At 30.2% G+C, this 63031-nt stretch overlaps 1 protein-coding gene across 1 annotated transcript; it reads left to right on the top strand.

Annotated features, from left to right (window-relative positions):
- The first annotated feature begins 12607 nt into the window (after positions 1 to 12607).
- LOC142320030 (uncharacterized) lies at positions 12608 to 47353 on the top strand. The gene is made up of 3 exons (XM_075357712.1): positions 12608 to 12873; positions 26895 to 27043; positions 34707 to 47353. The coding sequence occupies exons 2-3, from the start codon at positions 26895 to 26897 to the stop codon at positions 42562 to 42564; spliced, it is 8007 nt and encodes a 2668-aa protein (XP_075213827.1). The 5' UTR covers positions 12608 to 12873; the 3' UTR covers positions 42565 to 47353.
- Positions 47354 to 63031: the final 15678 nt, after the last annotated feature.

Genomic DNA, 63031 nt, shown 5'->3' on the forward strand with positions numbered 1-63031 from the left:
GTTTAATTTCCAGAATTCTATGGTAATTACTACTGTGTAGTTTCCAGAAGCTCCTTCTTGCTTGTAGCAAAGTACGAGTATAAATATAAGGTGAAAACTACTATCCGGCATATTTTTTAAATGCTACTTTCATTAATCAACCACTTTTGCTGTTATATTTTCCAGATTTTCAACCATTCTGGTATGGATGTGTCATGTCGGTGAACACAATCTGTTTTTAGCTTGCGGGTTTTTTCAAATTCCTTCAGATACAAGTAGGGAGTACACTCAATGAAGATTTGAAAGTTAGTTGCAAGGCAACACGGATCAGTTGGACGTGAGCTTTTGATCAGACAAATGTCTTGCAGAAAGTGGTGAAAAAGATATGTGTTAGAATAACAGTTAAAAATCGAACTTTCTTCTTCAAGAAACTAAGCTAACAGATAGACTGAGCTTTTTCGCAAAAGAAAATTTAGAGTTTTTATTCAAGTTTTTCAACAAGTTTTATCAAAAAGAATAATTCGGCAACAACAACTTGAGATTCTCGTTCAACTGCATATTCTAAAGTTAGAAAAAACTCTCATTGGGAAAAAAATTATCCCAAAGTTCGTGCTTTAATTCCTGCTTTTGCGACTAATAAAAATATTTTGAATCAGATAATAGCTTCTCCAGTTTATGTTTACCGAAGTAAATTATGAGTAACCCGAAGTAGTGACAGAAAATAAATATTCAGGAGCGAAGATGAGATTCTAGTTTTGCAAAACAATTGGGTAAGAAATGTAAAAAGTTTGGTTGATTTAATGGTAAATATGAGTGAAAATAAAAAGAAAAAATACAAAATATATTCAAATATGTTGGAACGTGATACAGTAAATAGAAATTTAGAAAAACATCGTTATCCATCTTTAAGAATAACAAGGCTTGCTAAGGAAAGTGATGAATAAAATGGTTTCCGTTGTTTTCTTCAATGAACCAAATTATACGGTTGCTTATAATTTATCAAACCACTCAAAAATGTAGGTGATGTTCAACTGTGCAACTGATATGTTTATTCTGTTCATCATAGGGACTGGTTGTATAATGAACAACATTAATCTAAAAGAAAGCAACACTAACTGGTGCCTGTTGTACCTCAGGTGCTTTTTATATGCATTATATATAAGAAATTTGAAAATTAGTATAAAACAATAAAGAACAAAAAGATTAGTGGTGAGACTCAAAAAAGGGTTCCAAATACAGGTCCCTTTTTTGCCTTGATTTTTCCTTATTTATTTTGATTTATTCATATTTTTTAGAAATATTTTGCTAATGTTTAAGTAGAAATGATGATTGCAATTTAGAATTCCGAGTAGTAGTAAAAAAAAAAATAAAAATAAAAACAACAATGAATTACTAATTGCGCTGTAATAAAATGAGGCTGTGTAAAATTACCTCACAAACGATCGGTTGACTATGCAATATATGTAGTACATAGGACAATGCATCGTATATATTATGTCACTTATTACAATAGAATAAGAGTATATATAACAAAAACTACACTGTTAGTACAATAAATATATATAGACATAGCTATTGTAAATTAACATTTATTATTAATAATGGTTGTGAATACATCTATAAAAAAACATTAAAGTAATAATTAATAGAATATAAAAAGTGTCATCGATCTCTAACAGTGTTATTTAATTAACATTTTAGTTGTAAATGTATTTAACAATTACATGATTTTTTTTATTCAAACTAAGTAATAAAAGATTAGATAAAAACAACTTTTATGTAGACTGTTCCAGAAGAAATAATTTGCAACGTTCAACTACAAGATTTGGTTAATCTATTTTACATTTCGTAAGAGCAAATAAAATGAGATTTTAAAATTAGTTTTTCTTGTTTATCAAAGCTATTCGAAAAACTAGAAAAAAATATCAAAATGAAAAGCTCTTTTATTGATTTAATATACCCAAAAAGTACATAAAATCTGAATTAAATTTTATTTTGAGTTTTACTTCCAGGGGAACACCCGTACTTCAACTATAACACCCAACGCAACGCAAAACACACACACCACAATTTTTTGTCTTTTTACCGAGTAGGCTAAAAGTCAGTTTCATCAAATAATATTTTAATAAAAAAAATATTACATGTTAAATGTACAACAGAGGAATTGAACAGAGTGTTGCTCAACTACTATCATGCAGTCTTGGCAACATTTAATATAAATAACATTTACATAAACTTTTGGTTCGATTTATTAAATTCATTTAATTTTCCAAATTACAGCTTATTTACAATTTCAGATCGTATGGGGTTTGTAGCTGACGATTCTCCAGAAAAAAATATTATAAGACGCCAAATTACATAAACGTGGTGGTCATTTAATTATTTTATGAATTCAGGAGAAGTTGATCGAAGTGATCTCTAACTGAAAAAGTACAGTGAGGAGGTGTCAAACATGTAGATACGATCAACCAAACAGCGTTGTTTAATTTCTCAGAAACAACAAAATATAATAAAGAAAACAGAATTTAAATTATATTCATAGTGACTCATAATTTTTACAAACTTTTCGAAAATATTTTGTTTTCCTACATCCTATCTCTTCCATGTTTTTTAATGGACGTTTTTATATACGAAAAGTTACTTTCAATCAAATTTACTTTGCCTGACAGTAATTTTGTTTACCCAAAAATAATATTCTTGGTGAACCGAGTGAAGGTATCATTTTTATAACGTAGTTAAATATCTTTCGTGTTTAGGTCGCCTTGACATGCTGATGCACAGTAATATATTCGGATTAGTGAAGAAGGAGTTAAAAAACGTTTCAATTTTCATTGTATCCCAATATAGTATATTTATTATTCTTCAGAATTTCAGAGTGAATCGTATCAAGTTGTGTACTTCCTTTACAATTGGAAAATTTACAGAAATATTACATAATATAAGTTATTTATTTATCGATATTGTAAAATTATGAGTTTATTATTGTGAGAGATACTGATAAACTGGAATCAAAGTTTATGATCAAAAGTCACGTAATAGAAAATAATTTGACCATTTCTAGTAAGTTAATATAAATTTCATCATAGAATTTCATCCGTAGTTTTATTGTTTTAAATACAATTGTAATGCACTCAATGTAAAATCGGTTTCATTTACAATTGTAAACATTTAAAATTGCGATATTCTACAATGACTGTGGCAAAAAGTAGAAACAATAGATAGACGTCAGGCGGGTAGAGTTTGAATATCTTCGCTAACTATCCTAGTCTGACTTTGGATAAAAGTTAATACTAGTTGAGATCCAGAATAAAATCAGATTGTTTTAATATAAACAAAAGTATTTTTAGATTTAAAAATGTTTAAGAGTTTAAAAATTTAAACTTTGAGATTTAAATACGAACCATTTGGAGAAGATTTAGTTATCACCTTGTTGTTCTGATCTCATTTTCTGTTTACTAATAGTGATCTCGTGAAAATGTGAGAATATAAGTGTGTGTGTGTTTGTGTGTGTGTGTGTGTGTGTGTGTTTTGTGTGTCAGAAAGGGGTACACCTTTTAAGTAAGGATCACTTGTTTTGTTCTATTTTTAATTTCATATAAAGCCTTCAAAAAGTTATGGTCCCACTGCAATTATTCTAGTATTTCTTTTGTTTGCAATATTTTAATGTTTATTTAAACATTTAGATTTTGTAACAATCACATAAAAGAATTGGAAATTATTTTTAATAGGATGGTCATGGTTGGTTCTAAAACGCATGAACGAGGTTTTTGCTCTAGTAGAAAAATAATCTCACTAGTAAAAAAAAAAGCCTGACGTGGACACACCACATAACTTCCTTGTACGCCTATTAAATTATATACACACATTTTTAAAAGTACATAAAATTTTATTTCACTAATAACTTCTGATTTTTTTCATATCTTTTTTATTATTGAAATTATTTATCGAAATTTTTTTATAATTGGAGGTTAATAATTATTAAAAAATCAATTAAAAAAAAAACAAAAACAAAGAAAGAAAATTTTGCAAACAAAGAAAGAATAAAAAGATTAAGAGATGATAAATACAAAGAGGAAGAAAACGTTAAGACCAAGGAAAGAATAAAAAAAAGAGGATGATGAATATAGGGAGAAAAGTTGAAAACTAGAGAACGTGTACACAAATTAAGATCAGAAGAATTATATCAAACCAAAGAGCGATTAAATGATCGGCAACAAAAAACAAATGAAATAATGGCCAACTCCGACTAAGGGAGAATATTGTCCGACAATATCAGAGGAGTAATGAACTAAATACAAGAATTATTTACAATTTATTAAATGGTGGCGACCGGAATCGCCACCAGGTGGATGTCTTCTCCTACGGGGTTGAGGTGCAGGGATAGGGCGGATTACCGTGGTATCGACCTTCAACGAAATCGAGGTCAACTTATACCAGCCTTACTGGGACTACGACCATTTCGGTCGTCGCCGGCGAAAGCTGAAGCTCGATCTCCTGCATGCGGTATACAATAATATTTATCGTCTCATTCCTGTTGTCAATCACCGTCCGTTCCGACTTGGCCGTCACAACAAGTGAAATCTTCGGCAAACCCGGTCAGGGCTGTCCCAACTGGAATCGTGACAGAGGGTCTGTAAGGAAGGTCTGAATCATTTTTTTTTCACATAATTACTTTTCAAGATTTGCTATTTATGTCCCAGTATTTTGATAAAGAGTAACTGGAAGTAATAGAAAATTACCTTCATATATATTCCCCCTTCTTTCTCATTTAAAAAAATCAATTCTAGAATATTTATGTAAATTAGTGAATAAACTTTTAATTTTTTATTTTCCAAAAAATGATGGTCTGCATGGTTACACTTGCTTCAATTTGAAGATAATTTAAATCGATGTTTCCTGTATTAAGAAAATTCTTTTTATTCGTATTTCAACTGCTCTATCCTAAAATTCAGCTTCATATGAGAAAAGGAAATGTATAAAATGATTTGTAAAATAATACTTCTATGGTAAAATATTTCGACATAATTTTCAACACAAAACGGCTAAACCGAAAATAATTTTCCAGAAATTTTCAGTACGCTCTGACCAACTTAAGCATGCGTCTAAACATATTACAAGTTTAATTCTCTGTGGTTGTTATACGGAATTGGAATTAAGCTTTATTTTTTATTTTGCCTTAAACTTTATTTAAAGGTAATACAATTATATTTAATAAAATATACTTAATAAAAGTAAATTTACTTTATTTTAAGGTAAAAATATTCTTAATTGGAGATTATTCTTTGGATAATATTCATTCAACTTTTCCCGTACTCTGAAAAAGTTTTTAAAGGGACAGTTATTGTCTTCCCTCAACAGGCTTTATTAAGCCTACTTCCTTACATTAATAATTTGTTTCAGGTATGAAATATTAGACCTGAATTGGTCTAGTGGTGAACGCGTCTTTGCAAATCCTGTTCAAATCCTGGTAAAGGAAGTTACTTTTATACGGATTTGAATACTAGATCCTGGATACCGGTGTTCTTTGCTGGTTGGGTTTCAATTAACCATACATCTCAGAAATGGTCGACCTGAGACTGTACAAGACTACACTTCACTTACACTCATACATACCACCCTCATTCATCCTCTGAAGTAAACCTGACGGTGGTTACCGGAGGCTAAACAGGAAAAAAGTAAAGGTATGAAATATGTAAAAGTAGCAAAGGTTCGAATATAGATAATTAAGGGACGCCTCTACCAAAAATACCATTAACTTCTGAAGATAATTGTTGAATTTTAATTGACGTTCAGTGTTGAAAGGCCTATTATTCTCCCTTCTAAATCGATTTTACCAAATTCAGGGTAAAACTGAAAACGTTTATCCTCTAAAATAAAATAAGATACACACCAAAGATATTTGCTGTACCTGAAGACAGCGTTCACAGTTTAAAAATATACAATAAAACCAGTTTCATAAAATAAATTAAGCTAAGTGGTGAAAAAAGTCTTCATAAATATATGGCAGAATGAAGGAAATAAATTGTGTATTAACAAAATTTATTTAAAAAAATGTTAACATCATAGAAATCAGACAAATTGGACGGTAATTTTTGAGGTAGTTCTTTTTTTTTCAATTATTTTTCATTTATATATAATTTTTATTTATAAATAATTTCGGTTTTCAGATTTCAATGGAAATATCCATTTTGACTATCTGAATCCATTTTGACTAGTTTCGGCGTGACATCTGCATGTATGTATGTATGTTTCTCGCAAAACTGAAACACGATTAGCCGTAGTATGTTGAAATTTTGGATTTCGGACTACTGTAACATCTAGTTGTGCACCTCTCCTTTTGATTGCAATCGACTGAAGCAACAGTGACCAAAAAAGCCCAAAATCCAAAACATTTGGATTTTTACATTGGAGCCAAATAAAATTTTATTTAATGAAATATTTGGATCTTAGAAGGGAAGGCACATCGCTTCGAATCGGACTTCTTCTCCTTTTCTTTTTTTAACTTTTTTTTTTAATTTAGATATTTTTTTTTTTTTTTGTCTTCAGTCATTTGACTGGTTTGATGCAGCTCTCCAAGATTCCCTATCTAGTGCTAGTCGTTTCATTTCAGTATACCCTCTACATCCTACATCCCCAACAATTTGTTTTACATACTCCAAATGTGGCCTGCCTACACAATTTTTTCCTTCTACCTGTCCTTCCAATATTAAAGTGACTATTCCAGGATGCCTTAGTATGTGGCCTATAAGTCTGTCTCTTCTTTTAACTATATTTTTCCAAATGCTTCTTTCTTCATCTATTTGCCGCAATACCTCTTCATTTGTCACTTTATCCACCCATCTGATTTTTAACATTCTCCTATAGCACCACATTTCAAAAGCTTCTAATCTTTTCTTCTCAGATACTCCGATTGTCCATGTTTCACTTCCATATAAAGCGACACTCCAAACATACACTTTCAAAAATCTTTTCCTGACATTTAAATTAATTTTTGATGTAAACAAATTATATTTCTTACTGAAGGCTCGTTTAGCTTGTGCTATTCGGCATTTTATATCGCTCCTGCTTCGTCCATCTTTAGTAATTTTACTTCCCAAATAACAAAATTCTTCTACCTCCATAATCTTTTCTCCTCCTATTTTCACATTCAGCGGTCCATCTTTGTTATTTCCACTACATTTCATTACTTTTGTTTTGTTCTTGTTTATTTTCATGCGATAGTTCTTGCGTAGGACTTCATCTATGCCGTTCATTGTTTCTTCTAAATCCTTTTTACTCTCGGCTAGAATTACTATATCATCAGCAAATCGTAGCATCTTTATCTTTTCACCTTGTACTGTTACTCCGAATCTAAATTGTTCTTTAACATCATTAACTGCTAGTTCCATGTAAAGATTAAAAAGTAACGGAGATAGGGAACATCCTTGTCGGACTCCCTTTCTTATTAGGGCTTCTTTCTTATGTTCTTCAATTGTTATTGTTGCTGTTTGGTTCCTGTACATGTTAGCAATTGTTCTTCTATCTCTGTATTTGAACCCTAATTTTTTTAAAATACTGAACATTTTATTCCAGTCTACGTTATCAAAAGCCTTTTCTAGGTCTATAAACGCCAAGTATGTTGGTTTGTTTTTCTTTAATCTTCCTTCTACTATTAATCTGAGGCCTAAAATTGCTTCCCTTGTCCCTATACTTTTCCTGAAACCAAATTGGTCTTCTCCTAACACTTCTTCCACTCTCCTCTCAATTCTTCTGTATAAAATTCAATTTAGATATATTGATTTATTAATTATTAACCCGTGATTGAAAAAAAAAATGACAATAAATAATAATTGTTCTATAATAACAGTAAAAAAATATGAAAAAAAATCAGAAGTTATTAGTGAAATAAAATTTTATGTGCGTTTAATAATGTGTATATGGGTAATTTAATAAGCATTATTGCATATGTGTATACGGAATAGATTTGATGAAACAACTGATTATTTAATATTAATTGAAAATTATAATTTAGAATAGTATTATTTTTGGATTTTCGAGTTTTATTTCTGGTCAAATTTATTTAATTATTCTAGAATTTCTGTCTAATTTTATCTACATTAAAGTTAACTACAGAGTGACAGAAAAATAGACCCTCACAAGAACAATATGTACACTGAGGCATACATGTCCGATCTTTATTAAATTGTAAATAATTCTTGTATTTAATTCATTACTCCTCTGATATTGTCGGACAATATTCTCCCTAAGTCGGAGTTGGCCATTATTTCATTTGTTTTTTGTTGCCGATCATTTAATCGCTCTTTGGTTTGATATAATTCTTCTGATCTTAATTTGTGTACACGTTCTCTAGTTTTCAACTTTTCTCCCTATATTCATCATCCTCTTTTTTTTATTCTTTCCTTGGTCTTAACGTTTTCTTCCTCTTTATATTTATCATCTCAATCTTTTTATTCTTTCTTTGTTTGCAAAATTTTCTTTCTTTGTTTTTGTTTTTTTTAATTGATTTTTTAATAATTATTAACCGCCAATTATAAAAAAATTTCGATAAATAATTTCAATAATAAAAAAGATATGAAAAAAAATCAGAAGTTATTAGTGAAATAAAATTTTATGTACTTTTAAAAATGTGTGTATATAATTTAATAGGCGTACAAGGAAGTTATGTGGTGTGTCCACGTCAGGCTTTTTTTTTTACTAGTGAGATTATTTTTCTACTAGAGCAAAAACCTCGTTCATGCGTTTTAGAACCAACCATGACCATCCTATTAAAAATAATTTCCAATTCTTTTATGTGATTGTTACAAAATCTAAATGTTTAAATAAACATTAAAATACTGCAAACAAAAGAAATACTAGAATAATTGCAGTGGGACCATAACTTTTTGAAGGCTTTATATGAAATTAAAAATAGAACAAAACAAGTGATCCTTACTTAAAAGGTGTATCCCTTTCTGACACACAAAACACACACACACACACACACACACACACACACACACACACACACACACACTTCTATTCTCACATTTTCACGAGATCACTATTAGTAAACAGAAAATGAGATCAGAACAACAAGGTGATAACCATTAAATTTACATATCATTGTGGTTTTCTCTAGGCTGAAAATCATCTTATGTTGGAGACTCCACAGTCTAGAGTGTCTCAAGCACGAGCAGCTCGGAACTCTACCTCCTTACGCGAGTTAGAGTTCCCCACCCATCACCCATTATAAACATCATACCTGAAGACCGCGCCCACGGCAAGACAGAGCCACACCTCACGGCTGGATGGACTACAATGCGCTCGGGAGTTGCAGTCACCCCCCCCCCCCCCTCAACAGCGGCTCCGCCACCAAACTTTAACAACTATTCCTTTATATAGCAAAGATAACATGCCTCTCCTTCGTTTTTAAGGTCAACTGGAGCCCAAGTGCTCTCCAACCATGTAAATTTAAACGAATATTTGTTTAGGTTTCGCCTCGCAACTGATGAGCTGTGCGACTGGGGGGAGGTCCAGTCGAACGAACACATGATATTCGACTGCTCAGCTCTTTGGGTGGGGGGGGGGGGTGTCAGAACTCGGGCCACCTGGAACTTAGTTCAAGGGGATCGCTCTATTTTAGATAGATTTCATAAGAAAGCTACCGATTGTAACGGGTACCATGATTCGACTTTCAGAAAATTTCGACATATCTTCGCGTTTTACATCCGCAGACCCCAAAACCACCGTCAGTTCAAAATTTTATATATATATATATTTTTTTTTTTTTACTTTTTGTGGACACGATAACTGTCGTAATTTTGCGCTCAAACTGATAAAATATAACGACAAAAAATCTTGGTAGAGTTAATGGGAAAAATCGGACCATGGGGATGAAAATGGAGCGGCTTTTTTGTAAAACCAAAAAGTAGCTATAACTTTCTTATTAATAAAAACATCGAATTCGTTTAAAGTTCCAACTATTCTTTGGATAAGGACCTAAAACTTATCTACGTAAAATTTTTTGATATCACCAACCATTGGCCCAGGGGGTGGAAAAAATGGGGTTTCGAAGACAAAAAAATCATATTCCTTAATAGGCACAGTATCGAATCGGTTTAAAGTGGTCGTTAGTCCTCTAAACATTACCTAAAACTTTTGTCTGAAACAATTTTTGATATGATCAACTCTTAAGGCAGACCAAAATTTTGCTGGAATTGTAAGAAGATAGGGTTTGTCGTATGCTAAACCTTTTTTCACTGCAACCACTGTCGTATTTAGTAAATTTGAAGTTTTTCTTAACTTTAATGTGGAAATCTTTTTTAATTCCTACTTACATACGGAAATCGGTAAGTGACAGAAAATCTAAACCAATCAGAGATTGGATTAAATGCGTATATGAAATACAATTAAAAAATCTCAATCATTTCTCGAATTATGAATTTTTATTAAAAACAATAGACGGATAACGAAACGAGAAATAACACAATTTGATATTTCCTTTAGGAATAGTTATGTACTACAACAAATTACCTTCCTTTCAAATCCTGAAAACAGGTTTAGGCTTTCTTAAAGGGATTTACTAATTAATAATTTATTTGGTTTATTTAACCAGTTTATATTAGTTAACCTTGGATTAAATTCTCGTGTTATGAGCAAATTTAAATAAATTGTTCTCTAACTATTAAAGGATACACGTTTTTCTTGTATCTAAGTAAATACTTAGAGAGTTTTGTTATAGAACACTTTATTTCTGTGGGGAAAAAATGTAAAAAGATTCTAAAGTATATTTTTTTTTAATATACTATTTTTTTACAAATCCTTTAATTTAAACATGTAAAATAATATGTAACATCTACATAAAAATAAAATTTTAAAATTGTCTTATCTTTAATGATTTCTCCCAAAAGCTTATCTAGATGTTAAAAAAAATTACATATGAATACTTTAACATATCTTTTATGAACACCAGCCCAAAAGAAATGTTATTTTTAATTTATCCTCTACTCTTTTTCATTGAAGTCTGATGTTTTGTCTCGCTTATTTTGTGATTTCTACAAAAGCTCAGTCAAATTTCAATTGGATAATTCTTTATATAATTAATAAAAACATTTTAATGAAATTATTAATTCATTTTTACTTTACATTCCATCATATTAAAGTTCCAAGTTAGCCAGACTTATTTTTTTTCATTACTTTAGTAGGCAAATTAGTGTGCTTGTGATCAAATATACACACGCGCGCGCGCGCGTGTATTATATTTGTGTGAGAGTATATTTTTTTATATGCATTATTTTCCGATATTTACGAGCACATCAAATATTTCAGAATTAAATTATTTAGAACCAGTCGGTCAGAGCTCGCTCTTCCTGTCTAGCCAGGACCCCCTCCTCTTTAAAATTTGTTATCCTCAGATTGTTGAGAATAATACTGACAAATAACAATTAAAGCTTGAAAAGCCCTGTTTCCTTTAACGTTTCCCTCGTTCTTGACGTAGAAGCTCTGATACGTTCCTGCTGCTGACGAAATTACAGGAGTCTAGACGTAGCGTTCTCTGTCAGAAGCCAACCGAGAATCATGCACCTCAGCTGTTTCAGAGAACTGAGATACACTCAACCTTTCTTTTAATAATAACCTTTCTTTTAATAAGAAAGGTTACTTCTCTTTCTTGAAAGCATTTTTTTTTTTAACTTGACAATCCAGTATGGATAGCCAAAACAAACAAAACTCATAAAAGTTCTCTAAATGTGCTAATTTATGCTAATTACAATAATAATAATAACAATAATAATAATAATAATAATAATTTTGCAAATATTCATTAAAGAAAAAGTTAATTTTTTGCTTCATTGTATTTATACAGAAATACAAATAATAATGAGTATTTTTAATATCTTAACTTCCATTAGTAATATCGTGATCGTGATCATTTTAATTGGAGACAATGAGGATTGTCATTATCTCTACAGATTTGAATACAAGACAATGAGAAACGCTGCTCTAAGGTATAAACTGTATTAAAATTTATCCAGTAGGTTTGCGTAATGTGCGTACGACCCAAATTTCCATTTGTTTTATGAATAGAAATTTTATCTATTTTGAATATAAATAACTATTTAATTACTATCTAACGTATATAATTTTAAAAAGGAAACTACAGAATAAAGATATTAAATAATACCAAAATATTCTACATTCTTTTTCAGTTTTTAGTTGGCGTATTCCTTAAAAAAAATCATCACTCATTATAAGAAAAAACATGACGATATAAGTATCTAAGGGAAATATTACGTGAACAACTAGACCACTGAAGGGGTTGAAACTAGACAAACGCGTATGAAATCTGGAGATTAGTTAATACGTAACAATAAAATTAATTAGTTTAAAAAAATATGCAAGTAGGTATACAATAAATAACTATAATTATTCAGTGTTTTTAATGATTTAAAGTGGACACATCGGTTTTAACAATCTTCACACTTTACTGTCTGTGTAGAAGTGCATGTGAATGAGCGTGCGTATCTACATTTTGTTTTATTCGATGTTTATTAATGCAATGATGCAACATTTTAGACAAATACTTCTTAACTGTGACGTTTATTTTATACCATTTATTATTATTATTAATTTTGTTGTTATATCTGGCAAGTAACGCGACCGATTTAGATTTCAGTTTACTTTCTGCACAGTAACACGCTACCACCTTATTTGGATGAGTATTGTATTATAATCATTATATAAACAGTTAACAATTAATCGTAGGAGTTTTTACAATGTTTTTTTAAAATTTTTATTAATATATATATATATATATGTTTTTAATATTGGTATTTTATTTTACAAAATAGTTTTAAAGTGTTTAATATATTTAAATCACATTCATGATCGTTTGTCTTAAGGTTAAAACATATAAAGGTAAGTTAATTAAATATTTAAATTAACTATCTTGTTTTCCTTCTGTTTACATTAAGAACAATTAAAAACGAATTAAATAATTCAAAATTATAAAAATTGATTACATTTTACTGATATTTGTAATCTTTCCAATTGAGTTGTAAAAGGAAGGAAATTCACTATTCCATCATTAAGTATTCTTTTTAACTCGTTTCAAAATAAAAGCAACTTGTCGAATTCAAAGGAAATAAATGTTTTTCTACATGGACCGATTTAGATAATTTTTATTTTTATTTTTAGGGAAAAAATCCTCCAAGTCCCATTAAAAATAGAAATTTATACAAAAATTGTATCTATTAACTATTATTTCCTAGTATTGTATTGATATAGCTAAATCTATACACTAATATCGTTCTGATATTCTAACTATACTGCGAAAAAACAATAAAATTAACTGAAAAAGAAAACTTAGGTAAAAAATAATTAATGATTTTAATAAGATAATTAATACAAAAATTAAAACATTAAAAAATGAAAATCTTTTACGAAAAGTAAAGTAAGACTCAAAATTTTCAACTAAAAAAATCATTTTTTTAGGAAGCTTTGCTGAATTAGCATTAACAAATAAAACTACAAAAAAACCTTTATAAAAAATGTGGTGTGGACACCATATGACTTCCTTGTACGCCTATTAAATTACAAGTACACGGTTTTTTTTTTTAATGAAAAGTACATTAAATTTTATTTCATTAATAACTTTAATATTTTATTTTTATTTTTATTATTATTAAATGATTATTTATTGTAAATTCTTTTTACAGGTTAATAATTGTTTATAAATCAATATACTTAAATTAAAATAAAAAAAACAAGGAAGTAAAAAAGGTAAAAAAGTTAAAATAGGACATGAAGTCGAATTCGAAGTGATATGCTTTCCCTTGTAAAATCCAAATATTTCATTAATTAAAATTTTATTTGGCTATAACTCTGGAACTAATAAAAATATAAGTACCACTTATGATACGTCGTTGAAAATTTCTCAATGAGGGCTTATTACTGCATTAAAGATAAAAAACAGTCAAAAATCAAAATCTTTTGAATTTTAGGTCTTTTGGACTTTTGGTCCTGTCGATTGCAAACAAAATGGGAAGTGCACAACTAGATGTTACAACACTCCTACATCCAAAATTTCAACTTCCTACGGCTAATCATTTTTGAGTTATACACGTACTACAGACGTCACGCCGAATCTAGTTAAAATGGATTCAGGGATGGTCAAAATGTATATTTCTGTTGAATTCTGAAAACTGAAATTTTTCACGATTACAATACTTCCTTTACTTCGTACAAGGAAGTAATTTTTTTTAGAGAATTAAGCTGTGAGAAAATTTATATAAATAGAATCAATAAAAACAAATACTAGTTTCAGAAATTTGACTTCAATTTTACCCCACTGTGCTGGTGTTGTGATTAATTCATTGTCGTAATCGGTTGTTTAACAGCTGATTTTCGAAGTCTAAGGTACTGAAGCTCAAATCCTCGTAAAATTAGTTGTTTTTATACGGATTTGAGTATAAGGTAAAGGTTGCTCTAAGGTCAAATCTGCAAAGTTTTGCAGATAAATTAAAAGCTATCCATTAGTTTTTGTGTAATGCGTAGACAAGGACGATCCTAGATATCATTTATTATATGTAGATTATATTTTTGAGTATAAATTACTGTTTAAATACGATCTATCTTACTTGCTTCCGTGAAGCAAGTGGTAGCGTCTCTGTCTCATCTGGAGGCCCCGGGTTCGAATTTCCTGGGTTTTCATACGTTATAGAATTCCATTTCCATATCCCACGTGCAAACTTCAAGCTTACGTGGCGATATCAATCAAAAAAACTTCTATAATCACAAGTTGAACGGATTGTAATATACGAATCAGGCAAGAAAGAAGAAAAATATGTCAACGTGGTAGAAAAAAGTTGCAATGTAATTTAATTAGGCTGTTTTATCAAAAAATCTGCTGTTTATTATAAAACATTTTCAACTGATTTTTAAAAAAGATATTTATATCAACTTGTACTTAAAATTTAAATGACGTTTAAAATTTAAAGTCGTTAGGGACTTATTGTAATGTAACTGTAATGGGCATTAAAAAACTACCGCTATATTTGAATTTGAACCTAAGAACTCTCGACTTCGAAATCAGCTATTACGACGACGAGTTTACCACTAGACTAATCCGGTGGGTTTCATTAGAATTTTATTATTAGAAAACTAACCTTTTGTGTAACTATGTCTGTATGAACGTTTTTTTCTTATTTTACTTCTAGAAACATTTTGATGTTTGTGTCCTTTCACGGTGGAAAATTCTGTATACTTTACTAACTGTATTAACATGCTAGTTATATCTTCACTGAATTTGGATTTTATTGGAATATTTTTCTAAAAATATTTAATTTGCTACCGGAATCAAATCGTTTCAATTATTTTTAATATTTTTTACGGTACCTTCATTAAAACCTAATTATAGCTTCAAAAATACCATACTATAAAGTTTTAATGAAACGAACATATTTTATTCGCAACCAAAGATTGACAATTTTTTATGTAAAGAAGATGCTTATAATAAATTATCAGTTTAATCTCTGTGGGCTTTATTTTTAACATCTACAAAAATAGGAGTGTGAAAATGTTAAAATTGATCATATTTTAGACCTGAAATGTTTTCCTGAATTTTTAACCATTTTCCTTCGTCATCACCGTATTGATGATGATCCAATCACCTTTATTCCCATCCTTCCTTCAAGTTAAAATACAAGTAGGCGGGCAACATCTTCCAGGCAATTATGCGACTTTCTCCGCGAATGTATTAGATTACATACTCCATAAAACGAGGATCAGATAGATGGATTCTTAGTAGACCAAAACACACTGGCACCGAAAGCTTTCAAAAATACGGACTGAAAGGGAGGGACTGATACGTCTCTCGACGAATTGGCGGCCCTGAGAGAAGGACGCAGAAAGTTTGCAAATCTTCCAAGGAAAACTCCTTCACATTAAAAAATCAATTTCACCGTCTAAAAAAAGAATCTGAACACAATCCCAAATTCTGTTAATCTTAACAACTTAAATATAATTAATAATTGCCAGTGAAAATAAACATTTGCTAGTAAAATAGAAAGATGTTCAGGCTCTTTAATAAGTAAGGGGATAAAATATCACCCGATATACCTGCGTATCGATCAGTTCTGATAATGATCCAAAATGAAAATAAATAACTGTATAGCAGCAAATTACATACTTTGTACAGTGTACAAATTCTTTCAATGATTATTAAATAACATAATTGTATCCTTATCCTTACTATGTGTTTGCAATGGCAAACCCATGTCTAGTAAGTACTTCGTATTTTACTCATAGTGCTCTTAGCTAGCTCTCGTTCTATTGTAAACTTGAGTTTATGAAAACAGTAAAACGAAAAAAATAATATAACAAAGACTTTTCTTTTAAATCATTTTTTTAATAATAAATAGAAAAAGTTTTTTACATAACGATTCACTAAGAATTTTCAAATTTACATTAATATGTATACTAATATTCTTATACTAATATTCTGTTTCTTCAACAAATATATTAGAATAACAGGATTCAGGAAGAATATAAATAGCCAAAAAAACTGATTTTCCTTTATTTGCAATGTATCGAACTCGCTCAAAAAAATTAAAATTCATTTTAATACTCAGTCATTTTGATAAATAATACGACATTCATGATTATAAAAACTGCCATCCATATATAAATAATACACACCTTATAATTGCATAGATTTGCTAATTAAGTTGTAACTGTCTATTTTTAGTAATTTGTATTTTAAATGATTGATTAGCTTCAATTCTGAACATTTATATAACTTTTGTGATTATAATATGAATTCAAATTTACCTAATTCATCAGTCCTAAGTAATCACCACTCATCATCACATTGGTTTTTTCTTGAGACAGCTCTTCATTCGCCATATCAGTCTCTATTCCTGGATAAACCATTTAGAGATCTCCCATTCTCTTTTAGATCGTCTATAATTTTACTCTTTTCCAGCCTCTATTTAGCGCATTCTATCACTGTCTTAATCGATCTTTCTCCTATTCTCCTCATGATATGCCCCAGCAAATTATCTTTTCTATTCTACATTATTGAAATTATGCTTCTACTATTATTCATTTTTCATTCTGTTTCTCCATTTAATCTTTTCTTATGTCCTTCATGCCTACATCCCAAATTCCTCTAAATTTTCTTTCTCGTTTTTCATAGTGCCCATGTTTCATATAGATACAGAAATAAACTCCAAACGCAACATTTCACAAGACAAGTATTTACATTGTTTTAATAATTTTAAAATTATCTGTTGAGCTTCGTCTCCTAAAAAATAACTTCAAGAGCCTTGTATAAGTAACTTCTTGTTATTTTTTGACAAAACTTAAATGCATAAAACTCATTATGTGATATACTTACTTAATTTGTCCCTCCCGTTTTGATCATTAAATATGATTAAATCTAATTAAAATTATCTTATAAAAACATATGATATAAAAAATACGGTTATATATTAATATTACACATTTATGATTAAGTAGTACGTACTCGGATCATTCCGTTTTACCTCGTAGGCGTGGTTTGTTGAAATCCATTTACAGCTTCACTCAAAATATTTATACAGGTATAGGATGAAAAAATATCTCAATTTTAGTTATAAAAATTCTAAAAACATATATGATTTTTATTTTAGTAAATGAAACGATGTTGTTGTTTAACTAGATTTTATCAGGGCTGTCTTTTTGCTTCGTTTACTGATAACTAATTTAATTTTTAATGATTATAAAAAAAAAAAATACAAAAGCTTACAAACAATCCATTGAAAGTTATGGACATTTTAAATAGTACAGAATGCTGAATGTTAACCATTATTACGTTTGATTATACAAAGATTATTTAATTACAAATTATATTATACAGTTATATTATTAAATATATTAAATTATATTATTACATAGTATATTATTAGACAGTTTACAGTTTCGTTTTTAAGTATTTAAATAAGTCGTCATTTTATTATCATTACGGTACATATTACATTAAAATTATCTTATAACCCGGGCACTCTATACTTTGTATATCTGGCTTTGGCTAAATATATTCTGGTTGAGACAAATCATTTGCTACCTATTTTACAAAAATTTATCAATTATTTTAGAATTACAGGTTCACAAACAAAATCAAAATAAGAATATAATTAACAGAGCCCAACAAAAGATCCTTTTCGAAGCGTAGTCTGTTAAAAGTTTTAAAAATAAAAAAAATGTATTTTAATTTTTTTTTATAGTGTACTTCAAAATGTTAGATTTACATTTAAAATGTCAAAGTATGATTATGTAAAAACTCATTATTAATAATAAAAAAAAATCATCAATCCTGTTTTAACCGATTCCCCAGGTTACTCTGATAGGTAGAAGTAGTATATTGTATTGATAACAGATTTATCCGTTAGATCAGAACATTAAAATCAGTTAAAATCAAATTAAAACGTCAAAATGACGTTTTAACTGATTTTAATTTCATAAAATAAAAAATAGTGTTTATTTCAATTCTATTAAATGAAACGATATTTCTGATTAATTATAATACATCCAGGCCTTTTGAGATCTATGTTGCATAGTTTATTAACGTATTTTGATATCATATCGGGAAATAAAGTTATTAATGTAATTAATAAACCTAAAAGTAAATGAAATTAGTTTACTGGAATATTAAATCAACTAAAACAAAGTATTGCTGTCATGACTAATGTAAAAGGTTACAAATCTTATAAGCAGATCAATGAAGGAGCTGTTTATCCCATCGTGTTTAAAATTGATCAATTTAAACTAACTCTTAAAAATAAGATATAAATTTAATGCTTTGGTCATACTTTTTACATCTGAAGCATCAGAAAAATCTTACAGTATTAATAGAATAATTACTAAAATCTTCCAATTATCGTAATATATTTTTTAATTCAAAAAAGGATTTCGTAAAAATCTTAGCACGATTGCCGTTCTTAATGAATCATTCAAGCTGCTTTTTTAATAACAAAGAAAAAGTAATTAGGGTATTCCTGGATCTGTCAAAACTTTCAATTTGGCAAATCATAATTTACGACCTAATAACCTCCTGTTCCGAATATTAGTACAAAGTGTAATTATATTTCATTTTTTAAAAAATCACTTGTTTCAATTCGTTTAGGAATGATCGATAATTAATATCTTAAACCTTATTATTAGGCACGGCCATTATAAAGTAAATAAATTATTTTTCATTAGTTTTATTTTTAATAACACGGACGTCAAATCCAGTCTAGCTCTTTCTATACACAGTCTGCTTGATTGCACGTTCATGCATCATCTTGAATGGCTTATCTGTTATAAATTCAACTCTCAGTTTGATTTTATCTTATTATACATTTCTAATTATATAATCTCTGATTATACATTTCGCTGTTCGGGTTCTAAATATATATTGCGGTGAGCTTCTAATTAGCAAATTAGAAAAAAAAAATAATTTTATCGCTGTAAAAATTTGAAATAAATTTGTTCAAAATATTTTTTAGACATTTTTCCGGTAATTTTTATTCTATAGATTTTTCAAATTTTGTTTACTGACAATATGTAATCGTCTTTTAACCCGCTTTTTTTAGGTTTCTAGATTTATTGCTCTTTTAAAAAAAATTATATCCCTCAATTTGTTACAAGTTTTTCGTTCCAAAGATATAATAAACTTTTACGTAAGAAATAAAACTATTGTACGTTAGAAATAACTATCGTTATTTTGTACCTCACGTGCCAAATAAAATAATCAATTTTTATGAGCCATCTCACAGTAAACTACACAGTGTTTCGAAATGAATACCGGTGTTTTTAAGCTACGTATATTTGTTGACAAAGACAAAAAAATAAACAAGTAAATTGATTTGTTCAACTTCATAAAATTTACATTCTAAACAATTTCCCACGTTAGCAGACGTGCTTGGTGATGTTACAAAAAATTTCATTTAAAAAAAAAAATTGTAAAAATAAAAAAAATATGAAGTCTGATTTGAACCGTCGTGCCTTCCCCTTCTAAGATTAAAGTATTTCATTAATTAAAATTTTATTTGCTACAACTCTGGAAACAATGAAAATAAAACACATAATACATCGTTGAAAAGCTCTGAATGAGGCTTTATTGCTGCAGTTAAGAAAAATTCCAAAATTCAATTTTTTTCTAGATTATGGACTTTTTTGAACACTTTTGTTTCAGTCAATTAAAATCAAAAGGGGAGGTACACAACTAGGTATTACGACAGTCCTAAATTCAAAACATCTTACGGCTAATCTTTTTGAGTTATGCGAGATACATACGTACGTACGTACAGACGTCACGCTGAAACTAGTCAAAATGAATTCAGGAATGGTCAAAATGGATATTTCCATCGAAATTTGAAAACCGAAATTTTTCGCGATCACAATTTACTTCGTACAAGTAAGTAAAAAGGAAAACACTGGGGATATAGCTGTGCTAAAAATTCACAACTTAAAATCATATATATATAAATGCGAAGTTTGCAACATCACGCGAAAACCAGCAACCGATTGCTTTCAAATATTCAGGATACATTTGTGTTTTCCCAGGGTTTCTAGAAGATTTAAAAAAATAAATCGAGGCCCTAACCCCCTCGGAAGTGAATCTGTGAGTTAAAGATATTCATTGAAGAAAAAACAGTATCCTTTTACTTCATTATTAACCATAGCAACTTCTGTAACCATAGCAACAGAAATATGACGTAAAATTATTAATTTTTTTCTCTGATGAATATTTATAAAATATTTAATATTCTAACGACCTGAGGATAACGAATGCGTCGGGATCCAGGGGCCGAAGCTCTCTGTCTAGACGGTCGGGCGAGCGAAGCAAGCCCTGACTGCTAGTGATGAATAAAACTTAATTGGTAATCTGCTTTCTCAACTGATTCGTACTCTATTTTTCTGATTAAAACCTATTTGCTCTTTGTTGATTGTACAAATATTTATACAGGAATAAATAAAAGTAGTTATAAAATAAAAATAAATAAAAAATTCATATTCCTCTTGTACGCATTGGCCTACTCAATTACTATTATAACATTATGTCAACACAGCAATCAAAAGAATAAATAAAATATTAATTATGAAATAAGAGGAAGTAGAAAACCGAATTACTTCTCTCAAGAGACCTTTCATTGACCAGTAATAACTGCACACTCCTCCACAATAATAAATAACACAATTTTGAATGCTTTATTAGTTTCAAGAAAAAAGTGTGATATTTTATTCATAAAAATACAAACTCATGTCTATTTTGTAAATAAATCTTATTATCTCATTTTTAAATTTTTAACAGTATGGTTTTACTTCCTTGTAAGAAGTAAAATAAGTATTGTGATCGCAAAAAATTTCGGTTTTCAGATTTCAACGGAAATATCAATTTTTACCATCCCTGAATCAATTTTGACTAGATTCGGCGTGACGTCTGTACGTACGTTTTTATCTCGAATAACTTAAAAACGATTAGCCGTAGGATATTGAAATTTTGCTTAGAACTGCACCTAGACCCAAAAGTGTCCATAAAAGGCCAAAATCTAAAAAAAAATGGATTTGGTCTTTTTCTTAACTGCAGTAATAAGCCTTAATCGAAAGCTTTTTATCCATACGTGTCATAAATTGTACTTATTTTCATCGGTTGCAGAGTTATAACCAAATTAAATTTTGATTAATGAAATGTTTGGATCTTACAAGGGGCACATTTTTTTTAATTTAAATATATTGATTTATAAATAATTAGTAACTTCTGATTGTAAAAAAAATTACGAAGAAAAAATATTAGAAGTTATTAATGAAATAAAATTTTATGTACTTATTTAAAAAAAAATTGTATATGTAATTTAATAGGCGTACAAGGAAATCATGTGGTTTCCACATCAGATTTTTTCTATTTTTCTCGGTAAAAATTTCGATATAGAATTTTCAGCGATTCATTATTTTTGTTAACATAACTACCCAAAAAAAGTGTATATTTATAGGGTATGTATGGTTCCTACGTAGCAGCTCAACTGCTAAACCGATTTTGATGTATGATCCCGTATTGGAATCCTTACGTTACCAAAAATTAAAATTTTTTAATTTATTTAAACATATATATATTTAAAAATGTTGATAATAGAATTATACTATATACAAAATTGTCACCCACACGCTCTTTATCATATATTAGTAATTATCCTATATTAAAGAGCGATTTTTTTACAGTCGTTTTTTTATTTTTAATACTTATCTCTAGTTAACATATATATCTCATAAAATTAATTAATAATATTAATTGAAATAATGCTGTAGATCATCTAATAAAACGATCTTACTGCCTTATTTCAATCATTTTGTTCGTAAAGTTATTCTTACCGCTTTTTAATGAGTTTCAAACAATTTTGATATTTTCGACCAATATGACCCTTAGTTTAAGGAAACTAGTGTATGAAAGTATAAAAAATAAGTTATTTTTTCATAATCGATTATTTGAATTTACTTCTTTAAAATTTTGGTTTTAAATTTTTAATTAAACTTTTTTCTCTATTATGTCGCTAAAAAAACGTGTTACGTTTTTATGTTATTTTTTGGATCTACTATTTGTTTGGCGACAAGATTACCGAAATTGAAAATAAAAATAAATTATACTTCCATATAGTAAGACCTTTTTTAGTAAAATCGATTGACGGACCGTGCTACAAATAAATTATATATACGTTACGGGATAGCAATTGGAAGAAACACTAATACATTAGATTCAAAAATAAAATATGATGAGAAATGTAGTCAATATATTCACTTGCAATGAACACTAAAAAAAACGTAGTATATATACACCGAACGTCCTGGGAAAGTTAAGTAAAGTTAGTAACTGACACGCAGGAAGGCTAAAATATTCGATTTTGAATGCAACCCAAATGCAATAAATCAGCTTTCAAAACCGAATGTATTCAAAATCGAATACAATATTGACGTTTGTGTACAAACGTCTTAGCGGCTCGCTAAAAACGGCGATTTATTTAATGAAGAAAAATTTGACGAATATGATTTCCAGTTTGGTATAGCTGGCTTTATCTAGATGTATTCTGGTTGAGAAAAATCATTTGCTACTTATTTTTTGAAAATTTATACCGCTGTTTTAGAATTACAGGTTCACAAACAAAATCAAAAGAAGAATAAAATGAACATCGCCCAAACACATCCTTTTCAAAGCATAGTCGGATAAAGAGCTTAATACTTAGAATAGCCAGTGTAGAATAAATAAACAAACTTTCCTGGCACTGGTTATTTATTCTTATAAAGTGGAAAATTAATGATACATGAAAAATATTTTAAAGTTAAAAAAATATTTTTTTACTTTTTTCTTCTTCCCACCCCCAAAAATCACGACCCAAGAAAACTTTTTGATTTTTCTACATTTGTCTACAAAAAAGTTTTTGTTTTTTCTATGTTAAATAGAAAAAAAATTCACTAAAAAAAGTACAACTAATAAAACGTTACCCAAGATTTTTTTTTTTGGAGTGATAGGAGTGAATTATGATCTAAAAAATGTCTTAAAGAATTCCAAAAAAAAAATCGATATTTTTTAACTTTTATCAGTTCTCCATCCCAATATTGCCCCTATTTTTTTTTTTTTTTTGGGTCACTTGCACTAATACTATGCCTAGGAAGACAAAAAAAAGTTGGTTAACATGAATGCCAAAAAAAACATTGCTCTTTAATATAGGATAATTACTTATATAAGATAATTAAAGAGCATGCGGATAACAATTTTGTATATGGTATTTGTATTTTTTTAGTATATATATTTTCTAAATTTTTATTTCAAATTTTTTAAACTTATTTATTTTAAATTTATATATATATATATATATATATATAGCCTATGACACTCCTGGTGACGTAAGGATTCCAACGCAGGGTCATACATCTAAATTGGTTCAGCAGTTGAGCTGCTAGGATGGAACAAACATAGTTACATATACCCTAAATGCATTATACACCATTTTGGTCAGTCATGTAAAAAATATGCAATAATTTTTAATTATGCATAATTTAGTAATTACACCTTTTTTCGATTTTTGGGAAGAGGGAATTCTGAGGAAAATTGTTTTTTTTTTGGAAAATCCTAAAATAAGCATGCTTGGATGTACTGAGCTTAATATGAAGTGGGTTATGTTAGAAAAATTTTGAGAAAATTAACCCCAAAAAACTATCTACCTCAGCCGTTGGAGATACTGACCCCAAGAATTTACCAACAAATTTCCTCATGTAGGTCTCTGTACAAAATATCATCAAGATCGGTTTATCAAGTCAAAAGTTATTAAGCTTCAAACACACATATAAAAGTGTGAACATACCCCTACTTTTTTTCTTTTTTGGAGTCTGTGGATCATTAAATGTCGAGAAATGCAAAAAACCTATACCTCATTTTTTGATTGATTACCATACTTTCCTTCTTCCAGCATAGCTTTAGACCTGGATACCAGGAAAGTAAAAGTACCACAAACAACAGGTGTATGTGGTCTTATTTTTATTTATTTTTTGTATGAATTTGAAGTAATTTTTTTAGCTCATCTATTTTTATATTATGTTCTGAATATTTAATTCTCTTTCTCACTATTATGATAAATGTATAAGCAAACAAAATTTCCTGCCTCATCCCTCTTTAGAACAAATTATTTTTATAACTAACGTACAAAGAAAAATTAATCTTTATTGAGAGTTCAGTTTGATCAAATATATTCTTTAACAGATAAGCAAATTTGCTTATTTGAGTTTGTTTCTTTCAAACAATTTTGTAATTTGTAATTTTACTGAATTAAAAAGACATTTAAATGTGACGTCATAAGTGCATTAGTAGCAGGAAGTACAGCCACAGTAATTCAAAACAATTTATTTTACAGTAGGCTAAATGTAGTAAATTTAGTTTAGTAATATAAAGTAGATTGTCATAATATGTTAGTAAATTGAATGAAATAAAAAAGTATCACTGCTAAATCAGCATGATCTTGGCCTATTTAAATAAATACAGTCAGTAAATGAATAAATTATCAACTAATGATATTTATTACTTATTCATGTACATCATGAATAATACAAGTTCATAAATCAGCTGATTATAAATTAAATAATAATGATTATTAATAAAATAATAGTAATTATATTGATGGTGACTATAATAAATAATAATGAAGTTCCTTTATTAGTTTTTCTTATGATGTTACAAACTTCTGGATATGTGTTAGCATATAAAGAAGCACTGAAATATTTTGCAAATAACATTGCTATCACACGTGAAAGTGAACAAGAGCTAATTAAACGTTATATAAAAATAAAAGAAATCTCAGTAAAATATATAATTTAATAATAAAAATCAGAAAAACCAAAAGTGGCATGCAAAAAGACAAGACAGTGTGAACATATTACTGAATAGAGAAAGAATATTGTTGAAATATTTAGTGCCACCTAGGTGCTAAAATCAATAAAAATGAATACAGTAAGAGATATATTTTGTGAAGAATTTAACAGGTAAAGCCATGTTTAATAGTAAATACAAGCTACTAACTCTTAGAAAATAAATTTACATATATTATCACATCTCTGTGAGTCCTAGACAACAAGAACTGAAGAAAGGAGGAAGCTAGAATATAATTTGATATGATATTAAGTTTTTAACAGATAGGAAAACTGAAGTGAAATTGAACACAGATCAGATTATGTAGCAGGAGGTATTTATAAAAAATTAATGAGGTTTAAATTGTATGGAACTTATTCAGAACACAAAGACTATACATCATGAGCAGTTCAAAAGCAAAATTTGTTATTTCTACTTTTGGTCAAACAGAGAAAACCTCAAAAACTTTGTCATAAGTTAACTTACTTTTATATAAATATGATCTTAGGAATCCATTTAACAATAAAAACAAAGTATGTTTTACTGAAAAGAAATATGAGATCAAAATTTGGATAAAAATTTTCTTTTGGAAATAAAATTGTCCACTATTGAACCTAATATTAGACATATTTAGGAATTAAATAAAAGGGAAACACAGCAAGACTTAACTTTATATGTAAATATTACATATTTATTATAAAGAAAAATGAAATCACTAAATCGAAAATATGTTGTCCTTCCTCTATACCACTGCAATTTTAATCTGATAGAATTGATAACAGACACATTTAGTCCTAAACAATGTAAAAAATCAATTGAAGTAAATGATTTAAAAAATTGTATTTAACAAATTAAACTAGAAAAATACACAGGAAGCAGAGAGTTTATGTGAAAATATTGTGATAAATTTGGGAAACAATGAAATAATAATTCATACTTTTTTCTGTTTAACTTTATGAAATTTTAATATAACATACTTTCTTAATTTTTATTTTTAAGATAAATAGATCATTTTATCACAATTTTCTAATTTTTGTATTAAAAGCTATTTTTATTCCATTATGTTAAAAGTAAAGAGAAGTGATTTTTTCATAGATGAATTGCACTAAATTAAACTAAAGTAAATTAGAATTATCATACTGTTATGTTTTGGTTGGCTGCACGCTTTCGTGAAACAAATTTAGTTAATGAGCAGAATAGTTTTTCATGTGTTGATTGGCAAATTTTTAATCTTCTAGCTATTGTTATTAATATTTACAATGATTTTGTAAGTGATAGTCAAATATCAAAATTATTTGTAACTGTCAACTTTTTAAAGTCAAATTTAATAAATATATCATTTTCAAAACTCACTCATAATATTTTTAGTGGCTGATCATTTTTAGTGAATTTTTAAAATAAAATTTAAAACAATTAGAAACTTACCAGAGATGTAATATTGTGTAGGTTCTGTTAGCCGATTTTACAGTATTGTAATTAATGGTTAAATATGATTTGACAGCTAAACTTTGTGTATATGTTTCAGATGGTAGGACTGGAGTCACAACAGTGTAATTTATGTAAAGTACTTCTTTTACTATATGTGTTTTGTTCATGCACTTATATAAACCAGGTTTGTCCTGCTGCAGTGAAAACAGGATATTACCATGCTAGAGGAAATCCTCCAGGAACAGAGTAAGCATCATTTTTTTAATCGATTTATTTTTACTCACTAGTTTTTACATTAAAAAAATATTGTTTGTTTGATTGTATATTAAATAATCAATTTTGTTATCAAAATTTTTAACAAAACACTTTCTGCCCATCTGTAAAGATGTCACTTCTGAAAAATTAATTTTTTTAATGAAACTTACACGGTAAGTTAATACTGTAAAATATTTTATTTTAAATAACAATATACACCCCTCCTATATTCCTACAACGCTCCATGCGAATTTTCCATTGAAATCTTTTTCCTTTTAATGCAGATTTGACTTTAGGGAACATATAAAAGTCACGTGGTGCCAGGTCAGGCGAATAAGGCGGATGGTCTAACACTGGGATTTTATACTTTGCTAGAAACGTCTTGACAGGCAATGCAGTGTGAGCCGGTGGCGTTGCCCTGATGAACCCATGACTTGTTCTTCCACAATTCACGTAGTTTTTTTCTTATTTTTTTCACGGAGTTGAGCAAGGACCTTGAATAAAGACAAGAATAGTTAACCGACGGTCAGATCGGATCAGATTACCAATTTTATCAATACTTTTGACGTGGAAGGGTGACCCCGAGCGAACATTGCTTGGAAACGCTTAAACCACTCAAAAACCCGCGCACGTGATAAAAATTCATTGCCATAATTCATTTCAGTAACGGTTTTTCCAAGTTTCATATGAAATTTCACGACAATTCTTTGCTCTAATAAAACACTTATCATATTTTCGCAAAACAAAAAAACACAGATGTTATCTAAACGAAGGCCTCGGCTAGCCTAATAAGTCTACTGAAACTGAAGTGGCAACAATCAAAAAGAGAAGGCTTCCTGCTGCACAGCTGTCGGTCGTACGAATTTGGCGCATGTGCAGTTCTTCTGTAGCGGCATTAGTCACATTTAGTAGATAATAAAATCTTTTCTAATTTTAGCAAAACAAAATTTAATATTGATAAAATGTTTATTTTTGCGAAAATTAAAACATTTTTCAATATTTTGACTTTTCTTATAATCATTCTTATATAATTTTTACAAAAAGTACTTTCATCTTTATTACACTCCCTTCTATTACGATTCTTCATTGCTTTTTCAGCTAAAAAATAAGGCTGCAAAGAATAGAGCCACTACTTCATAATAGAAAAATTTATTGTATTTGTGTGTAATTTTCTTATTTGTGTGCTTTAATAGCTACTGGTAATTTTTACTCGTATAATTTAGCCTATACACAATTATTAAAACTCAATATTTGGCACACCAATTATGGAATTTTCTTGAAAATGGCCAATTTTTTAAAACAAAGAAGTTTTGATGATGTTGAACCCCTCTGAGGCTTCTGTTGAAATTTCACGCTTTATTATTGTTTATTTTTCACTTTATTGACTGAGCAAAACATACTGTTGCATATCAACTTGCTCAGTCCACTGAAGTACAGATGAATTTCGTCCAAGTGACACCTTCAGTCTGCTCACTACAGACTGACAGTGTAATAAACATCATTACCATCTCAGAAAGCAATTCTGATTGGTGCATCTTATTTATTAGTTGTAATACATGCATCACAACAAATAATAAAGAATATAGTAGACAGTGTAAAGCAACAACATATCCTATTCTGTAAGAAATAAAGAGTTTGTTATTGCATCAGTAGCCTTTGTATCCTGTTCTTCTAAAATGGCAACTGGTAATATAAAGTAGTTTAATATAAACCAAAATGCATATTTTCTCATTAATTGAGAGGAGTTTGAAGATTTTTAACTTACTGATACTAAAAATATGGTTACAAGTTTAGTATTTCATACAATAATAAACTGAACTTTATTAGAAAAAAAGATTTTGCTCGAAAAGCCATTTATAAAAACATTTACTTAACTCTCTCTTAAATAGTTTTTGAAGCATTTTTATAATTTATTTCAACAACCATTTACCATACCTCTTTATTTGTACCAATTTACATTTTGTAAATATCATATGAGTAATTTCTGATAATCAATAATTTATCATTTATTTGAGAAATAATTAAAAAGTGTATTTTAATTTTGGGATTAGCTCTTAATTTTCTTTAAAATGACTGAAGCAATAAATTTAAACTTCCTCTATAATACTCAATTTTCATGAAATTGTTATAGGTCATACAGTATCTCAGTTTTTTGAAAAAAAAAAGATTATTTCAAATTTTGCCAGTTCAAAAAAAAACTTAAAACTTTCTTTAAGCAAAAGATTAAAAGTAGGAAAATATTGGTCATGACTACTGCAAAAAAACTACAATAGTTTAACTTCCATTCCATAGAAAAGTTTAATTGCATTCCTCCAAGTGACAATAATATTCATCTACAGCATAATGAATTTGAAGCAACCGGATATCTGGGTAAAGGGAAGAGTATTGGGCAATCAAAGGTGTCTGGAGATAATGTTGAAAGTGTCAGGAAAACTTTCGTTAGTAAGAAAAACTGTTAGGAAGGCAAGCTGCAAACTAGTGAGTAATGACATTGTGAAATGTTTTAAGAAAATGCTTACATATGTGTTCATGCTGTTTACAGCTGTTACAGTTTTTGAAGTCTACTGACTATGCTGTGCATGGTTGGAGTTCGAAATCAAAATGTTGCAACATGAAGATGACAACATTTTTTAACATATTCCTTTTAGTGATAAGTCAACATTTCATTGTAGTGGAAAGTTAACACACATGATGTTATTATCTGGTGTCAGAAAATCCCCATAAAATCTTAAATATGAAAGGGACTCCCCAAAATGAAATGTTTTCTGTGTAATATCCTGATGGCAAGTTTACAGGCCAATCTTTTTCTCCTTTTTCACAGGAGTTGCTTATTTGGATATGCTGCATACTTGCCTCTTTCCTCAATTGGAAGATGGACCAGATAATTTTATTTGTATTAGCTACGAAGAATTGATGAATAGAAAATTGAATAGTCAATTGTATCACATCAGTTTTTCAATATAATATTTTCTTCTAATTATAAAAATGATTTCATTATTTTTCAAATATTACAAATCCAAATTCATATTTTATTAAAACTTCACTTTTGTAATCCTTTTCATTTCTGTTGAGGGCCCTTTTAAAAAAATATTAACTCTTTGCGCTCAGTAACCATTACTATAGGTTGGACACACAGATCGGGTGGCCAGCACTGCTGGCCGCAGCCATTTACGCCGCAACTCAGAATTATTTTTCATGCATAGGCGCTCGTAGCTCGGATGGCCAACAGGGCTGGCCAACATTAAATTACTCGAACGCTTGGGAGGCCACCAGTGCTGGCCACAAAAATAAACAGCATTTATAAATATGTTTTTAAATTTCAGCTGTTATAAATCTACTTGGTACAATGTCTGGTATGTCCTGCAACCTATGGAGTAGAAAGTGATCTAAATAATCATATGATTGTAAAATGAGCGCCAAATAAAGATTACATTTTTCTGGTTGAGCATCGTCACCTTTACGTTGTTTGTTTTATCAATTAAAGAGATTGTCGTTTTGTTTATTATATATGTATATATATATATATATATTGGTGAAGAATTTAAGTTGTTTTTTTTTTACATAAGTGTATATATATACATATATATATATATACTTACGTGATTTTTTACTGTAAATATTTTAACCTAAGAATGAATAGCGATTTTGATCTACCATCTGATACTGAGAGAGTTATTGTGTGTATCAGACAGTGATGAAGATTTTCTAGTAGTCGATTCTGATCATGAAAGTGATATACAATCAGATGTATGTGAGGAGTTTGACAATGAAACCCAACGCAATATATTGGACAATAATATAGACATTATTGACAACAGTGTGACTTTTGAAGATGAAGTGGAGGAAGAAGAGACAAACAGCGATAACACAAAAAATTCTGGTTCTGATTGGAAAGAATGGAAGGAAGGCGATCAAGACTTCCAAAAGTATAAGTGGTCATAAGTTAGCCAATTTAACCCACCAATTGGTGAAATTCCACAAACCCCTTTACAATTCTTTCAACTATTCTTCACAGATACTTTATTTACTGAAATAACCAATGAAACCAATAGGTATGCCCATGAAAAAATACAAAAAAATACACTCCTCCAAAAAAAAATTGATGTGGTGGTCTTGGGAAGATATCAGTATTGAAGAGATGAAAGCATTTATGGGAATAATTATAGATATGGGGATGAATGAAAAACCTGAAATAGACTACTACTTCTCAATAAACTGGGTCGATGAACAACCTTTTTTTAAGGACATTTTCAGTAAAGAGAGTTTTTTCCAAATATTTTGGAACCTTCATGTTGGTCCACCTCCTTCTGGACCAGTACATGGCACACTGACTCGGTCTGGAAAGGTTCGTAATGTTGTCCTCTATCTCGACAACAAATTCAGGGAATATTATATTCTTAATAATCATGTAAGTGTAGATGAGAGCACAGTAGGATTTAAGGGGAAAATCCAGTTCAAAGTCTACAACAAAGACAAGCCAATAAGATGGGGCATAAAAATCTTTGTATTGAGTGAAGCAGAATCTGGATATATCTGTGCAATTGAACCCTATTTTGATAAACTGACCATTGACCGTATGGCCAGATCTGATTTAGGCTCCACTAGTCGTATTGTACTTAATCTTGTTGGAAACTCAAAGATGCCTATGGAGATATTAAAGGTCTCCATGTGTTTACTGACAGGTTTTACACAAACTTGAATCTAGTGGCAGCACTCCTAAAATGGCAAGCTCATATAACTGGGACCATAATGCTAAACAGGCAAGGGCTTCCTGACCATGTAAAAGCACAAAAAAATCTCAAAAAAAAAAAGATTAATAAACTTAAGTTGAAAAAAGGAGATATTAAATTGTATAAAAAAAACGATGAGGTATCCTTGTTGTTGTGGAAAGACACCAACTTAGTAGCAATATTAAGTACTCTATATGCTGATGGATTGGCAAAGACAATCAGACATATACGAAAAGAGGGTAAGGAAGAAGAGGTAAAATAGCCTAAGGTGGTCTGCAAGTATAATAAATGAATTTATTATACTTGCGTGGATGTGGCAGATCAATATATAGCTAGCTATTCTTTCACGAGAAAATCCATCAAATGGTGGAGAAAAGCCTTTTTTGGCTCCTAGAAACTGCCATGGTGAATACATTTATATTGTACAATATTGTTAACAACCAAAAAAAATTACGTCAAAGACAATTCAGAAAGGTTTTAGTGAAGCAGCTTGTTGAAATATATGAAATTCCAGAAAAAGAGGAAGACCTTCAGATGTAGCAGACGAAGAGAGACTGAATGGCAAATTACATCTTTCGTACCCTCTTGAAGAAAGAAAAACCAAAGATTGTGCAGTGTGCAGCGATCGCAGACCTGGAAGCAATGAAAATGAAGCAAATTTTTTGGTAAAACCTGTTCTGCCAATCCAGGACTACATATTGGTATGTGTTTTGAATTATATCACTCACAAAAAAATTTAAAAAATATTTGTCACTCACATTGCAGCAATTTTTGTTTTTATAATAAAAGTAAGTTATGTTAACAATTTTTTGTAACTATAAAAACTGTAAAAATATTTTTTTGTTTATCTATTTCAACTATAAAGTTTTGTAAAAATAAAATATGATTAATTAAGATATAATTTTTATTTGTCATTCTTTTATCCTATGTACAAATATCAGTGAATGCTCTAAAATTAATTCCCAGCTGGTGCAACAGAGCGGTCAATATGGCTGCCGACCTAGCACATAAAGTTATGCGGCCAGCCCTGCTGGCCACCCGAGCTACGTGCTCGGCGGCATCATAAATAATTCCGAGTAGACTCAGCGAAGTACATGGCCAGCAGTGCTGGTGTGACGAGCGCAAAGAGTTAATAATTTTTTTTTGTAAACTACAACCCTTTAAAATATTTGATTCTTTAAGCCTGGAACATCTCAGAGAATACCATCCTGAAAATTGAAGGCTAAAATGTAAAGATAAATTTCCATTTGCCAAAGCAATGATTAATAAACCAGTGCTAGTAATAATTGAAAATAAATATTAGGTGCATTTTCAATGTTAAGCATATTTTTATTGCTATGATATAGCATATTTTTTATTGCTTGATATCTCTTAAGTATAACAAAACTGAATTAATTTTAATATTGAACAGCAAATATTCTATTAGAAAAAAGAACAGAAATTTTTTATTGTTTGTTAAAAATGACCCATTTTTCATTAATGTCATTTCCAAGTTGTTTTCATGATTACAAATATAACAGACTACATGTAGCAGGATTTTATTCTTTAACACTAATTTCAATTAATGTAGGTTATCAAGAAAGCATTTTATTATCCAGAGCCAATCATGTTTACACTAGTGTTAAGTTTCCTTATTCTCATGTTTTCTTTGTTATAAATTTTAAATGGCATTGACTGCTTAAGTCATTTATCACTGATAAATACCAACAGGGATCAATGGAACTACACCCATTGATGATTAATTTCATGATCTTGAGTAAGTTTTCTTAATCTTTATCTCGCAGTTTTCCAGTATTTGTAACGACTTCTTCATTAGTTTAAATTTCACACTTCAAATTTTTAAATTTTTACTTCGTTGTATAGTTATTATATTACATCATTTGTATTTTTAATTCATCTTCTTGGTAAATTTGAAAAACTAATTTTACTATTGACTCAGTCTTTTTTGGCATAATAATTTAACTTTTCATGTTAAAGTAGTTCTGCAGCCACATCGTCTAAATATTTAAATTTAACTTAATGAAATCCAAGTTAAATTTCTGCAAAATTATTGTATTTTTCATAATCAAATTCTTTAGAGAAGTAAATCAGACACTTTCAGATAAAACAGAAGACGTTTTCAATAATTTAATTTTAAATTTGAATTAAGTCTTACTTGTTTACCCTAGCGATTAGTTGAATTAGCACACATGAATATATCAACTTGATTTTTGTATGTGTAATCTTCATGTGAATATCTAAAATCCAAATTATAGATTTTTGAAGTTCAATCTTGAAAGGGGTGAAGAAAAGTAAAAAAAATTGAAAAATGAATGCAAATTTTCTCCATTTCCAGCTATACTAAATGAGATATCAGTAAATTTGGACTTGCAAATTCTACTTTAATTTTAACTCTTCAGGTAAAAATCTAAAATCCATTGGATTTTTTAAGAGTGTGATGATGAACAGTGTGGCAGCAGAATATATTTTTACCTATATGAAAAACGGGTAACCAGCTATAATTAATATTTTTTAAGATGGAGGCCAATTATTTTGAAACCTGCTTTCTTCAGAACACTTAAAGTTTCAGGTTCTGCACTGACTAAACTGGTGCTCTGAAAAAATTATAATAGACTGATTTTTTTATAAATTAAAGAGGTTTTAATTTTTTATTTATCATTATTATTCTCACATGCATGAGTTTAATGAACACAGAGGGGTCCAAGGGGCAGAGGCCTCTGGCTTGATGGGAAGGGGGAGCAAAACAAGCCCTGATCTGCTAAGTAGTCCCTGACTGCGATGAGAAATGCAAGCAACCATAACCCTGATGAAGCCGCATTGGGGATGATAATATATTTATAAAACATAATTTCTGAGTTGGTGAGAATTTAAGTAAACCTGAAAACATGGATTATTGTGGGTTTATAAAAAATTTATTTTTACAGGATACAAAAAACATCAACAAAAAGTGAATCAAAAATGATGCATGAAGATATTAATGAAATTAATAGAAACGGAAATGGAGCAATTAACCTGAAAATCATTCAACCACATGATAGATTAAAAATAAAGTATCAAGAAATGAATAAATCAAAAGAACTCATCTCTAATTCAAATAAAAGTAATCATAACAATTTCATGTTAAAAGAAATAAACAATAAATCAGAAAATAAAAGTAATTTAAATCAATTAAATAGGAAATATAAAACTTCAAATCAACAAAGAAAAAAAAGATGTGTAAAAAATAAACTTTCAAGTAAAAAATTAACAAATGAATCAAGTAGCAAACTTCAAAATACACCACCACCACCATGTTGTGACTCACTTAATAAACTACTTTCAGAAACACTGAAATTACAGAGTACTTGTAAATGTTCGCAATCATTTGAATTAACTAAACTTAATAACAAACTTCAACAGACAGCAAAAAGCAATAAAAACAATATTGTGAAGCTGAGAAAGAATAATAATGATGCTTATGGAATTAATAACTTGGAAAGTAATGCTGATGACTTAGAAATTATGAAAAAAGATGAACAAGATTTAGAACATATCAATCACAGTTCTAAACCAGAATATTATATGAATCATATTAATTTAAATAATAAATATATGGGAATAAAACCAAATAATCAATACATCATTGAAAGAAAAAACAATTTTAATAAATTAGGTGATCAAATCAAGGATATAATTACAGAAAGCAGTGTAAATAAAGAAAATGTACAAACAAAAAGAGATTTTTCTTATGAGACTACAGAAAATGAGTATAAAGTAAATAATGAAATCAATGTGATAAAAGAAAACAATCCAAAAATAGAAAATTACTTTGATTTGACTGATTATGAAAACCCCAATGTTAACGATAGAGATAACACGGGAAATTTAAAGGATAATGAAAAACCTCAGACTTTAAATAATAACATAAATTACCCAATATCAAAACAAGAAAAAAGTATGTATCCTCACAAAGCTAAAAGCAATGATATTTCTAGTAATGGTAAATTTTATCAGTTACAGTTTAATAAAAATATATCACCACGTTTTAAAATTACAAATGACAGGATAAATTCATTTCTTTCTGATTATGATAATAAGCAAAGAATGGAAGATAAATCAAATGACTATTCAACTATTGATGAAATCAACATGATCCAAGAAAATGGCTCCAAAAAAGAAAATTATATAAACAGTGATGAAGATAAATCTGTTATTAATGAAGACAGTGAGGGAACTATGAAGGAATACAATAATAAAACATGGGATTTAAATAAGAATGAAAATTATCCAGTAATATCAAAACAAGATGAAGAAATACATTCTACAGATGCTGAATATAATGATAATAATTTCAGTAAAGATCATTCTAATATATTTAATGATTATGAGAATAATTCGCCTTTTGCTAAAATTAGCAATGAAAATATAGAAAATACATTTGTGTCTAATTACAATAATGCAAATAACAAAGAACAAAAGATGAATGATGACAGTATACAAAATAATAACTACTATTCATTTAAAAAAGAAAGTTTACTGCCTCTTAAATATAGTGATTTTTCAAACATTAAAAAGTTAATATTAGAAAAAAAAAAACAAGTAGTTGAAGAAACAACGTTAAATGCAAAACTAGAAAATAACATAAATTTAATTTACCATGATTTAAATAAAGAAAAAACTTCACTTATAAAACAAACTATTTCAAAAGATAACAATGAGATGCAATCAAATCATTATGTCATGCAACCAAATGAAAATGATAAAAGCACCAATATTGAGTCAATAGATGCAAATAACTCTGATGAATATAATGATGACAGCAGGAGAAAAATACAAGAAAAACTTAATATAAATACAAAACAAGATAAATCAGTATATACTGAAGATTCTTATGGTAGACTATCACAAGAGAAAGATGCAGAAGTAGTAAACAATAATGAATATGTAACTGAAGATGATGAAATGCCAGTTATATTAGACAGTGAAAATTATTCACAAGAGAACAAGTTATATAATAATGATGAATATGAAAAAAATTCAAAAACAAATAATGAATTGCATGAAAGTATTCATCAAGGTAACAAATTAATAAACCAAAATAATAATAATATAGATAAAAGCTTAGAAAAATATGATGAAACAATTGAAAAATATAATGATAATATTTCTTACGAAGAAAGACAATTGGATGAACAAACAGGAAAAGCAGGCCAAAATCAATTACCAGAAGAAAATAAAACCCAAACTAATGTGGATAAATTTAATAATTATAATGATACTGATTACACTTATTCACAATTAGATGACAATCAATTAAATAAGGTAAATGATAATGATATATATGACTGGAATGAATCAAATAATTATAATTATTCAACATACAATGACAACAATGAACATGAATTAAATAATATCAAACAAAATGATCCAAATAAAATAATCAGTGAAATAAATGAAGCAGCTTTATCAACTGATATAAATCCATTTGTTTTTATAACTACAAATAAAAATGAAAATGTACATAACATAAAATCTATTGAAAATAGAAATGAAAGCTTAAATAGCAGATTTTCTGATGACAATACATCATTTACTGAAAAAGTTAAATCTGAATCTCCAACATTAAAAGATGCTAATGAGAAAATTACTAACAACATAATCCAAGAAAATATTACAACTAAATCATTCAAAAACAATAATGAAAACAATACTTATTTTAATAAAGATGTAACATCTAATTATGGTGTAACTTTATCAACAGATGAAAATAATCTTAAAAATACTGATGAATCAATAAATGAAAGTGATATTATAAATACTGAAAAAGTACCTTCATCACTAGCTGATATTTATATAAATGAAACTAAAACCGTAGCTGACAAACAGTTACAAGATGAAGAATTATCTGAGTTTAGAAGCAAATATCAAACAGAAAATGATAATATTCCTAATGAAAAAATAATTGAATTGCCTACACCCACAGGATCTGCAGAATTACAGTATAAAATAAGCAAAGACAATTATTTTACGACTTCATCTTTTTTCATGGAAGAAAATCAACCAACTATAAACATTTTAAATGATATACAAAGTAAAAGTAATTTTGAAAATGCGAGTAGAAGCAACAAAGAGAGAAACAATAAATTAAATAAAATAAATACAGATATAAATAATTATAATGATAATGAAAGAGGTTTTGTAGGTTCAGATATTCATATCATACATAACTATGATGATTCTATAACACAAAGTATTACAGATGAGTCACATTACAAAGATGATGTACAAATTGAAGAAAAGATAAAAGATACTCTAGGTAAGATAGAAACAATACCAACAAAATTTTCAAAAATGATTAGTAAAACAAGTACAAGCAAACAATTGGGTAACAATAATTATATAAGTTTTACTGATGAACCATCTTTAGAATTCACAAAAACGTATGATAAAATAACAATAGTTCCACACGAAAATTCTAAGATTAATTTTAACATTGCAAATAAAAATACATTGCCTGATTATATTGAAGAAAATAAACCAAAATCTATACATGATGATTATGTTACTGATGAAAATGAAGGTATTACTTTAAGTCAATTTATTTCAAATGAATTAATACCAACAAACAATCCAACTAAAGAAACTTCACCAAGTTTAATTACAGAAACTAAAAAAAGAACTAATAATTTAATTTTTAGTAATTTTTCACCAACTGAATATAATTATCCAATTACAAGATATAAATATTTAAGTAAAATAAATGATAATGATTCACGCACCGATGAAATTAATAAAGAAAGTACTATAATGAATTCAAGAAGTAGTAATGTACATGAAAATTTGTTAAAACCAGATGATACAACCTTTTATGATAGTAAAGAACTGAAAAAAAATATATATGAAAATATAGATCATACCAATGATCAATTTATAAATACTGATATTACAGCAGCAATGATACATGATGATACAACATATGACACAAGTACAACTTTGAATGACTTCAGAAAAATTACACCACCCAATGAAATCACAAATACGGAGAATAAATATCTAAGGAATTCAGATTTTACTGGTCAAACTTATGTAGCTGTAAGTAAAGAATCAGAAAAAATATCATATGAACACCACAGTAAAATATCAGAAAATTATAATGATGAGAATAAATATAATAATTATGAGAATAACTCAAAGAATAAACTGAACCCAGATGTTACAAAATATGAGTCAAAATCTATATCAGAATCCACACCTATTATAACTGAAACTTATAATGATAGAGTATTTCTGTCTAAATATACTGGTCAACCAGAAATGGATGATAACTATACTGAACCCAGTGAATACATTAAAGTTAAACAATATCCAAATACAACAATGAAAATATTTCCATCAAATTATTTTAAAATTAAAGAAAATGAAATAGATGATTCTAAAATTAGTAAAAACATAATTGCAGATAATATAGGGGTAACAATGCATGATGATATATATAAAAGCTTAAATGATGATAAAAAAATTACAACAAACAGTAAAATTGAAAGTACTGAAGATAAATATTCTGAGATCCCTGACTTTATTGGTAACAAACATTTAGTTGAAAGAAATAGATCAGAAATAATATCAAATAAATTACAAAGTAAAACATCAGAAGATTATAACAATGATTATGATAATTCTAATAACAATGAGAATAACACCAAAAATAAATTAAATCCATTCACTTCAAAAGATGAATCAAAATCTACATCAGAATCCACATTCATTGTAAGCAATGTTCGTACTGATCAAAATAAAATCGAAAATACTAAACAACCTGAAATATATGGTGATATTTATGTTGAATCAAATAAATATACAACTGATAAAAATAAACATATCAGTATGGAACAACCCTCATTAAATAACAATAAAATTATAAATGATACAATTGATAATGAAAACATTGAAATTGAAAATACAGTAGTAATAAAACATGATGATGCAAGTAAAACTACAAATTATTTTACTGAACAAATATATGGAGCTGGAAGTTATGAATCAGAAACACCATTAAACAAAGATCAAAGTAAATTGTCAGAAAGTAACCAAATTAGTATTAGTAATGATAAAAATTATATTGAAGATATAGTACATTCAGATATTTCAAGAGAATTTACAAAATTGACTTCCAGTTCTCTACCCCTTACAGATTACTTAAGTAGTAACAAAAAAATGTTACTAATTAAAAATTATACACAGTCAGACAATATTATCAATAACTATAATAATCTAAATTTATATACAACAGAGAAATATAATACTGATTTTACTGATGTAATTATGAAAACCTCTTCACCAAATCACAATAAAAATACTGAAAATGAAATAGTTGCTTCTAAAATCGATAAAACCATTAAAACTGATCAAGGTAAAACAATTGAACAGTATGATATAGGCTATGATACCAGTACAAATTTGAATGATTACAGAAACATTATAAGCAATGAAATAGTAAATACTGAGAATAAATACACAGAAATCCCTAATTTTATTGAACAAACTGACAGAGGTAAAAGCAAAGAATTAGAAGATATATTAAATAAAAAACAAAGTAAATCATCAAAGATTTCCAATGATAATAATTTACATACTGATAAATACACATCATATACAGATAATTTTGAAAAAGAAATAGAAATAAACAATTTTATAGAAAATAATGTAAAAACATCAGCAACACCATTACCACTAAAACTGATTTCATCAACTCACCTTAAACAAAAATGGCAAGAAATTGAAAGTACAAATGAAAGTACTGAAAATTTATCAACAGATAACCCTATTATAATCCCCTTTTCTGAAAAATCTGTAGATAATATCTTTAATAATGCTAATGCCTCTGAACAAAAGAAATCCTCAATTACAAATGAAAATCTTAAACATGAATTTTCAACAATAAATGATAATTATCAGACTACTAATATACCAGAAAATGGTATACAAAATAATATTTTATCAAATTCCATGTCAAATGATAAATATAATTTATCAAATTCCATTATAAGTGATGAATACAGTATCAGTAAACATGATGAAAAAAATAATGAAGAAACATCACAATATCCAGAAGACTTTCATAGTAATTATATTAGTAAGAATGAAATAGAAAAATTGACAACTGCAAAAGAATTTGACAAAAAGAAAATAAATGAACTTAATTTTATAAATAATTATGATGAAAACATTAAAGAACTGTATGATGATAATGATAATAAGATTAATTTCAAAATTAGTAATAATTATCCATCACAAACTACTACAAAAGAAAACTTGGATTTTCTGAATAAAGAAATAAATAGTATTTATACAACATTAACTCCAGAATATAATGATTTAGACTTTAATAGAAAAGTTATAGATGAAAATATTAGTACAGGTAACAGTCCATTAACAGTAACTAAACATGAAGATCAATCCTTTACAAAACCAGCATCTGAAATGAGTTCAGATTTTGAAAAAAAATTTTTAGAAGAAATTAATATTCAAAATACAACTAGAGATGATAAAAATATAACTGCAGAACTAAATAGTAATATTAATTCTGGAAATAAACAGATTTTTATAAGTAATCCTTCATTGGAAACTGAAAAAGATTTAAGAATTAACAAACTTCCAACAACTTTACCGATTAATTACGCAAATAACACCAATTTTAATAACAATATAGATGATAATTATGTGGTCTCTAAGTTAAATAAATTAGATGAATTACATTCTGTTTCAAATGATTCAGTTGTACCACTTTATAAACAAGAAAAACATTTCTTTACAGAGAATTATGATAGTGAAGGTATCCAGTTATTTGAAAAAACTGGTGATAATCAATTAAATTCAAATGAATTAATAAGTATACCAAAGGAAGGGTTTCCAGCAGTTATTAGTGTGCCAGTATGGATCACCATAAATGATTCTTCATTAGTTAGTTCTCCAGGTAGTAAATTTTATGTAGAAAATAATGGAGAAAAAACTGAACTCACTGTAAAAAAGACTGCTAAACCTTTAATGCTATCAATTAGTCCCCATTATTTGTTGACTAATAATTTAAATGATGATACAAATAATAGAGGTGGGACAGTACCAGTTAAAAGTAGCATATATAAAAGGACAAATAAAAATAATATGAAGATCGATCTTTTAGAACCACCACCGAATTCAAAAGATGATTTTCTAAATGAATCCAAAAAAAACAACAGTTCTAGTGATAACAAATCAATTTATTTTTTTATTATACCTGTAGAAAAACATTCAAATTTATATGAAATTGAAAATAGTACGTTGGTGCCAATATCATTAAATAATAAACAATTCAATTCTTTAAATAAAGATGAACTATTAAATGAAAATGATAAATATGATAGATATGACAGTACCAATAAAATGATTAAAAATGATAATTTAATAGATTTATCAGATAAATCAATAAATACAATAAAACCAACTCAAAGTAATACAAATTTAAAATATAAAAAAGAAGATTTAATGAGTAAATATTCAGCTAAAGTTGATAAAGATGTAAACGATGAATTTCTTAATGTTTATCACAAAAATAATAATGAAGAAAACACAAATGCAGATTCTTTATCACCCAAAGATGTAACTTATTCACAAATGAAAAGATCATTATATGATAATATGTCACAGTGGTTTCATAATGAAAAATTAAAAAGAATTAAAAATGAGAAAGTAATTGATCCAAATATGAATGTAATTGAAGCAGTTTATACATCTGTTAAGAAACTTAAAGACATATTTCAAAACTGAATTTAAAATCTCATACATTATATTGCATAAAAGAACAGAACTTTGATATATAAGTATGCAATCATACTTATTACTGTAAATAAGAGTTGCTATTATTAAGTTCCAAAAAACAGACCAAAAAAATCTGTTAGATATACTTCTTACATTTACTTTCCTTCTTCTTTATAGTTGTCCCATTGATCTAATATAATATTTTCAGTGTTTTTACCATGCACTGCATCAAAACTGCTTCATTCCAAGGCAGCATGAGCAAATGCATTATTGTAATACCATAGGCTGTTATGTTTCAACACAGCTACAATCATTTTTCCTGCAGATCTTCTCCCATACACCTAATAATTTTTACGGTAGGATTTTTTATCTATGGACCAGCTGAAAGAGATAAATTATTATTATTATTGTTATTATTCAATTCTGTTAATGTAGGAAAAAAAATCAACACACAATTATAACTCTTGTCATTATATCTCTTGTCTCTGAATTCAAACATTAACTCAATTTTCATCATCTCTTTTTCTTTTCTTTTTTCTTTTCCCTTTCCAATCTCTGAAGATTGGATGTCAAAAAATTAGAGGCAAACTTTGCAATGATTTTTTTGTCTGATGTTCAGTTGACTGCAATGATCACACAGAAGAATTCAAATTAATTATAACCATTTCATTGATTATATTAGAGGTTAAGAGGTTAATTAACAGTTCTCCAGAATAACATGTCAAAATTTTTCAGTATATTTTGGAGTTGTGTTAGTGTTGCTTTCATCAATATTGGGAAACCGGAGGAGAATTTCCCAATATTCTTGCAAATCTTGGTATGCTCATATTGGTTCACTTCTGACAGATATTCTGGAACATGAGAACAACTCAAAAGAATAACATGAAATCATGAATACAGCCTGTTTTTGTATCTAGAGCTTTGTGATTATGGTATAGTATGGAAAATTCTAATAGCACATATAGACTTGAATTGTATTATCAAATTTACTAATAAGGTGAGAAAAATTTACTATAATTTCTATTTTTAAACTGCATATGATTAGCCTATAATTTATTTATTTACATTTTTTAAAAAATCCCTTTCAGCATGCTGGAAGGCAGAGGTAGATTTCACCAATCCTAAGTAGGAGATAAAAACATTTCCACCTTAAAATTAAGAAAAACTTCAAATTTACTCAATATGACAATGGTTGCATGTGAAAAAAGTTTTACATGTTTAGCTTACGACAAGCCCCATCTTCTTACAATTCCATTAACATTCTGGTCATCCCTTGTCATAAGGGTTGGTCACATCAAAAATTGTTTCAGACAAAAAAGTTCTAGGTAATGTTTAGAGGACTAATGAACACTTTAAACTGATTTGATACTGTGTCTATTAAGGGAGGTATTATTTTTTTGTCTTTGAAACCCCATTTTTTCCACCACCTGGGCCAATGGTTGGTGATATCAAAACCTTTACTTAGATAAGTTTTAGGCACTTATCCAAAGAATAGTAGGAACTTTAAACAAATTTGATATTTTACTTAATAAGAAAGTTGTAGCGATATTTTACTTTTTTGAAAAAGCCTGTCTATTTCCACTCTCATGGTCCAATTTTGCCCATTAACGAACTCGACTGAGATTTTGGATTGTTATCTTTTATGTATCAATTTGAAAGTGATTGGCTCAAAATTATGGCAATTATTGTTTCCACAAGAAAGTGAAACATATACATATGTAAATGTATATATAAACTTTTGAACTGATAGTGGTTTTGGGGTCTGGGGAATGTGAAACACAAAATCATGTCAACATTTTCTAGAAGTTGAATCATGGTACCCATTACAATAGGTAGCTTTCTTATGAAATCTATGTTATTATAGTTAAAACAAATTACACCATTGAATTATAAGAGTAATGTTGTAAAAACCACATCAGTGTGCATATATTAATTTGTATTTCCTGGTACAAATTACACACTACTGGATACTATGTTTTACAAATATATATACCAATGAAATTTGTTAAAAAAAAATTACAGTACATAATTTTGCATCAACATTTTTTTTACATTTGTTTTGAATCAAAGAATTATTTATTATATTCTGATTTTTCACTTAATTTACAAAGAAAGTAGACAATTAATTTATACAGTTTTTGTTTAACATGTTTAACTAGGGTAAACATATTAAATACATTTGGAAAAAAATTGTTTATTATAAGTGGTAGGAATTGCTAATTTAAAAACAATTAATATAGGATGCAGAATAATTACTTATATTGCATTATTATTTCATACAGCATGTTTAATTTTTTTTCTTTGTAAAGATAATTTCCTGTATAGAAAATTATAAAAATTAACATTAAGCAGTTGTTAGAAGAATTTTCTAATTTACTCCAATTATAAAAGAATTGCTAGATAAATTTCAGTTCAGATAATTAAAAAGAGAATGTTTTTGTGATTTAAAAGCAGATGAGATAAAAAAAAACAAATATTGATGTTAGATGAAATTTCAAAATTGATGATGGGGAAATTTCAAATTTGACAAAAAGAATGATAGTGAAAATGATAAAACAAATTATTAAAGTGACTTTATCTAATAATAAGTGTTTTAAAGCAATATATAAAGTTTTGAAAATAGTTGATGAAATAATTGAAATTTAAATCATAATTTAATTATAATTTCAAGTAGAAATCTATAGTGATTGCAGTCAAACATTTGGAAGAGAAATGATAATTATTTTGGCTCCATTTTGGAGAATAATTTTACAAAACAATAATCAGATTTTTATGAATTAAACATTTTTTCATTATTTTTTGATTTTTAATTCAGAATAAAAAAAAGTTTTAATTTTTTCCAATTTTATTTCAATTTCTATCACTTTTAGTTAAAGGATGATAATAAAGTACATTATAGGAGAGATTTTTAATCAGAATCTAAATAAATTTTTTTTCAGCTAGTAGTTAGTTAATATGATTTTTCTTTTACAGAGTTTTACTTGTATATAACCCCAGTGTAAATTAAGAGTCTACATGCATATCCATAAATCTGTTATATGTAATAATACATATCCATAATAATACATAGTATACCGGGTTGTAGGTTTTATGGAAAAGGTTTTAAAAGAGAGAGTTTTAAATAAAATCCTAGTAATGAAAAATTATTAAATTTTTTTTTTTAAATTCAACCATTTAAAAGCTGATAATTTCTTAAGCATTCTTTGAAATTATGAATATATTCTCATTTTTCATACATACTGTGGATAAATTATTATTTTTTTCAATATACTCTAAACTACACGAAAATATCCTTTTGAGGTTAAAAATGTTCAGGTTTAAAATTTCACTATCTTATTTATTAACGAATATTCCATTACATATTTTACATAAATTTTCTTCTTTCTTTTGTTCATGAACTCAATTAACAAAAAGAAAAGAAAAAAGTAATTTGTAATAATATTTATTCAAAGTAACAAATTATTTAGTGTATTATTTATTATAAAGGATTTTGCTAGCTGGTTAACTTGATAAAACTCTTTTTTTATTTTGAATTTTTTATGAAAAATTTGCAAACAAGTTTTAACTGAGAATTTTTTAGAAAAGATCCTAAATTGTTCTGAACCACAATTAATAATTTAAATTACTTTATTTTCCATTCTTATGAATATATTTAAATGCTTTATTACAAAAGAGTGCAGTCCTAAACACCATTAGTTATAATACACTATAATGTGCAGGTAAACTTGTAATAAGAAATAAGCTACCTACTAAACAAATAAAAATCAAGTGTTAATCTACACACAAAAGAAATGATATTTTATAACAATTTATGTAATATTAGTCTGGTATACTACAAATAATTTTTAATACTATCCAAAAAATAATGGATCTTTATCAAAAAGTCTGTGTTTGTTTACAATTTTTTAATATTATTTGAATTATTCTAAAAAAAATTTGAATTAAGAAAATCCTGGTTAGATAAGTTTTTATATTAATTTAACTATTAATACAATATTACAATTTTGTATATTATGTTATTAAAAAATAAAAATAACTGTATAAAATGTATAGATGTAAATAATTTATAAAATAATATATATTATAGTTAAGTGAGACAGTAATACTAAAAACTAACAATAAGTTTTATATATATTATTATTATTTCTGTTATCAGTTACAAAATAAAGTATATTTATTTTAAACTACATTTTCAATTGGTTAATAAACCTATCATTGCTTTTTGTAACATGCTTTTATTATGGAGCACAGAACTGGCCAATAGCTAATAATTTAGCCTAGTGTATTGCTAATGTTGCCAATGTGCAGTATAGCAGCACTTTTTCTTTTGTTAATCTTAAAATTAAAAAAATATTAAACAAATTTTACCTTTTTTAAATTTTATAACATTTCATATATTTCTTTTAAAAACAAATATTTTAAATAGTTTAATATTATAGAAAGATTATTTATTCACACACACACACACACACACACACACACACACACACACACACACGCACACACACACACACACACACACACACACACACACACACACACACACACACGCACACACACATTATTGAAACAATTTAGCTTAATCAAATTATAAAATGCATAAGCAATGAATGTTTTTATCACTTTATTCTAATTTGCTAATTAATAATAGTGAATAAAATGTTAGATTTATTATTATCATTACTACTACTATTATTATAATTATTTAAACAAAAATGTATATTTAATAATTTTTTTATAAGTTAGTATATTAGGATGAACATACTAGATATAATAATTGCATTTATTTTATTTTAATGCTATTAATAACCATTATTTATTATTAAAACTTAATAATAAATATATACATTTTTTAAAAGTTGCTTTGTTTTAATTAGTTTTACACTTTAGTCATCTTTTAAAAAACTACAGTCCCACAATAACTAATAATTTAGTGTTTTTATATAAAAATTATCAAAATTTTTAAGCATGTCATAAATTATTGATAGATATCTTTTTTATAGTTTTTCAGATAAAACTATTTTTACTAATAAGTAGAAATACTACTGTTTGATGTAGTTAAAATCATTTTATAAAAGATTTTATTATGTGATGCATGGTAGAAAGTTTTGTTAGATGTTTGGTCACACAGAATCTTCCAAAACCTTTTTCCATTTGAATCGATATAATTACAAAATTATACTAGAACAATAATACCATAATAAATTTACTGAAGATGTTTGAAAAGGCAAAACAGCAAATTAAATGACTTGGGTAGGGATTTAAATTTTAAAAAAAGTCAAAAAGAAACAACCAAAAAATAGAGTTGATCAAAGATAATGTATTTAACTCAATGATAAATAATGTAGTAAGTGCAGCTTGAGCTTCATTTAAAGACGTTTGCAAAATATTTTGTCAGTAAACAAAAATCCTACAATTACCAAATATTGTTTGTTAATCAACTTCTTACTACATAAAGAGTTATAGGATGTAATATGTCTTTGAAAATACATTTCCTCCACTCTCATCTGGATTTTTTCCCAGACAACTTTAGAGATGTAAGTGATGAACACGGTGAATGTTTCCACCAATACATTTCAGTGATGGAAAGCCGCTATAAAGGGAAATGGAATACTAAAATGTTAGCTGGTTACTGTTGGACATTAATTTGGAATGAGCCTGAGGCTATTTATAAAAGAAAAGCATCAACAAAATCATTCTAACAGGTATGCCATGCAAAATTATAAATTTTGCAGATTTTAACTATATTTTCCCTTAATATTTTTTTAAGCATAATTTATTTAAAACTAAGGGTGATAGAAAAATTTAATTTACAGATCTGTAATGCATGCATAAAAGCAATTCAAGAAATGGTATTACACTTAGAGAAACATTAAAAAAATTTTTTTGCCTATCAGTGTAATTGTGGTGTTTCAAAAGCTCAATCCAAAACAGTAGGGATATTTGAAAAATTACATGGTAATTTGTAGTTTTGTCCTCTACTGAATAAACTTGTAAATACAAATGAAATGGTGTTTACTTCCTGCTAGATAGTACAACTCTAAATTTAAAAATACTTGTTTGAAAGGATTTGAATGAAAAATTTCTAGAAAAGTGGATAGGTTGAAATGACCCTACACCCTGACATTTTTTCTTCATATGATGTACAGGGAAAACATTGTTTATTAAAAAAAAATTACAGAATAAAAAGGAAGTCATTAAGTAACTTAAAAATCATTCACAGAAAGCCATTAAGGAAGACATTTTATAAGCTATAATGTGTACATAGAGATTAAACAATTAATTAGTTATTTTCATTTATTATTAATTACCTTTTTTGAAATTTTAAAATTAATTAATTAAAGTTTCATTTGATCATTTGCCAAGTCACAAATGATTTACAAACAGGTATTGATTATTTTAAAAGAATTATTTTAAATTAAAAATTCAATAAACAATAAAATACAAGTTTTTTCTTTTATTTTAAATGTTTAAAATCATAAACAATTCTGAGTAAAAAGAACAACTAATTACTTTTGAAAGCCACCATAGCTAAAGATGTTCTGATTTGGAAAAACATTCTGTTATGACAGAAATTCAATTCAAATTGTATTAAAAAATAATTATTTTATCAAAATGAAAATAAAATAAAATATGTTTATTTGATTTTCACAAAATTTATTTAAAAAATCATGTTATCTCTTTCAACACAGGTCCTTCCTCAGATGTTATGAACAGAATTCTAAAGCTAAAGTACATTACAAAGAAAAAGGTAAATACTGAAACCAAAAGAGCACCAAATCCATAGAGATAAAGAACATCTATCAGTTTATTTTCACACAACTGATCCTTGAAAAAATTAATTAATAGATTTTATATAGCATGATGGTGCTAACTCTAATCAGCATTAATTGCAATTTCTACCCATGTATTTCTGAGATACTTTGAATAATTTCACAATTCGGTGATACATGTAATTTTATTTAATGTAACATAATTAATAATATTTCAAAAAGCTCTGGAAAAGTGCTAAGATTTGGATTACATCTTTCATTCTTTTAATATCAAAGAAATTATGTGGATGGAAGAGAGGGACAAATCAATTTTCGGACGGCAAATCTTGAAGTTAATAGGTTTAAACGAAAAACAAACCAAATTTTAAAAAAATAACCTTTAACAAGATGTATCAGCTGTTATTATTGCTGGGAACCTTTTGGAGTTAGGCAGATGCAAATTTAAAAAGTGATCAAATAGTGTGTTGAAGTACAACTTTGTCCATTTATTTAGTTTATCATCGTTTGTGTTGATATATTTCATAATGCTCAAGTGTGTTATGATATAGCACCTTTCGTGTATGAGTTCAATAACAAGGTTGTTGTCAGTGTTGATGAATTTGTGTCAGCAAATTCAATAATGAATTCAAATGGTGAATTCAGATTCTACAACTGGGCAATGCTGACTATATTGCTATGAAGGACTTTTTTGTCCTGGATTGCTATGAAGTGTTTGTTTTTTTTTGTATTTTTGTTTGAAGTGGTATTATGTTTAGCCAATCAAAAACATTGTAAAGTAAAAGAAGTTCATATTTTATATGGGCAATGTGTTAGTTCAGTGATTGTATTCTGTAGCTCTTCCATAAACTGGGGCTTTTCTCAGATTATTGTTTATTTATGAACTAAATATATTAACCAATGAGAGGTGGAATTATAATTTTGACAACTTTGAAATTTTAAAATGTTGCACATTTAAGAATTTCAAACTTGTTAAAATTATACTTAAACTGTACCAGACAATGTTTGTAATTTTTTATAATCCCTTAGAACCTAAGTTCAAATCCAAATAAGAACTATTTTTAAACATGCTTACAAACATGTAATGCTGAAGTACCTCATTTGGTAGGATTTAACTAACAAAACTACCTTAGTAACTGTTGGGCTGACAATTGGCAAGACCAAAATTAGAGTTGTAACTTGGCCTAAAGTCTATTATGAGGTAGTAAAATCTCAGAATAAAATTTAAAAAATATCTCATTTGTCTAGTCATTAATACTTAGTATGGGTGAAATTAGAAAAGAAAGAATTAAGGAATGAAACATTAAAGAAACTTAACAATAAGTTTTAGTCCTAATAATATCATCCTTATCCATTCCATTATTGTTGTAGATGCAGTTACTTCTAGCTGAGATACTAATGGAACACAAGACATTGGTTCTCCCTAGTTCTTTATATTAACCTTCACAGTGTAATATTCAGTGAATAAATTAAATTTAAAAAATTAATACTCAAAAACATCTACAATCACTGTGAATGCACATATAAGCAATGAGAATATTCATCTATTTATGCATTAAATTGGTATTGTACACATTGAACCCTATTATAGACAAATGTGATTAGTAAAACTGTATGATCAATACTAAGTCGTGAATAATTTTTCGTATTGAGAGAAGCCAAATGAAATAGTGGAGGGTACATAAGTGGTATGATTTGAGGTGTATGTCTAAAAGGACATTTTCTAATAAAATATAACTAACTTACAACACTAAATCAGATTAAATAGCTTCAACTTTTCATTAATAGCTATCAACTACTTTATCCCCAACTTGTTTGCTTTCTGAAAAAAGGATCCACAGAACCGAGTTAGGAAAAGATAAGACACTAAACACAATCACTGCAAATGCTTTGATATGTTTCTAGTCTATTGTTGCTTGACTCATGGTGTATACATACTGCTATCATACATTACTCTTACATAAACTCTTCATTATTCTACAAAAAAATCTACAAACTGTGGCATGTTCTGAGTACTGTAATGCAAATACTCTCTTGTCAACATGCTTATCCTTATTATTGGGCAAAGTTTACTGTGGATCATCAACATACTGTAGTCTGTGTCAAAATTACTATTGTTGTATACATCAAGATAACAGTAAAATCATTCCCACTTTGTATCTCACATAAGTAGTAATGTACATGTAAATGAAGTCCATGAAAACTTTCTCAATAAAAGGAAAAATGGGAAAATTGGTTTTCAGATGGATGACCTTTATTGTACACGTGAATATTGTTCAGTAGGAAAACTCACTGAACAGCATGATAAAATGAGATAACTTTAAGATTTTTAAAAAGTTATAAACATAAAAATCTCTAACAGCCACCAATAAATTACATGCCAGCTTACTTTTTACAGGAGAATATGAACACAAAAATTGCTTAACATCTTTGGGTTGAAAATAGGTGTACTCAACTGGCTGAAACCCAGGAAGTAAATTTTTACATTTAGGAAGTACTAAAAGTTATTCTTTGACATGAAAACATAGAAAATAATTGTTAAAAGCAGAAAATAAATAGTACAAATACAAATATAAATAGTAATAATTTTTCTTATAGTTCATATTTTTAATGGTCAATTGAATTTACTTTGTCACATGCCTCAAACAAAGAAAAGATTAGTAACTTCAGATCATATACAAGACATAAAGCTGTATTTATTGGTTTTCCACATTAATTCTTAATACATAATTTACATCCACCGACAACAATACTTCCCTTGTTACAGAAGTATGCCAACAAAACTATTTTTTTTCACTGAACTGTACTAGAATTGCGAGATATGTTGTTACAGCACTGACTACCTGAAAATAATAGCAAACAAAACATACTAAAATTAATATAAAATTTCAAATGCACATATGGAGAGTTAAAGAAGAAACTGAGTATAGTACAAAATACTTTTTCTTAACACTTTCACTATCTCCTCTTTCTTGTAATATGACATACCCCTGGTGCCACCTGATATATATATATATATATATTTTTTGCTTGCAAATATAAAAAATCAACATCATATGGAGAGGTGGCTCACAGCATAAGTGTATGTCACTGTGTGGCACCTCCATAGCATATACTAACATTATGGTGCTATGCTATGTGTGGGAGTTCATTTATTCTATTTATAATTTTAATATAAAAGGATAATTATACTAGTCAACAAAAAAAAAAAAATTAATGTATCTGGAATCATATATGGCGATTTTCAACTAATTTTGGGGTGCTGAATTCATAACTGTTATCAGAATTTGTGTAATACATCATGGTTTTAGATGAAATCAATAATTAAAAAAAATTGTTATTAATGTGTATTCATTTAAAATTAAGCAGCCCTGGTAGTTGGTCCATTGGTGCTTATAGACTCGCCTAAAATGCTCCCAGAATTTCAATGCCACAATTTCAATGCTTTCTTGTTATGATTGTAGGGATTCAATCTAAGTCTGTGCCTCCATGGCTGCAATAGGGGTGGACTTAGCAGTGCCTGTGATTATCCTTAAGACCACATTTTGAATGAGGTCAAGCTTGCTTAGTGTGCTAGTGCTGGCTGTGACCATCACTTCTCTCCTGTGTAATAGCACAGGTCTTACGTATGACTTGTAGGCAGTCTTGAGAACATCCTGATTTGCACCCACTATGTGGTTGTCAGTCTTCTTAGTAGGTGGGTTCTTTTGTTCCTTTTCCACATAGTGGTTCGCATGGGGCTTCCACATTAAACATCTATCCAGTTGAACCCCTAAATATTTGGATACATGGCTTTCCTCCAGCGCTATTCCATTGTACTGGAGATAGATATGTGGTATTTTTGTTGACAGAGAGAAGCTGAAAGGTGATTTTTTATGCATTCACTGTCATTGTGTTTTGCCTCGCTCATTGTTCTAGTTTTATCAAAGCCTTGTTTAAACAGAATTTGAGTGAAGAGATGGATCTTCTGGTTCCCCAGTAAAGTAGGTCGTCTGTATAAAGGAGTGCCTGGACGCCAGATGTGCTTCTTACCGCATTAAGGATATCACTTATCATGATATTAAATAGCGAACAACTCAAGACAGCTCCCTGGGGTAGTCCTTGTCGTTGAATACGAAATCTCGATATGCAGTTGGAATACCGTACCCGGTTCTGTCTTTGGGACAGGAACGACTTTACCTACCTAAACAGATTTCCAGAGATTCCATGTCCGGCAAGTTTATGTATCAGCTTGGGCCGCCGGACGGTGTCATAAGCGGTCTTCAGGTCCACCAGTACTCCCAATGGCCAACACTTTGGTGTTGTCCATTTTTCTACACCTCGACCTTAACGGCCTCGAGCTTGTCATCAGTTTCCATTTCATGTAACACTCGGAGCTTCGTTGTCACATTTTTTTAAACTCCAATGTGTATAGCAGAGACGATTTTTCGGGATCTTTTAAAAGTTGAAATGGCGTAACCGTTTGTCTTATAAAACTCAGCAGTTTCTGTGGCAGTTCCTGCTTCGACGATAAAGAATAAATCCACGTCTAAATGATAGATATTTCGTTTGAATTCTAAAAACTTAGTGCTGTTAAGGCCTCCTGTATTCCAATAAACGATACGAAGGCTAGTGTCAGAGCTCTTAAAAGAGCTGGTTTGTGGAAGTTTCTTTGAAACCATCTTGATGTAGTCAGCGTGTTAAAAGGCGAATCTTGTGTTGATCGTTTAGATTACGCAGGGGGCACTACGAGTAAGCTATTAACTTCACCCTCCATTAAACGACTCTACCGCAACCTAGTTGCTCCTCGTCCTTGAGTTCATCCAGCCGCACTGGTCGATAGATGGAATGAACAGCGCCTCCCTGAGACGGCTGCTGGTAAGAGATGAGAGACTTTGGTCACTGAGGGTCCTCTCAACCCCAGCCTATCGTGTGCGGTCGGCGTAGCTGCCTTCCGACTAAAAACTGACCACGACTATCTTGCTTGTCACCTCCACCGCTGTGTGGTTGCGGAACAATGGATGCTGATCACCTGAATTGTCCGGCCCTAAACCACACCCAGCTGGATGAGAGCCCGGAGCTCACAGAAGCCCGTCTTTATTGGTCAGCGCGACGCCAAACGGTTCAACAGCCAAGGGCGGGTGTTGGCTAGTAAGTAAGTAAAAGTTTAAATCACTGAAGTTGTTTTATCTTTAATTTTTTAAATACGTTGACAAACCTTTTTGCTTGTATGATGTTTGATCAGTTTTTCTGAACAAAAACCAACAATAGTCACCCATCATTCCAGGATCCCACACAACAGCTACTCACGGATATCTGATGTCAGCAGTAAACCCACCAGTATGCAAACGATAAGACTGCCGCTTAACTGTGCGCCACATCCTAGTAGATTACGTGCGTTATGCGGCCTTACGTCGGAAATTTAAATTGCCCAGAAACATTCGTCTTATCCTGGGCAATGACAAAGAAGTTTTGAGCCTGGTGTTTTTATTTCTTCAAAGTGTTGGTAATTTAGATACTTTTTAGTAGTGCTGTTTTATTTTTTTATTTTATTTTTAAACTGTTATGAATTTCATTTAAAATTTTTATTTTTTCTGTTATCCGTGTTTAATATTTTAGTTTAAGTTTTTTTTTTTATTTTGTTTTTGTATTTCATAATTTAATTTAAGTTTTAATTTTGTTTTTAAATTTCTAGTGCATGTTTTTATATTTTTGTTTTCCGGGCGATGATAATGTACAAACGTTTTTCGCCCGAAAAAAGGATCCCATTTTCCTTTGAACTGATACTCATGGTCAGAATATCCTGATGGAAATGCTCTCCTTGCTCATCGCTGACAGAATCTAAATTTTCGGGGAAAAAGTCTAGGTGGGAAATGAATTTTTAATCACATCTTACATCTAAATGTTTGTAGTTTTCTAGCAGCTTATTAACCAAAAAACATAGTTTTCATATTTTCTGTTGTCTAAAAAATCACCAACAACGTCTTTGAAGGACTTCCATGCAGTTAGTTCACATTTGCTAACTTTATTGTCAAACGTTGAGTCCTTAAGCATTTTCTTGATTTGTGGACGATAAATATTCCTTGAGCCTACCATCACTCAATTTATGAAACTTGTTTTGATACTAACTTTAGAAGACTCAATAAAAAGACACCATTCTTCAAGAATATGCTGAATTCCAAGCTTTTCATCAGGCCATCTACATCAGTTCAAACGCACAATGAATTTTTCTTATTGGACAAACTGGAGGAGATGAAACGCCATTTCAAATATGTCTCATGTTGCCTGCGTTGATTCTGATGATGAGGGGGATCTTGCCGGGGCTCTTATGGACGTCTTTAACAGAGTCAGGGCATATACAAACGGAGATCTACGGGCAGAATACTGCGATCTTCGTACGAAAGATACTAGAATGTGAGGGCAGAGCGTCTGGGCGCTGTCTTCATGTAATAGCGGTGGATGCTAGATTTTCGTCTGCTTGGAGTACCGATTCTCCTTCTGATGTTTCCCACAAGACGGAGACTATGACGAATAAACGGGAACTTATGCCGATTTACTCAAATCCCTTAAGACACAGGTTGTAGTACCGCCACCGTCGGAGATTCTCTCCATACGTAAGACTGGAGAGAACATGGAAGTAAGAGTGAAGGAGAAAAAGGAAAACTTGGGCAAATTAAAGCAGTTATTGACAAATACTACTAAGGAGGGAAAGGTACATACTAAGACCAGGATTGCCGTTCTCCGGGTGCGAGACATGGAGAGCGGCATAGAGTCGGCTGAAGTACAACAAGGGCTGTCTGGGACCTGTGATCAGGAAATGCTGGAAGATCTCAAAGTGATCGTCAGACCTGGATTCGGATAAACTACAATGGAGACGTGTCGACTTCCTGCGCCGATCGTCTTATCACTGGTGCAGAGAAGAAGAGTCAAGATAGGCCTCGTGTCATGCAGAGTAGATGTTTTAGATCTACCTATGAAGTGTTATCGATGCTTGGAGTTTGGCCATACAGCCAAAAACTGCAAAGGTGCAAATAGGTCGGCTGCATGCTTCAACTGCAGTGGTGAAAGGGACCTCTCTGCGGAGTGTAGGAATACTGCAAAAAGCGTCAGATGTGGCTTAGAGGGACACCGTACCGGAGTGGCAGCATGCCATGGAGAGGCTAATACGGAGAGACGTAGTAGAAGCAAGGGGAGGATTGGACACGCTTCAACCTGTCAATGAGGATAATGCAGGTGAACCTGAACCATGCAGTACTGGCACAGGACCTTCTGGTCAGTTATGCAGCGGAGGTGGGCGCGGACGTTGCGTTCATCTCCGAACCGTGCGCTTCTCAACCGTGTCCTGGTTGGCTGATGCCTGAAGACGAGACTGCGGCGATCTGGTGCTGTACGGGACTTCCTGCCTGTGATGTGTAGCTGGGATGGGGCTTTGTAAGGGCGAGGGTGGGAGGGGTGACCTACTACTCTGCCTACCTTTCGCCCAACATCAACATGGAGTGTTATAAAGAGGTTTTAACTACTATGGTGAGGGATATGTCTGCACGTCGACCAGAGCTGGTGACAGGCGATTTTAATCCCTGGTCGACCGAGTGGGGATCTGCCAGGACAAACGCAAAAGGTTCGGTGCTTATAGACATGACTGCGGCACTGGATTTAGTAGTGCTAAATGTTGGCGATGCATATACATTTCAGAGAGGGCCCTCGGGCTTTACAATCAACTTGACCTTTGCCTCCCTTGAGCTTGCTGCCCGCATTGCAGACTGGAGAGTATGGGAAAGCTACACGGCCAGCGATCATGAAGCGATCTTGATGACGATCGCTGGCCCTGGAGTTGGTAGTGATGGACCACCTATATTCACGGGCTGGAGCACCAGGGACTTCAACCCTGGTGTTTTTACCGAACGGCTTGACCTACGTGTAGTACTTCGGGTCTCCACGGCGGAGGGGAAGGCCACATGTCTCGCCGATTGTTTTGAGGAAGCCTGCGAAGTCCTCCCACGTAAGTACGTCTGCAGGGGTTGTCTGCCTGCATACTGGTGGACTGCCGATATAGCAAGCAAGCGGGAAGAATGCCACCCGACTAGGAGGCGTATGACAAGGGAGTACTTAAATTCGGTGAAAGTTGTATACGCTGAGCTGTATAAGAAATACAGGAGAGAGCTTTTTAAGCTCATCATACAGTTAAAGAGAAAATGGTGGAAACGGACCCGTGGGGGAGGCCCTATGCGGTTCTAGTGAAGAAAGCAGTAAGACAGAGCTGCAGTTATGAGGTGTCCGCAAGAAGTGCTGAACATAGTTGATGGGGTCTTCCCCTCGGGGGACGAATTACTCCCTGAGGTGAGAGGCGTGGCTGGGACTACACAGTTGTTTACCGGTGCAGAACTGGAGGCAGCGATCACACAAATATCGTCGGCCAGGCCGCATGGCCCGGATCTTCTGCCTAATATGACTATCAAGATGGCGGCTCGGGCTGAGCCAGAGGGGTTTTTAGAGACATACAACGCCTATCTTAAAGAGACAGTTTTTCCTGGCAGATGGAAGAGCGTTAGCGACTGGTGCTAGTTCCTAAACTGGGGAGGGATTTGGCACTTCCTTCCTCGTACCGGCAACTGGCGATGATCGATGCGCTAGCAAAGGTACTGGAACGTATGCTTCAGAAAAGGATAGTTGGTAATCTAGAAGAGCAGGGTGGGCTTTCTGTGAATCAATATGGATTTCCCAGGGGCAAGTCCACTCTCGATGGTGTGGCTGCTGCCTGCGACTTGGCGGGAAGAGCCTTGAGGAGAGGTGATGGTAGTCCTAGTTACATTGGATGTACGAAACGCGTTTAATTGCATCCGCCACTCAGCAATAATGGGAGCAATGGAGGACCTACGTGTACCTTCTTACTTGTGACGGATGGTGCGAAATTACCTCATCGGACGTCAGATGATCTTTAGACTGCATGGGTATGTTGAGAAGAACCTCAACTGAGGGGTGCCGCAGGGGGTCGGTCCTTGGGCCGATCTTCTGGAACATGGCTTATAATGGAGTGTTTCGGATTGTTCTCCCACAGTCCGTTACATTATTTGGCTACGCTGATGATATAGCGTTGCTAGTAGAGGCGGAAACAAGGTATGAGGCTGTAGGCAAGATAGTTGAGTCGTATGCAAGGGTTAGTGAGTGGATGGCGGGGTAGGACTAGTTGGCTCCTGAAAAGACGGAGATGGTGATGATCTCTGCCGCCAGGAGGAGGCCAACTTTACGTCTGGTCCTTGATAGCAGAGTAATTGTGTCTCAGGTGGCCATAAAATACTTGGGAATTTGGGTTGACTTCAGACTAAGATTTAGTGCTCACGTACTCCGGGCTTGTGAGAAGGCGGAGAAAACGAGGAGGCTTGTTGCTAGCCTACTCCCGAATAGAAGAGGGCTCACCCAACATAGGAGGAAACTGCTTACTGGTGGTCTATTCAGCCCTGCTATATGGCGCCGAGTTGTGGGCGGGCGTTGTTAGATTTGCCGAGTACAGGGGTAAATTGGAATCCATCCACAGGAGATGTTCCGCTACTCATCAGAGTAGTGGCCGCCTATAGGACGGTGTCCAGGGAGGCGGTTGAGGTGATTGCTGGATTCCTGCCCGTAGACTTGATGATAATGCGGCGTAGCAGAACTAGGGAACTGAGAACACTCCCATTAGAGGAAAATAAGCGCTTTGCTGAAGAACTAGAAGAAGAGATCGTACAAACATGGCAGGAGCGGTGGGACCGAGCCACGAAGGGTAGATGAACCCACCGCCTTTTTGGGGACATCAGGGAGTGGTGCCGGAGGACCCATGGCACGCTTAGTTTTGAGTTAATACAATTCCTGGCGGGTCATGGGGATTCAGGTCTTATTTGTGTAGATTCGGGCTAGACCTATATGGAAATTGTCCGGAGAGCGAGGTGGAAGAGACCCCCAACATTTATTCTTTCTGTGCCCGCATTCGTCATAGAGCGTAGAGAGATGCTCGGCAACCTGAGTAAATGTTTCGCCCTGAAGATACCCTACGAATCCTATTACAAGGTGAGGCACAGTGGAAGACTGTGGAAAGATTCGTTAGGACGATCATGAGGAAGCTGCATTTATATGGAGTCCCACAGAGGAGAATGGCACCGGAGGGCGCGGGGGCGGACATGTTCTCGGCTGAGTGCCTAGGTGGTCGCCTACGTGTGCGGGTCGCCTGGGTGCGATGAAACCGGAAACACTCTGCTCGTGCGACTGATGGTTGCCACTGGTAAGTGGTGTGACTATTTGAGATTTTTGTCTCGACTGCTGCGTGGGTGTGTATCACGTAGGTGTTGTGGATGTTAGAAGCTTTGTCCTGTTTTCTGCATGGTTCGTGTGCGATGTTGTTGTCGGTGTTTGTATTTGACGTGCTGTACGTGTTGTTTCCAATGGTGTTGTTTGTGTGGTGTGTGACAATTGTTGGTTTGTTATGACTGTGTGTGCGGGCGATTCCCCCTTCTTATGATGAAATGTTTTTATAAGCAGTCCCAGGAAGGGGGAACCCAAGGCTGGAGGTTTAGTCGGTAGTCCGCAGGTATACATACGCCCTTGGTTACAGCTATTTAGTCTCTCATTAATGTCATATTTTTATTGTTTTTATTAAGTATTTAATTTTTGATAAGATTTTATTTTTTTATTTTATTATATCCAAGAAAAGAAAAAAATAAGATATTTTTTAATAAGGAGACAATTTATAATATATTTTTACTTTCTTTACGAAGTAAAGTAAGTTTCGGTGTGACGTCTGTACGTACGTATCTATGTACATATGTATCTAGCATAAATCAAAAACCGTATGTATTATACGATTAGCCGTAGTATGTTGAAATTTTTGATTTAGGACTGTTGTAACATCTAGTTGTGATCCTCTCCTTTGATTGCAATCGACTAGACCAAAAGTGTCCATAAACGCCCAAAATCCAAAACATTTGGATTTTGGGCTTTTTCTGAACTGCTGTAATAAGCCCTAATTTAGAGCTTTTCAATGATGTATCATAAGTGGTACTTATTTTCATTGGTTCCAGAATTATAGCCAAATGCAATATTTGGATCTTATAAGGGGAAGCCACATCGGCTCGAATCAGACTTCATCTCTTTTTTTGTAACTTTCTTTTTTTTAAATTTAAATATATTGATTTATTAATAATTATTAACCGGTGACTGTAAAAAAAGTTTTACAGTAAATAATTATTCAATAATAAAAAAAAAGAAAAATATAAAAAATAATGAGAAGTTATTAGTGAAATAAAATTTTATGTACTTTTAGAAATGTGTATATGTAATTTAATAGGCATTATTTCATATGTGTATATGTAAGAGATTTGGTGAAACATCTGATTATTTAATTTTAACTGAAAATTATAATTTAGAATCTTATTATTTTTGGACTTTCTAGATTTAATTTTATCTGCATTAAAATTAACTACGGAGTGACTGAAAAATAGACCCTCATAAGAACAACATATACACTGAGGTATACATGTCCGATCTTTATTAATTGCAAAAAATTCTTCTCTTTTAGTTCATTACTCCTCTGACATTGTCGGTCAAAATTCTCCGTAAGTCGGAGTTGATTATTATTTCATTTATTTGTGTTTTGTTACCGATCATTTAATCGCTCTTTGGTTTGATATAATTGTTATGTTCTTAATTTGTGTACACGTTCTCTAGTTTTCAAATTTTCTGCCTCTTTATATTTATCATCTTTCTTCTTTATATTTCTTTTTATTTTCTTTCTTTATATTTTTCCTCTTACTTTATTTCTCAACCTTTTTATTCTTTCTATGGTTTTAAAATCTTCTTTCCACTTTATATTTATCATCTTCTCTTAATGTTTTTGTTCTTTCTTTGATTGCAACATTTTCTTCGTGTTTATTTTTTTTAGGTAGTTTTCATAAGAATGCTACCTATTGTAATGGGTACCATGATTCGATTTCCAGAAAATTTCGACATATCTTCGCGTTTCACGTGCCCCAGACCCCAAAAATTTCAAAAATTTATATATACATCTATATATATATATATATATATATATATATATCACTACCTTTTGGATACAATAACTACCATAATTTTGCGCCAAAATATAACTACAAAAAATCTCGGTCGAATTCGTTAATGGGCAAAATCGGACCATGGGGGTGAAAATGAAGGGGATTTTTCGCAAAACCAAAACATCGCTATAAATTTTTATTAAGTAAAATATCGAATTCGTTTAAAGTTTCTACTATTCTTTGGATAAGGGCCTAAAACTTATCTGAGTAAAGTTTTTTGATATCAACAACCATTGGCCCAGGAGGTGGAAAAAATGGGGTTTCGAAGACAAAAAAAATCATACTTAATAGGCAAAGTATTGAATCAGTTTAAAGTGGTCGTTATTTCTTTAATCATTACCTAAAACTTTTGTCTGTAACAAGTTTTGATATGACCAACCCTTACGGCAAGGGATGATCTAAATATTGCTGGAATTATAAGAAGATGGGGCTTGTCGTGTGCTAAACATGTGAAACCTTTTTCAAATTCAACCATTTTTGTATTGAGTAAATTTGAAGTTTTTCTTAACTTTAAGGTGGAAATATTTTTTATCTCCTACTTAGCATCGGTTAAATCTACCTCCGCCTTCCGGCGTGCCGAAAGGGATATTTTTGGTTTGCAACATTTACTTTCTTTTTATTCTTTCTTTGTTTTATTATTTTCTTCCTGTATATTTATCATCTTCTCTTAATTTTTTATTCTTCCCTTGTTCTTAACATTTTCTTCCCCTTCATTTTCATCTTCTTGTCGTTTTTTGAGATATACGAGGTCTGTAAATAAAGTAATGAGACTAGTTTGTTTGGCAGTCAAAGTAGCAACACTGTGACTTTACTAGTAAACATATGGTTAGATGAACAGCTGATTTATATTAGGTATTAATAATTTTATTTTATTGTTGCCAAGTTACTGAAAAGACGCCGTGAAAAGACGTTGCCACGTCTTTTCACGAAAAGACAAACTTTTCGTGAAACGAGTTTTTGTTGTGCGTTACAAAAATGAGTAATACTAATTATGAGCAACCTTGTACAACCAAGCTCTGTGTTAAACTTTGTGAGAATGATGCTGACACTTTTTCAAAATTGAAAAGGGCCTATGGAATGACGCTCTGTCACGAGCCCAAGTTTTTAGGTGGTTTAAAGCATTTTCAAATGGCCTGGTATCAGATGCGGGCGATCCACGCTCTGGAAGACCGTTAATGTCAAAAAGTGACGACAATGTTGAGTGAATCGGAGACTTGAGACGGTACGAACGGCGATTAACTGTCAGAATGATTGCAAAACAATTGAATTTGAACCATACCACAGTCCATCAATTTTGACAATCGAATTATGAAAAACATTTGTGCAAAATTGATCCCAAAAACCTCACTGTTGAACAGAAAAACAACAGCATGGGAATATGATCCAGGGCAAATTGAAACTGATCCTGATTTTCTAAAAAATGTTATTACTGGTGATGAATCTTGGATATTTGAGTACAACCCAAAAACAAAACGCCAGAGCAAGGAGTGGCACACTTCAAACTCACCATGTCCCAAAAAAGCAAAAATGAGCCAATTAATACCATGCTAATTTGTTTCTTAGATAGTAATGGCATTGTCCATAAGGGGTTTTTGCCTACAGGGCAGACCGTAAAACAATATGTTTACAGAGAAATTCTTGAAAGACTGC

This window comes from Lycorma delicatula, chromosome 1 (assembly GCF_047948215.1).
Source record: "Lycorma delicatula isolate Av1 chromosome 1, ASM4794821v1, whole genome shotgun sequence".
NCBI classification, from domain to species: domain Eukaryota; kingdom Metazoa; phylum Arthropoda; class Insecta; order Hemiptera; family Fulgoridae; genus Lycorma; species Lycorma delicatula.

Excerpts from the sequence above, each read along its gene's own strand:
- LOC142320030 (XM_075357712.1), top strand. The coding sequence starts at position 26,895 with ATGGTAGGACTGGAGTCACAACAGTGTAATTTATGTAAAGTACTTCTT. Across the intron at positions 27,044-34,706 it reads GGAAATCCTCCAGGAACAGA|GATACAAAAAACATCAACAA; the intron begins GTAAGCATCATT and ends TTATTTTTACAG.